We start from the raw sequence: 60,406 nt of genomic DNA, 5'->3' as shown, positions 1-60,406 counted from the left end.
TCTTAGCACCATGTAATTTAAAGCTCTGCTCGCGAGGTCTACAGCTCACAGAGCCACTAGTTATTTATATCTGACTTAACTGATTTGAAAACATGTTATAACTAGGGAACAAAACAAATAGCTTACTAATTAAGTAGGTACTATTATAATATGTTAATAAATTACTATTACTTGTTTATACTTACTATAAAAAGAAGGTTCCTTAAAGAAATCCGTAAAAAGACGGTATAAAATTTTTGAAACTTATACATTTCACTTTAACATTAATTCTTTATCAACTTAGCAGACTCATTGTCCGACTGGCCTTTGCGGGTCCCTCGGAACTCCTCCTCAATATCCTGAAGAATCCTGTCTTTAGTCTCTGGTAGCATCCACCATGACACCAACAAACTATACCCGACCATCCCAGAGTAAAGCCAGTATGTGCCATGAAGACCCAAACTATTGAAGAAAAAGGGGTTACATTTCAACGTGATAAAAAGATTTGATGACAGAAAGAGTACCGATAATGTTCCTGCCAAACCCTTGTATTCTAAAGGAAATACTTCACCCGCTATAATATTTGGCAGTGGAACTGATCCGGTAGCTATAGAGAACATGTGTATATGGATCAGCGTTATACCTATTAAAGGATGATCATAAGGCAAAAGATCTTTAGACTTAAAATAGGCATAAACACCTATAGTCATAAATAATAAGAAGTTAATACTAATGGTAGAGATAAGCATAGGCCTTCTCCGATATCTTCGAATAACAAATACTGCACAGAAGTTGGATATAATTCTCTGAATGTCCATGGAAATAATCATCAGTGAAACATCGACCTTTCCGATGATCTTGTGGAATATTTCCTGAGTGTATGCTGCCAGAATATTAGCGCCAGACCATTGCCCAATCATGTATAAGTGCATGACCAAAATCAACGGCTTGTAAAACTCCTTTTTTCTAAAAACTTTCCTGTAATATTGAAATTTGCTTTCAGTGTTTTGTTTTTCATCGTTTTTTAATTCATTCAACATATGTGTTTTGATCATCTTTTCTAGTTCTTCCTCTTCATCATAGCCTCTTAACCAATGAAATGTTTTTCTACATTCATCATATCTTCCTTTAGAAACTAAATAGCTTGGAGATTCTGGGGAATGAATGACTATAATTAAATTAACAAAAGTTATCACAGCGCATACGAGAGCTATCACTTCCCAGGTAAAATATGAACCAAGAGCATGAGTGGTTAGAGTTCCACATGCGATAGCTAATGATATAGTTGTCAGGAAAGCTCCTCTGTTCTTTGGGCTGGTGTATTCGCCGATTAAAACTGAACACAAGGAAGCAGAGAGTCCCATGGAGAAACCCTGAAGGAACCGGGCGATGATCAGGGTTGCCACGCTAGTGGCGAAGAGGATACAGAACCAGCCGGTGATCATAAAGCTGACGCTGATGATGTTGGCAGCCCTACGGCCGAGGCTGTTCATGATGAATGGCAGCGTCAGGGCCCCAGCAACTAGGGCGATGCTAATGATGGATGCTGTGAAGTAAGAAAATTAATCATAAAATATGAAGAAGAAGTAAGTAAATTGAAACATAAGGACAGCGTTAATTGTAAGCTTATCAAAATTATGCTAATACATAAGTAAGTACATCGTATGCCGTGGGCACAGACAAAACATCCTCCAGACTTAGCATAGTCGCGCTACCCCCTCTGCCACGCATACGGTAATTTTACTCCATGTTCGAGTCGAAAGTGTCTTTGTGTGACGTCCGTGAACTCGTTCGTCGTTTGAACGGACCAATCACGGCACGGGACTTCGCTCACCTCGTCCCGCGCACCCCCGCATTTTTGGCATCATCGGTTGCATGAAATAATTGCTCTAAACTCGGTCTAGAGGATTCCTAGTATATGGCCGTGGGGGAAACATGCAGGCGCCTTACTTTACATAGGTACTTTATTTATTTTTTATTTTATTTTATTAAGGTTCACCAACAATTGTTGACATCGATACATTTAAAACGTACAAGCTAATACGTGTTGGGAGTGATGTCACAATCACTTACAGGTAAACACCTAAAGAAATATCTAAATTTAAACTTATATTCTAATTATGTATGTTTTAGGAAATATTTTCGGACAGATGTTATAAATTTATTTAGTGGGTCATAGTACATATCCGCTTTGTCACAGCAACCATTAGCAATTTTACATAACCTGCATATTGGAGAGTTAGTGCCTGAAACTGATCTTCTAAGCGGGGCGTAAAAAGGGGTGATAGCATTACGGGGGAAACGAGATGGAGCACGAAAGTTCAAGCAATACAAATGTATTGCGCCTCATTCGGCCTTTTATGCCTTTAGAATTAGAAAGACCAGGTCAGGCGGTCACCTAGCAGTTTATTGATACGTATTCAGTTTATCTTTAATGAATGATTACAATGATCAACAGTATGATGGCAACGAAGGCATAAAATATTAGTTTTCGCCTGAAAGTCAGTAGTTTTTCGAACTGAATCGGTCAATTCTTGTTGATAGTATAGATAAGAATCTTCTTAGAACGATACGAACGATACCATATCATGGTTATTGAACCATCAGTCGCATGCCTGTCTGCCTTTTAAAATAATTAGCAATCGAAAAGTTTAATAACCTCGTAAGGTAAACGTACTAGTGCTCGACACGCTAATGCCCAATATATGACACCTTGCTGTCACCTCTATTGACAATGTCTTAAGTTTCAAGATGACATGTACTGGGACCGCATCGAGCACCAGTACATTTTCCTTACATATGTATATGCCCCACCACGCAAAGTAGGATAAATAATTGTGAGTGACATTGGAAAGTTAACAAATGAATAAGTTATCGAATGCCACACGTTTGATAGTACAAGTGAGGCTGAAAAATCATCACGATCTAACATCAAAATAGGCGTATTTCGTGTATTCCCACTATTTATTGAAAATAATTATAAATTTTCAGGATTCCATACCAAAAAGGTACATTAGGAACCCTTATAGTGCGACTCTGTGCGTCCGTCTGTCTGTCACATTCCTAAATATTTTAAATATAAATCAATTAACTTTTATGAGTACCTAACTGAAGATTAAACATAAGGTAATTTTAAGTACGGTACCATAACTTATGTTATGTTATGTAATACTAATACATAATATTGTGCTGACAACAGTGACTTCACTTCTAATAATAAAAAATATAATTCACCAATAGTTCTACGAAAAGTAGGCAAGCGACGGCAGCACATACACCGATATCAAACCACCACATAAGATTGATATCAAAGATTTCATAGTAGGTATACTGAAGATTACTTAATGAAAACTTTTAGATTAGGATCAATCATATTTAGGATTAGTCATATTTTCCATCAATAAGTAGGTAATGACTGATTATTGAATTAAGGATGACTCACGTTGCGTGGACGTCACGTTGGAACGGTCCGGGTTCAAGCCGAGACGTCAGACACTTCGTTACCATCGTTCACCATGATAATGCCAATTTTTCAACAATTAAAGTGTAAACAATGACAATAATGACGTTGTTTATTTTAAATTGCCGTCGATAACGGTTTTGACATTTGTTTGAATTAGAAAGAGACATATTTAATCTAATAGGACTAATTAAAGAACTTGACGAAAAACGAATGGGACGACCCAAGATGATACCATCTAGTTAGGTTTCGGGGATGCACTGGCTGGACGATGGTAATGGATCGATTATTGATACAATCATCGGAAGAAGAATTTGAAGAAGACTAAGCAGAAAATAATAAATAGGTATCTTTAAAGGGGCCCACTGATTACCAGTCCGCCGGACGATATCGGCCTGTCAGTTACAAGCAAAATTTGACAGCTCCGAACAACTGACAGGCTGATATCGTCCGGCGAACTGGTAATCTGTGGGCCCCTTAACACGCTTACTGAGACCCGCTGAGACTAAGAACACATAAACAAATAAAAATGGAAATAAGTAACTAGATATACCTACCAGGTACTATTAAAAGCGTCACTGTATAAGAATTGATCTAAAATTTTTGGCGTAAAATGAAGAGGAAGGAATGGAGAAATTTACACGCTTCTGGTAAGCTTCGGTAGCTTAATTGGTAAAGAGCAATTGGACCGGTGTTCTAAAGGGATGATTCTCGCCCGAAGTGGTATTTTTTTCCATTTTCCCAAAATTATCTGCTTGATAAAAATTGAGTTTTAATCAAAATTCTTCCATCATGGATTGGTTCATCATGGTTGAGTTGGTTCAATTTCTCGAAAAAGCCGGAAAAGCAGTAGTAAAATAACGTATGACGTGTAACATTGCAAAAAAGCTCGCCAAATTTTTTTTATCATCGATAATGTAATTTCTATTTAATGGATCTAGATATTCAAGATCATAATCGATATTGATAATTTTGATAAATAATGACTTTTCGAATGTGTTTGTAATACTATTTCAAAGTCAGTGTCAAAATCAAGAGTCAGATCAGAAATGAGAGCCAACTACGGATCTATATATGTCGGCGGCCGATCGTAAGATCAGCCAGATCGTAATGTTCCTTTGTGACGATTAAACCAATAAGCGCCACTTGGACCATTCCACTAACCCGGTGTTAACCGGTTAAACCTGGAGTTACCGTGGTTACCAGTACAATTTGACACTGGGTTAACGGTTTAACCCTTGGGCTTAACCGGTTGACCCCGGGTTAGTGGGATGTTTCAAGTGGCGCTCAGTAGATTAGGACGAGGTAGGATAGGTTCGTTAGGTTGCTGTCAAACTGTCTAGAAATAGGAGCCCCGCGTAGTTTTTACGGGTTATTCCCACTAGTTACCACCAAGTTCTTACCAGTGGTAACTACTGGGATTTTTTTTCCCACCTTTTACAACTGATAACTACTGGGAAAAAAAATCCCACCAGTTACCACCAACTCGGCTTGGTGGTAACTACTGGGAATTTTTATTCCCAGTAGTTACCACTGGTAAAAGGTGGGATTTTTTTTGCCAGTAGTTACCACCAAAATATTGTTAGAATTCAATACTAATAAAAACAGTATAAATACTAATAAAAACAGTATAGTATAAATGTAGCGTGCTGTAATAAATAATTATGTGTCAGTTAGTGATTCAGTAAACTGCTTTAAAAGTGATCAAAAATATTAAAACGGTTTTACCGGTATTAGTGTAAAAACTAAAATAGAAGAGTCTCATTCTAGTTAAGTAGAAATTAACTTAGTATCCGGATTAAATTTATCTCATTAACTGTAGATTGAATTACATATTTATACAAACGAACAAACAAATCAGTCAAAAACCGACAGAACCGATTTCGTTTTATTATTTACAGCTACTTCATTTCGTTCTATTATAACACGACGCAGAGCTGGAATATGTAGGTATTCATAATTTGTAGTCAAGCTAAATAAGTAAAGCGCATAGTTGTTATTAAAACCGCTTAGGGCGCGCCTAATAAATATGTAATTCAATCTACAGTTAATGAGATAAATTTAATCCGGATACTAAGTTAATTTCTACTTAACTAGAATGAGACTCTTCTATTTTAGTTTTTACACTTATACCGGTAAAACTGTTTTAATATTTTTTCCCAGTAGTTACCAGTGGTAAAAGGTGGGAAAAAAAATTCCCAGTAGTTACCACTGGTAAGAACTTGGTGGTAACTAGTGGGAATAACCCGTTTTTACCTTTTATCTCAATTACTCTGAAAAACTTCTTTTAAAATTTTGCTAGTCAGATCTGAAAATAAATAAAAATTAGACATGTTTTAGTGATAGTTTTCTGTCGCTCCAACTTTTAGAGCCACCCCACACTAGCGTCTCCCGAGTATCGGTGTCTAGTCAACTCTATGGCTGCCGCTCGACGCAACGTTGGCGCAACTGCGCAGGGACGCCATTTTCCATAGCGCTGACTAGTGACTAGATGCTGACGCTCAGCAAGGAATCTGCCCTTGCAAATACTTAATAGTCTATTTTCTCCTCCTCCAGAGTACTGTTGCAGACAATATCCTGACAATAAATATAATAAATTATTTATGTACCATCAGCATCACAACTCAAAAAACCACCTACTCATTTCGAATTTCTAATTAAAGTATCTAAAGTATCAATATTCACTGGAAAACACATTATCAATAGCTATCTATTATTGATCAAGATTAAAATAATTGTATGTATATGTATTGCATAGGTACAGGATGTCTAAACGTGTTGGAACATTTATCAATAGGTATTTAGATTAATATCAGTGATTAATTGACTTTCCAATATTTATATAAAAGACTAGCCGCCGGTTTAATCCCCATTGATTGCTATAAACCCAAAGCAAAATGATTTTTTTAATTGCCGGCGTTATCATTACCTTCTTGTATTGGTACAGTACGAGAACATTCTCATACTGGAAAAACAGGGGAGTGAAACATGACTCACCAGTACCAGGACTTGGAAATAATGCGGACCAAGTCTTCGCCAGGAAGAGCATGTCACAAGTCATCGAGGACGTGTACTGGAGGTACCCTAACGAGAAAATCGTCGGTTTCTATAGACTCACCCAGCCAGAGCTGGTGATCAGGGACCCCGATGTAATAAAAAGTGTTTTTACGACCGATTTTCCGTATTTCTACGCCAGATCGCACCTTGGGAGCGAAAGCGGAGATCAAGTTGAACCTCTGAGGAGGAACATGTTGGTTGCGGAGGGTGATCTGTGGCGGTTGTTGAGGCAGGGGTGTTCTCCGGCGTTCACCATGGGAAAGCTGAAAGCTATGTTTCCGCTGATTGTGGAGCGAGCTGAGAGGCTCCAGGAGCTGACGCTGGGGCTCGTTGAGCGCGGCGCTCCCATCGACGCGCGGGACCTCATGGCCCGCTTCACCATCGACTTTATCGGCGCCTGCGGCCTCGGCATCGACGCCGCCGCCCTGAATGACGACAACTCCCCGTTCCGAAAACTCGGTGAACAAATATTCCACATAGGTCCTAGAGAAACCATCATTTACATCCTAAAAGAATTGTTCCCCGGCAAATTCCCGTTTCTGAAATATTTCGGTCAATTCGAGGAATATTTACTTCACCTGGTGCGAGAGATTCAGAATATGAGGAACAACACGCCATCGGGGAGGAATGATTTTGTGGATATGTTGATGGAGATGAAAAGGAAGGGGAAAATCGAAGTGGAATCCATGGAGAGACGGAAGCCAGATGGCACTCCGGAGCGAGTGTCAATGGAGTTGGACGATATGCTGATAGCAGCTAATGTGTTCATGTTCTTCGCAGCCGGTTTCGAGACGGCTTCTAACTCCACCAGCTTCACGCTCCATGCACTGGCATACAACCCGGATAAACAAAAGAAAGTCCAACAAGAAATTGACAGAGTGCTCGGTAAGCATAAAAACAAACTTAGTTGGGATGCGATTAAAGAGATGCAGTATTTGGAGTGGACGTTCAAGGAAGGCTTGCGTATGCAGCCACCAGTGGGACATATAGGGAGGACGTGTAAAAGAAAATACACCTTCCAGGAGCTAGGTTTGACCATTGACGAAGGAGTGAGAGTGAGGATATCAGTTCAGGCGTTGCACAAGGACCCATTGTACTGGGATAACCCTGAGGAGTTCAGACCTGAAAGGTTTAGCCCGGATGAGTATAACGAAGCTAGAACAAAATATACCTATATACCTTTTGGCACTGGACCGCGGATATGTGCTGGTAAGTTAAACAAATTATTTAATTGGCCTTGTGACTTTTTTTAGAATTCCACAATCAGACTGTGCTTGCATTCAGTAATTTTTTTTCTTTAATTCTTATAGCGTTATTCTTAAACATCTATAAAATTCAACAAGCAACATCCGTAACAAGTTTTGTCAATTGCCAAGGATATATAGTTATTGAACTAGTTCGATCCGGAGAAAGGACTGCAACTCTATCTGCGTCGTCAAATGTCATTTTAATTTGTTGATTACTCACTTGTTTTTTTTTTTAGGTGAACGTCTCGGCATGATGCAGTCTCTAGCCGGCTTGGCAGCCGTATTGTCTCGTTTCACCGTGGAACCAGCACCAAACTCCAAACGGAACGCCACAATAGACCCCAAGTCCAACATCACCCAAGGAGTGGTCGGAGGACTACCACTCATTTTCAAGGAGAGGAAGAACTTCCAAACTGAACCGTTATTGATAGAAGAGTTTCCAGTCAGAGCATTATAGTCGGTAGATGGCGCTGTATTTTTAGAGATAGATCTTTATTTCTTTATTTGCATACCATCAGGTATTTTGGATACATCATCAATGGCCAGTGCATCCCTGACGGATGATTGTTGCAACGCTGTGTCACAAGAGCGGTTGAGACGGCCAAAGCATTTCCGCTAATGGCTATACAAGCCTATCGCTGCACGGCACTTCTTGCCGCATAAGTCGCATGTCTGTGTATATTATGGACCCTGGAAAGGGTCAAAATAGGAAGGTCATAATATCACAAAGTTCATTTATAATCATTTTAATGAAATAGTGTGCTGTGTTTGGAAGTATTCCGTCAAATGAAGAGCGTGGACATTTATATGCAATGTGAGAAAAATATGTTTTTGCAATCAGTGATTGTTGTTGATTTTGTTTGGCTGTGAGGAATGTGGACTCTAGAAGAGTATTGTGAATTTATAACTGTGCACGTTTAGTAATAATGTAACTAATTTAAGGGTTGAAACAGATGCACTGCAAATCGCAGTTGGCGCAATCTATAAAAACATCAGTTTTGGCTATATTTTTTTCGCCATACTTTTGCCAAGAATGAGGTTTCCCTAACCCTTGTTGGACTAACGTGTTGGATCTTATATTTTATTTTTAAGTTATTGTGGTATATTAAAATAACTTATATTAACTAATCCTGTGTTTCCATTTTAGTAGGCTCTTCAATCCTATATCTAAGCCGAAATCTTATAGAAAATAGATAGAAAATATTTATTTGGCGTGAAAACATACATTAGGCACAACTGCAAATTAAATAAAAGAAACGTACCTACACCAAATAGGATGGGAGCCGATCTGCATAGTGATTCGGTAAAATTGTGTTTTTTGAAAAACAAATTATAGCCAGCATTCAATGAATGTAGTATGGTACCTTTGAGTATTTCTTTTATCATTTATCAGTATGGTGCTTTACGCACACTAGTGTCCCATCCCCTCCCCCTGACGCAACTCCCCCTTTTAGCATGAAATATGTCCTGGTTTTAACCGTTGAATGAGCTAGCTGGTTTTACCCATACGATTTCTTTCAGTACTATCACGTACTATGTTATATTGAACTTCAACAAGTTAATATATGAATATTCATACCATATGGTGAGTCTTACCAAAAAGTTGCATATAACCTTTTTTGTTTAAAATTTATTAACGATTATTTCCCTTAAAGAATCTGCGACGTATAATAATTGCCACGCCTTGAAATACTGTAGTATGAAAAAGATAATGGTAATCAGATGCAACTGATGACATATGTGACGTTATCTATGAAAAGGGACCTTATTGTCGATGGCGCTTACGCCATTATTAACGAAGCTCCGATATAAATACAATGCCGCGCGACGCTGTGCGGCGTAAGCGCCATCGACAATAAGGTCCCTTTTCATAGAGAATGCCCCATATTTTCTGATAACAGCAATAAGCTGTGCAATAACAATAACACTCCTGCGATTTGTTTACGAACGGCTGGACGCTCATATCTAGAGAGTCAGTGTTTACAACTATGCGAGTTATTGATCTATACAATACCATACAAAATTACAAATACTCTTTATTTTTTTTAGGTTTTATTGAATGTATATTTACTATATTTTCAAAGGTATTACATCAATTCTAGACGAAACCTAATGTCACCTGGGGCATAGTCCCCAGGACACTGGCCCTTCGAGCAACACCGGCTTCCGACACATCGGAAGGGAGGGGCCCAAGCGATATCTTACCGTACAAATCTTTCTGCCATTTTTTGCGGGGGGAAAGGTGCACACAGTCGCACTTCTCACACACTTACATACAAAATCCAATCTGTAATGACGACACAAATACATAGAAAATGACACACGTCAAAGACAAATCTTGCAAACCTCGATCTCTTTTTGTGTACGGACGAGTCACAAGTGTCACAACACGCACACTAACACATTTTCGTCGAAGAATTTTATTGTATTCTGACAGATGAGAAGTCGGATTTGTCGCTCGACCGATCCGCATTTGTACTGGGCGAGCAAAATCGATAAATCTAACAATTACATGAGACTCATCATCATCATTTCAGCCTATATACGTCCCACTGCTGGGCACAGGCCTCCTCAAATGCGCGAGAGGGCTTGGGCTATAGTCCTCACGCTAGCCCAATGCGGATTGGGGACTTCACATACACCTTTGAATTTCTTTGCAGATGTATGCAGGTTTCCTCACGATGTTTTCCTTCACCGAAAAGCTAGTGGTAAACATCAAATGATATTTCGTACATAAGTTCCGAAAAACTCATTGGTACGAGCCAGGATTTGAACCCGCGACCTCCGGATTGAAAGTCGGACGTCATATCCACTCGGCCACCACCGCTCGGGCACATGAGACTAAAATATAATAATTGTGTTTAAATGTAATTAAACGTATGATATGTAAAAAAATATTACATGTGAAATATAACACCTTTTTTTTGTAAATTTGATGTCTCCGACCTCTTTTTACGACAAAAAACCGAGCAATTAGGCATTTTTTCTGCTGCTGTGTTCACGCGCGCGTCTGGACTCGGTCTAGTTGAAAATCCGAGCGCAACTAGTTTTTTTACCCGCGCTAGATCAGTTAATCTTGTACCTAGGCAGAGGGGAAATAGTGAGAATGCCGCCTCCCTTCCGTGTTATACAATACAAATACAAATACAAAATTCTTTATTTCTTTTAAATACACGTGGCCATGGTTTAGGGGATGGAGCCGCCCGGTAAGCAAAGAATTGCCTGTGTTGGGAGGCACCGCTCTTCCCTAGGTTAACAACAAACTTTTTATCTAAACATAAATACCTAAAAATATAATTTCTAAAACTAAAGTAACAACAATGACCATTTTTAGCTTACACGTTAGATGCTTATAATTAGGTGTAAAATTTTAACAGATTTATTTTATTGTAAGTAGCTTAAATATAATAATAAATGTAAATGCATGAAAAACGCTCGCGCGTGTGCGTGTGTGTGTGTGTGTGTGTGTGTGTGTGTGTGTGTGTGTGTGTGTATGTATATATATGACAGAGACTATTCTGTCCGATTGCCATTTTTTTATTTGTGTTATTTAGTATTCTAAGATTAGTAGTTTTTCCGTTTCCTCATATGATTTCGTTTTTAGCCACTGAGTGAGGAGCGTTTTGCAATCTCGGTGTGACTTTGAGTGGATGTCTAGTTCTTTATTTATTTTATTATATAAATAGGCAGACTTTGCGTTAAATTGCGACCTTGCAAAGTGCGATCTTGTACGTGAAGTTGTAGCTACATGGATAATACGTCTATTATTTTTGTAGTTAGGATTATAAGGTAATAATTTGTGTGTTTTTAGTGTTGTTTGTAATATATATAACTTCCTGACCGAAAGTAGGCCACTAGTTTGGAATAATAAGTCGGTGGGGAATCTAATTTTTTTGAAAAACATGACTTTTAACAGAGCACGTTGAGCTCGTTCCAGATCAATGAGACGACTTTTTGCTGCGCCTCCCCACACAGGTATACAATACACTATTATAGATTGTACCAAAGACATATAAATTTCATTTAAAACATTGCGGGAGTTGGTTAAAGTTGTGCTCATTTTACATGGAACAATGTACCTCAGCGTCTTAAATATCCAGATCATTTTCCTAACTCTACTAGTGATTTGGTCAATGTGAGAATACCAGTTCAAGTTTTGATCCAAGAGTACACCTAGGTATTTTGTTTCAGCTACTTTTTCTATAACCGGACAATTACAGACAGAAGAGTTAGATCGTTGGCACGAGTGAATTTTAAGGTCCATTTGAAAGGGAGGCTGAGTGGAATTTGTTATACTAAAGCATATATATTTTGTTTTATTCGTGTTCAGTGTTAACAAATTTATCCTTAGCCAATTCGAGATTTTAGCCATACCACTTTCAGCGTTGACCTTCACCTCATCCCATGATTTTCCAGAAAATATAACGGCTGTGTCATCAGCGTAGGAGAATATGTTAGCTTTAGGAATGGACATGTCACAGAGGTCGTTAATATAGACTAAAAATAAAGTTGGGCCTAAAACACTTCCCTGGGGCACGCCGTACAGCACGTCCTCATTTTTACTACTATATTCGCCCAGCTTAACCCGTTGCTGCCTACCGTACAGGTAATCTATAAAGAGTGCGAGTGGTGTACCCCTGACACCTTTTTTTTCCAGCTTTTGCACAAGAATGGGAAGAGAGACTGTGTCAAACGCCTTTTTTAAATCTAGAAAGACCGCTAAGTTCTTTTTGTTGTTGTCCAGGTGATCTACAACTATCGAGGTAAGAGAATTTATTGCATCTTCGGTTGATTTACCGCGTCTAAATCCAAACTGCGATGTAGACAGAAGGTTGAATTTGTCTAAATAGTTCAACAGTCTGCTATTTAGTAGCTTTTCTAAGATTTTAGAGATCACCGGTAGAACTGAAATAGGCCTGTAGTTGTTAACGTTGTCTTTATCCCCACCCTTGTACACAGGCGTTATTAGGGACTGTTTTAGAGATTTCGGAAATACTCCCAATATAAAACAGAGGTTTATTAGGTGCGTTATAATAGGGACTATTTCTTTGGATACGTATTTCAAAAATTTTGTGGAGACGTTATCCCAGCCTGGCGCGCTACTTGATTTAAGACTTGCTAGCGTGTTATAAACTTCCTCTTCGTTAGTAGGCAATAATACGAAAGATCCAGGTTGCACGGGAAGTTCGTTGAGGAATGCGTTTACATCGTCCTGAGAGTCCGGGATAATTTGTTCAGCCAGCTCCTTTCCGATGTTAGCGAAGTGTGTGTTAATATAATTTGCTGACTCTGCGATTGTGGGTTTAACGTTTAAAAGCTCTGTATGAAGTTTATTAAGTTTGTTAGTGTATGTCAATGATTTTATATTTTTCCAAAGTAGTTTATTGTTATTTACAGAATTTTCTAGGAGCTCTCTTTCTGTGTTGCTCGAAGCACTGGCCGCATTTCCCCGCTGTATGGTTAAACTCAGCCTTTGGTCAAAATATGACCCTGCTTGTAAGTCGCCAGACACCCCAACAAGTTTTCGGGAAATATCCTTTATTAATGTTTTGGTGTCTGACGACCAAGGCCCAAAAGTCTCAACCACCAGTGCCGCAAATTCGTAATTATTTTTGTTGCACAACTCAATAAAAGAAAACAATACAAAAGAAAACAGAAGGGTCTATTGTTTCCCAAAAAGTTTTAAGACATAATGTACCTATTGTTTGTCCGCATTTTCGTTAGTCATAATTTGTCTGGTTCAGAAACGCGTAACTTTTCAGGATTGCCATAAAACAAACCTAACCTAACCTAGTTATCTATAGGATAACCTTACAACATCCTGAAAACTTGAAAAGTTAACGGTTTTAAGTTTAAGACTAATGATAATGACAAACAATACATTACTTATGACTTAAAGCTTTATGTCAAACAAAGGGACCGCAAACGGAAACACAAGCAGAAACAAGCATAGCTTCGTTTTTTAACCAACTTCTTTACCCAGAAGGAGGAGGTTCTGTATTTTAGTATTAGAAAAAGGGTGAAATAATCTCGACGCGACTTTTTATTGAAAATGTCTAAGCCCTCCGATGTTACTTAATTAACATCTTGGCTAAGCCCTCTGATGTTACTAAATTAACATCTTGGCTAAGCCCTCTGATGTTACTAAATTAACGAACCTACCAATCCATGAGCCGGAGGCAGCGTCAAGGGGAATGAATGCCGAGGCCTGTAGCTGAGGTAACAGCACGGACGTGAAGCCGACCACGAGGCCGTGGGACATCAGGTTCATGGACACCCCTGAGGTCACGAAACACTGGAACACATACATTTGGTTCAGGTCAAGGTCAATTTAGTTAAGGCGGGCAAGAGCGTCTATCAGAAGTGTCAGATAAGTCTTTCGTCTCTTCTAACTCTTGCGTACACATATTCCACTTACAAAAGGTCGGTAGAGCAGAAGGAGCGAAGCTCTTTCTATCTGACTGTGTCTGAGCGACGTATACAAATAAAAGAATAAAAAAAACGAGAAAAAATACGAGAGTTCGCCTTTCCAACCAAAAATTTTACATGCCGTTCTTTCCCACAAGCATATCAAAATTGGGATGGGAGTTTTTCGTTTTGGCAAATCTCACACTCTTAAAAAACAATCCCATTTATAACCTAACTCTATAATGACCTCGTTGTATAAAGTCGTAACAACCACCCTGAACTTTCAATAGATTGTCGACTCTATCTCTATGAACAATGAGTGGCGTTTACAATGCGTATCTACGTGTTTCCACGTGTTTAGTTGTTTCTGCATGTACCTATCCGGAAATGATAATTTAGAAAGGTGAAGATCCTTTTCCTATTGCATCTTGAAATAGCATCATATCAGCCTTATCCCCTAGTAAAGCATTGTGTATGTAGTCTATCGCCAGCTGGCCGTTAGGATATACTACACTGAAACAACTACAATGTATGTTCACTTTAAATACACAAATATTAAAACTAAACACCTAAATAAACTAATATTAATGTAAATAGTAATAAAATTAAACTTTAATTCATACCTGTTTGGTAAAAGGAGTGATCCATTTCGACCCAGAACACATTTTTATCAAATTATCACAAAACTAAGATCATCACTAACGAATTGTGTTAATGTTTCATTTGAGTTACACAAAACTGTGTTATCTTCAGTGACATTACATGTTGTTACTGATAAAGATGCCCGTAAAAAAGGATAATTTAGATAAGGGTACTCTCACATATTGACACCACGATCTACAGAGCCGACAATTTGTACTTTGTACATAGATAATAGTAAGTAGATGGTACATTCTAGTTTAATATTCGTAGGTATTTAGCTTATTAAGTTTTTCGCAAGATCCTGGGACCTATTCAGAGAGATGACGGCACCTGGAGGATCCGGAAAAATGCCGAGATCGAGGAGTTAGTGGCCGAACCCAATATCGTCGGCGAAACGAAAGCGCTCAGACTTCGCTGGTTCGGTCATTTACTCAGAAAGGGAGAGGATCGATCTGTCAAGAGGGCGTTTTTGGGACGACCGACTGGTAGCCGTCCGGTGGGTCGGCCCAGGTATCGCCGGGAAGACAGTGTGATGGCGGATCTGCTTCAGCTTCGCGTCAGTAACTGGCAGGAAGTTGCGCAGTATCGGGACAGGTGGCATGTTCTCGTTTCGGAGGCCAAGATTCTCTTTGGATCGCTGAGCCAAAATAGTTAGTTAGTTGTTTAGCTTATTAAATAGCGCAATCTGAAGTAAACATAAGTGAGTCCTCACGGTGCATTTGTTAGATTTGGCCATACCTTTGACCGCAAAAGACGTCAACTATAGGTTCACGATGACACGCCATATACGATACGAGTAGACGTGGCATTCAAAGGGTTAAGTACCTACACACATCATGAGTTGTAAGAATTAGACATTTAAGTTCTTTAAGTATACTCGTAAGTATATCTGCGCGCTACAAGCAGCGCTTTCCATATCGGCGGAACTTGACTTATCGTTTAAAAATTAATACAATTAAGAGCCCATCAACGTGCACACTAGCGCCACTACTAAATAATCATGATTATTTAAATTTAACGGCAGGTATTTAAAAAAGGAGGAGGAGGATACATCAAACTAATAGTTTTTATGTTGCTGGATTCGTCGATCTAGGAACTCAAAACAAAAACGGCCTTTTTAAATTTGGACGCATAGATTGCCCCCCCCCCCCCCCCCTTTTATAATTACCTGTCGTTAAATTTAAATAATCACGATTATTTAGCAGTGGCGCTAGTGTGCACGTTGATGGGCTCTTTTAAGTATACTCGTAAGTATATCTGCGCGCTACAAGCAGCGCTTTCCATGCATATCTGCCGGCGTATTATGGATAGCTTTATCCATCTTTATCCACGTGATAAAATAACTGTCACTTTTTAACACCGTGGGATAGAAAGTGACGGACACCTCTTCATCACGATGTCACGTAGACAAGAACGACCAACATATCCGTACTGGGCTGATCTTGACAATCTTGACATATCGTTTAAAAATTAATACAATTAAGATCAGAAGCGGTATCATGGTCGCATTTTTATCACCTGTCATGCCATGCGTCACTTTCACACTTACAATTTGCATGGTATAATTATATACTCCGCCTGGTACTCTCTTCCGACCACGTGACTGACACAAGCCTACGTCATCATGCGACAGCGCTATATAATAATATGCCATAGCGCTATATAAAGTGGCAATGTTATTGTGACGTAGGCTTGTGTCACGGCTTGTGTCAGGGAAGAGAAGACCATATTTATTAGACTATGCATATTTGTTAGAACGTGACAGGCATGGTGATAAATGATAAAGAAGCGACCATCTTAGCCCTACAGCAAGGTCAGCACCTGCAGCAACAAACATCAACAAGTGCGTAGATAAGATTTGATAAGGTGTGTCCAAACATAGCAAATGTGCGTGTAATTAGCGCAACTCATAAGAGCCTTGCTTAAAACGCGCAATCTACAGCAAACATGCATGCACGCACATGGCCTGGACACACCTTTAACTGGAAGACTAGCTGGAAGGTTAGCTGGAAGAGATCCCTTACAGGGATAAGTTCGCCTTTGTACCTTTATTTCTGTAAATATGATGTAAACCTGTGTTGTGTACAATAAAGTGATTACTACTACTACTACTACCTTTAAAAAAACCAGCCAAGTGCGAATCGGACTCGCGCACGAAGGATTCCGTACCATTACGCAAAAAACGGCAAAAAAATCAGGTTTGTTGTATGGGAGCCCACTTAAATATTTATTTATTCTGTTTTAGTAAGTATTTGTTGTTATACCTAGTTATAGCGGCAACAGAAATACATCATCTGTGAAAATTTCAACTGCCTAGTTATCACGGTCCATGAGATACATCCTGGTGACAGACGGACAGCGGAGGCTTAGTAATAGGGTCCCGTTTTTATTACCCTTTGGGAACGGAACCCTGAAAAACACGCCCGTCACAACAAACTGAAAATGCGTCGGCTTGATAATGTCAATCCCATATAACCATTCCAGTCGCAGAATCACAAAGTGGTAACTAAATGTCAGATGTGTCGTAACAGAGTCCACACAATGTGTCTAGAATTGTTTCGAAACAAAGTGTCGTCGCCGTGTCTACACTTTTCCGTAACAAGGTGTCGACACATTTGTGTGCACTTTGCGTGCGGTTTGCGACTAAATCTGACAGCAAATTTGTGACAGCAAATGTCAATATAAAATACCTCTTGAAAACCAAGGTTTGTCAAACTACTATTAGTGTCTCGTGTGCTCGTAATTCTAGTAAGTCATCATGGGCAATGCAAATGATAATAATCGACCGAAACCATATAAACACCCAACACCCGTCAACCTTTTACAGAAAAGTTTTTAAAGAAATTCAATAAGCTACTTAGGTCAGGCAACGAATGCTCCAAAAGTTGTAGAGGGAAATGCTCGGAACACAATTTTTGACTCCGTAACTCGGTTTGACAAGTTAGGAGGTGAACATATCAAAAGTCCCCGGCCGTAGCCCTTGAGCGGGGGGGAGAGAGGGGGCTTTGAAGGTCCCATTTTCCCGTTTTTCGATTATATCTCGGAAACTATGCATCTCAGCGACATGGCCACTTATACAAAATGAAAGTTAATTTAATTTGTTACAAGTTTATTCAGTCAATTTTTTCGATATGTTGAATAGTTTTTGAGATATCCGCTCTTGAAAGTTTATTTAGGGCTCTCAATTTTATCTTGATATATCTATATCAGTGAAGGTGCTAGGCCGTGTTTGGTATCGTTTTCGTATAAATCTGGGGTGCTGAATCCATTTAAGATATCACATTGACACCATTCCACAAAATAAAAATAAATCTTTTTAGGGTTCCGTACCTCAAAAGTAAAAAACGGAACCCTTATAGGATCACTCGTGCGTCTGTATGTATGTCCGTCTGAATACACAAAATAGTTCTTTACCTATAGATGACAGGAAAACCTATTAGAAATGTGCAGTCAAGCGCGAGTCGGACTTAATGTACGGAACCCTTAATACGCGAGTCCGACTCGCACTTGGCCGGTTTTTTTGAAACTCTTCTTGACGCTAAACCGCTGAACCGATTTCGTTGAAATTTGGTATAGAAATAGTTTGCGTCCCGGAACAGGACATAGGATAGATCTTATAACCAAAATCATCTTTTGAAGGTGTGAAAAGTGGCGTGGAAATTTGTACGGGAAATCAATAACCGCTGAACCGATTTATATGAAATTTGGGATGGTTTACATCTTTAATTTAGTTAAAAATGATGAAAAAACATGACTTCAAACCTAAACAGTATTAACTTCAAGAAGTCAATTCTGAATTCCCCCCTACACCTCATTTCACATCTTTAAAGGATGATTTTTGAGATAATTTATTATATCCTGTCTCGGGACTCAAAATATATGTGTACCAAATTTAAATTAAAACTGTTCAGCAGTTTAAGCGTGAAGAGGAGTTTAAAAGAAAGTATTTTAATAAGTTTATATGTTTTTACTTCGGAATGGTGTCAATGTGATACCTTAACTAAATTTGGTACTGCGAATTTATACGAAAACGATACCAAAACATGGCCTCGTAGCTTTACTGTTGTAGAAGTCAAAATAAAATTGAGAGCCCTAAATTCTTATTACTTGGCCAAACTTGTGTAGAAGGAAAAGGTAAAATAAAAGTCTTCGGCAGGAATATAAGACACAAATATATATTTTTTTTGCGTTACTATTTCATTCATCAAATATAAACATACCTTGATTATACTATTCTAGTGAGATCCTCATAGATAAACAAAAACATTTACTTAAAAAATTACAAGGTCGAAATGTCACGGAACTTGTGAGAGTAATATGTGAAAAATATAAACTTTTATGACAAAAAAAATCTGGACACAATTTAAGAATCACCCAATTGCGTCGAGTAATCATCTGTATTTTTGCTTGTTTCATTACCTCCTCGCTTCTTTTTTGTCCTTTGTATTCTGTAGCAATTTGTTAGATCTGAAAATAAAGATAACTTGCGTCGTCACGGATGTCGATTTATAGGTTTTAGGGAGTGCAGAATTCGAAAACGATGATCATTTTATAATCCAAGATGGCGGCTACGTATTTTGTCATAAAAGTGGAATCCAAAATAGTCATCATTTTCGAAATCTGCGCCCCCTAAAACCTATAAAACGACATCCATGACGACTTTTATGACATAGTGCATGGACGCCATCTTGTAATCCAAAATAGTCATCATTTTCGAAATCTGCGCCCCCCAAAACCTATAAAACGACACCCATGACGACTTTTATGACATAGTGCATGGCCGCCATTTTGGATTCCAAAATGGTCATCATTTTCGAAAGCGGGGCCCCCTAAAACCTATAAAACGACATACATGACGACTTTTATGACATAGTGCATGGCCGCCATCTTGGAATCCAAAATGGTTATCATTTTCGAAATCTGCGCCCCCTAAAACCTATATATCGACACCCATCTCGACTTTTATGACAAAGTGTTTTGCTACCATCTGCATGCAAGACATTTCTATTATTTTTACGTACAAAAATGGCCCCCTGTCAACTTTCAATCGAGATTTAATCGATAATTTATTCGATTAATATTCAGATTAATTCAATTTCAATCTATGTTAGGTCGACTAAACTAATCGCGATTAAAATTTGAGAATTAACTTTTTTTATTCCATTAATTAGTCGAATAAACAGTTAATCGATTAATGCCCATCTCTGACCACGGCATTTTTACACTTTGAGAATATCTGAAAACAAATCAACACAAGGAGCCATTTTCCAAATCCAGTAACATACCAGTAACTTTGTTATTACTTTTGACAGCGCGTGTCATGTGTCAACACAGAGTCGACACAAAGTCGAAACATTGCAACTACTTTGTGACTGCAATATTTCTCAGCCTTAAACCATATTTATACATCATAATTAACAAGTTTCGTAGTATGTAAAGCGTTATTTCTATTATTTAAGTATAGTATACGCATCGAAGTACTAAAAATGCTTCAAATAATATAGTTATGAACACAGGCACTGAGAAGTAAACAATTTCATTTCCGGCTAAACTAAAACAATGTGGTGGCGCGTTGATTATATTACACTTAGTTTATCAAATCACTCGAGCAGTTTAATTCCCCATAATAATTTAGGATATAGGTTTACCTATCTTGTAGGATATTAAATATTTTATCTTTATGCCGTTTAGTACAGCTTTTATGTCTACCGTTCTCCAATTTTCCCTCAACTGCTCAAGGGTTAACTGGAAGAGATCCCTGAAAGGGATAAGTTCGCCTTTGTACTAATGATGTGTGTTCTTTCATGTTTTATGTTTCTTTTTGTACAATAAAGTATTTTACTACTACTACTATAATTTAAGTCATATTGTAATATAAATGCAAACAATATATAATTACGTCTTGTAATCCGTTTTAGAGATGGCGTATTAATGTCACTTATTTTTATTTAAGTATTTTTCCATCTGACAGTTTCCATTTGACAGGAACAAAATGAACGAATGAACGAATGATTTTGGCATAAAGTAGTCGCAAACCCGAAACAATGTGTGCACACGGCGACCACACTTTATGTCACTTTGTGTCATGTGTCGACCCTTCCCCATTTCTGGTAACTGTGTCGACACGGCGACGACTCTGCGACTGGAATTGTGACCGAAACAGACGGTGTCGACACAAGATGTGTCAACACCGCGTCGTAACGGCGACTGGAAATGGTTGTATGGGATGTGTGTAACGCCTGAAAATAAAACAACAAAATAGAGATAACATAAAGTTATTAATTGTTTGCAATCATTAAACGAGGTCATCGTAGATTTTAATCAAATCGTGTAGTGCGTAATTGTTCCCAATCGTATTTTCTCGGAAACGTTCGTATTTATCTTGCTACTTCAGTCAACGTCAGTACTTTTTGTACCGAGACTGACTGCAATAGCAAGACACGTTCGTACGTTTCCGTGAAAATACGATGGATAATAGTTATGAGCTATATCTGTAAGTCTAAGTAGGCAGAGTCAGTCGGGTATTTAATTGTGTGGCTGCGTAGTACTTGATGTTATTGTGATTGTCACAGTGACAATTAGCTGTCATTGGCGAGTTTATTTCGCTCAAACTTGTCCGCACAAGCAGGCGTCGCTCACTCCGCGATTTCGTCGCTTTGCTACAGGTAGCTAAAAGTACATCCGTTCGGCCACAATTTTGGGGTTTGCCATAAGCCGCGCGTGGCGCTGTCGCCACCTAGCGGCCATATCTGTGCTGATCGTAACAGACGCGTTTTGTTAGAGAGTGAGTCTTCTGTACCTAGTACTATTATTTATTCTGTGGCACAAGTATTAGTGCAGCTGACTGATATGATTCCAATATCATTCTCATATCGGTCTGATGCCAGGGCCTTACCATGATGTCCTTATTGCGATTCTGTTTAGGCCCTAAACTGAATCGCTAAAGGACGGAGCTAAATAACTAGGACCTAAACAGAATCGCAATAAGGACATTATGGTAAGGCCCCAGTGCATGTTCGGCTTCGCCTGTATGTCACGTTCGACAAAACTACGTAAATCGTTGTGGTGTGTGACAAGCTTTATTTATTCTCTACTACTAATACGGAAAGACACGCACCAAATTTTATTGCTAGTTAATCGTTATCGTGTGGCTTTTACGGCACTTAGCAAACAATAGTATATCTCAAGACCTATTTATGTAAAAAGGCCTGTACCCAATTGAATTCATATTATTGCAAATTTAGTCTGCTCAAAAGTCTTCTTAGTAACTTTTGCCGTAACAAAAATCATTATACTTCGTTTTTTTACCATAAAGAAAAAGGTAAACAAGCTTAATGCGACTTTTTAACAAGCTTAGGTCGGCTGGGGGCTGATTTTTGAATTTCGACCGTTTGATTTCGTGTATTTCGTTCAATAATATCTCCACTACTAGACATTTAAATTCTACTAATAGAATTGAAATCGAGTGGTCAATACCACTAGATTCCAAATTTCGATCGCTCGTTTTTCAAAAATTAGCATTACCACCTATTTTCGAGTGACGAAATCGAGCGATCGAAATTCAAGAATCGGCCCCCTGTATGTAACTATGTAATGGAATCTAAGGTAACTAATTTAACCATCTTCCAAGGATCGTAGCGTCATGAAAATTGGCAGCTGTAGGTATGTAGTTCTGATGACAATACAATAATATGGTACTGTCGGACTGATCTGATGATGGAGACAGGAGGTGGCCATAGGAACTCTGTGATGAAACAACGCAACCTAATTGTGTTAGGGGTTTTTAGAATTGTCTCGATGAGTAATGTTGTCTGTCGTAAGAAAAGTACAGTCAGCGATAAAAGCTTGTACCAAAAATGAAATTTTTGCCAAAAACTTATTATTGATAAACACTTCGCAGTCCCTAACACTTTGCTAACACTAAACCCTAAACTGAAAGCGATCAGGAAAACTAAACAAATAAAATCAGAATCTTCTTTCAACATACTTTATATATATTTAGAGTTTACCGATTTCGCATTGCCTTACAAAGCGATTTGCCCCTACCTGACACTGTTTGCCTACTCAGTAATAGACTCGATGACCTTCGATGACGATGAGAACCTAAATCATGGGAGCACTGCACCGCCGGTCTGCGTTGTGCAATTTTAAAGACGTCAGCGATAACGTCGACATTAACTCTTCCGGCGACAACGGACGTCCCATAAACTCCTCCTCAATATCCTGAAGAGTTCTATCCTTGGTCTCAGGTAGCACCATCCAACACACGACCAGGCAATACCCGACTATCCCAGCATACATGCAGTACGCCCCAGGGAGGCCTATCGTCGCAAAAAAATATGGCAGTGTTTTCACCGTCAGGAAAAGATTCACAGAAACGAAAAGGACGCTTATGCCGCCAGCTAAACTTCTGTATTCTAATGGAAATAACTCTCCAGCTATTATCAGAGGTAGTGGCACTGTTCCTGTAGCAATAGAAAACATGTGGATATGAGCTAGAGTTATACCTATTAATGGATGGTCAAATGGAAGATAACCATGTGTTTTGGCGTAAGTATACGCAGCTATCGTGAGGAAAGCACAAATGTTGATTAACGTAGTGCTTAACAATATAGTCCGTCTTTTGATCTTCTTGATGACATATATAGCGCTAGAGTTTGATATGATCCTCTGTGTGCCAAGACTAATAATAATCAGCCCGAACATGGCATTAGGTCCGACGACATTCTCTAATATCTTGGTGGTGTAAGCTGACATAATGTTCGCACCTCCCCATTGGCCTAACGTATAAAGGTGCATCATTATAAATATTGGTTTATAGAATTGTCTTTTTCGCACCGTCTCATTCAAATACACTAAACCGCTCTTAAGCTTCCATAGAAAAGAATCGTTTACACCAGCATCGTCTTTAGATTCCCTGATAAGAGCACTTGTTTCCATCATTGCATGTAACTCTTCCTCTTCTTTGTCACCTCTAAGCCATCTAAAGATTTGTTCACATTCTTCGTATCGTCCTTGATCAGCTAACCAGCTTGGCGATTCGGGCGAATTCATCACAATCAGCAAATTTGTGAAAGATATAAAAGCGCATAAAAGTGCTGCTGTTTGCCAACCGAAATAAGACCCAACTGTGTGAACTGTTAGGACTCCAATTGCGATGGCTAGAGAGAGGGTCATAAGGAAAGCGCCTCTGTTCTTTGGGCTTGTGTATTCTCCTATAAGTACTGGTCCTAGCGTGGCGATCATTCCCATCGAGACCCCCTGGAGGAACCTGGCGAGGAGAAGGTCAGAGACGCTGGTGGCCAGGAGGATGCTAAACCAGCCGACCAGCATGGGCAGGATGCTGACCAGATTGGCGGTTTTGCGGCCACTTTTAGCCATTACCGTGGGCACGATGAAGTTTCCAGTCACGAGAGCGAAGCCGAGAATTGAAGCTGAAAAGTAAAACATTAATAAATGTCTGTGATAAACACACAAATAAATGCCCTTACCCGTTTCGAACCCAGGACCTTCTAGGTCACTACCGAATAGGCTAGGAGGCCGTCAAAAAAGTTAATAATTCATACTTAATATTATAAATGCGAAAGTGTGTCTGCCTGTCTGTCTGTTACCTTTTCACGCTTAAACCGCTGAACCGATTTAGTTGAAATTTGGCATAGAGATAGTTTGAGTCCCAGGGAAGGACATAGGATAGTTTTTTATGTCGGAAATCATCGCTACACTGAAAAAAAAATTATCTATCGAGCACAAATTAAAGTGATTTCATTAAGATTAACTGCATGCTATCTATATCAACTAATGTACGTACGTACGTACGTAACGTACGAACAGTAAACTTTACTGCTTAGTTCGATAGGCTCATAAGGAACTGTTTATTAAAACGTTATTGCAATTTAAATTGTTTTAAACGATTTTTTCCCAATGTTGAGAGAGTGAAAAGGGTGGTGGAACCGGTGGAATTGAGAGAGTTAATGAATTACCTGTTTTATTTTTTTGGTTAAAGCTTTAAGCTTTAAGCTTGATGTAAGCATTAAGCTTATGCTCAAATTGAATTGCTATTATATACACTTTATCCAGGCGCTATACTTATTCTAGCTGCTGTTACTGATTCCACGCAGACGAAATCGCGGGCCAAAGCTAGTAATACCTATCCAAGATCCGCTGACGTCATCCACAGGTATGGGTGAGTCTGGTCGTTGCAGCTGTGGCAGCAGTACAGCCGTGAAGCCAACTGTCAATCCATGACCAGCCATGTTCAGGCACACTCCTGACGTCACGAAGCACTGTCAATCAAGATTTTTCTTATAACCTCTCGCGTCGAATGACGGTATAGTCTATCGATTTGTGGCTGGCCCCGAACTGCTAATATCCTTTGTCTATTGTTAAGTAAAACCGCACGTGCTACTTACCTGCAAAAAAGGCTCCTAATTATTCTAACTGGTACCTGAGCGCGGGCTAGTCCAACGCTCAAAAAACCAGTATAGGTGCGTTCTCCGATGACGCGCCTTTTTTACGCATCTGGATGACACAAATTTTAGACTGGTTCGATTCAACTCGCCAGCACTCAGTAACCGTAGAGAATTACACTAGACAATATTAACAATAGACAAAGGATTAGCGGCTCGGGGCCAGTTACAAATCGAAAGACTATAACTATGACAGTTCCTTCGTCTTATTTGGTTTTGGGCTTAATTAAAAAAAATAATTGAAGAAATATGTTTTACCGTGCTTTTATTACTTAAATGTTACATTTCCATAAATGTCTAGAAACATTTTACGTGCGAGTCGGTTTCGCCCACCGAGGGCTCCGTACTTTTTTGTATTTCTTGTTATAGCGGCAACAGAAATACATCATCTGTGAAAATGTCAACTTTATCACGGTTGATGAGATACAGCCTGATTACAGACAGACAGACAGACAGTGGTGTCTTAGTAATAGAGTCCCGTATTTACCCTTTGTGTACGGACCCCTAAAAATGAACTGTCATAGGGACCATCATTCGACGCCAGAGGTATAATGTGTTGAATAGTTTGGAAATCAAAAGAACAAAAATAACTTATATGACAATGACAACTATAGGTAAGTAATATATTATATGACATAACGCCTATTATACGAGTATGTATAGGTATAGATATTTGACTCTCACATCGAAAAATCGGACCAATTGGGAACATTAACAAAAAATGTCATTATAGCCTACCTATTTGGACTATTAGGGTTTATGACAGTCACTTGCTTAAAAACTAGTGCCTGCACTAATTTCTTTGTCTGAGAAAAATCAGAAAATGGGTCAAACAGATCACTGTGTTATGTCTTTTCTGTAGACATACACAAGAGTTAAGGGCTATAAAGGTTAATTTTCTTATTTAACCCTTATCCACGTGAAAAGGTCCTCCTTTTATTTAGATAACTATGATAAAATCATTGCTTACATGCCCACAAGCTGTTAACTATTGCCCACAGGAGAGAAAAATGTGCTGTTCGCGATAACACCCTAGTTTTCTCTCCTGTGGGCAATAGTTAACAGCTTGTGGGCATGTAAGTAATGATTTTATCATAGTTCTTTAAATAAAAGGAGGACCTTTTCACGTGGATAAGGGTTAAATAAGAAAATTAGCCTTTATAGCCCTTAACTCTTGTGTATGTCTACAGGAAAGACATAACACAGTGATCTGTTTGACCCAAATATACAAATACTTACTTGTCTTTGAAATGGTGAAAACCAAATTTTTGTCATTTTTTCTGACTTTACGGTATTCGAGCACTTTTTAAACCGTAAGCCATCACTCACAACTCGAACTCACAAAACTCAAGAAAATTATAACTCAACGTTAATTAACTTCAAACGTGGGTTCATATATCTTTTTGAAAGGTGCAACCATTTGCATTCACATCTTTTAATGGACTACTATTAAATTGATTAGATATTTCTTGGTATACCGACATTTTTACTACCTTTCATGATCTTTTACAACCCTCTATCGTACAAAGGTCAGATAAACAATTACTATATAAAATATGGACAGATTAATTTAACTTCTTTTGTTTTTTTGTTTTTATGTTTGACCTACATATTTAAGTAACTACATAGATTAGATCGAGGGATAAGTTCGCCTTTGTACCTTTATTTCTGTAAATATTATGTAAACCCATGTGGTGGGCAATAAAGTGATTACTACTACTACTAGATTAAGGATTAACCCTTTAAACGCCGCCTCCGCCGCCTAACGAGCGAGGCGCGTCATTTTTAACCGACTTCAATTTCATAGAAGGAGGAGGTTCTGTATTCGGTTGTGGCTATATTTTTTTTTCTATGTACGTTCACCGATTACTCCGACATCCGTGGTCCGATTTGAGTAATTCTTTTTTTGTTTGAGAGGAGCTACCTCCGAGTTGGTCCCATTTTAATTTGGTTCTGTTCTGATGATGGGATCCATGAGGAATTGAGGGAACTCCTCAATTTTTAAAGGCACATGCATGGTGTTTTGGGCGTTTTCTTAAGCAACTCGAGCATTTTCTCCCGAAAACCACCAATTTGATGAAGTAGACCTGATGATGATGATTATTTTGATGATAATGATGATGATTTATTTAAATGTAAGTATGTTCAGCGATTACTCCGCCACCTGTGATCCGATTTGAGTAATTCTTTTTTTGTTTGGAAGAAGTTACCTCAAAGGTGTTTCCGTATTATTTTTGGTTCTGGTCTGATGATGGAATCCATGAGGAATTGAGGGAACTCAATTTTTAAAGGCACGTGTTAAGTGATTTCGGGGTTTTCTAAAGTAACTCGAGCATTTGCTTCCGAAAACCACCAATTTGATGTACTGCAACTGTAGCCTTACCACGAGTTTGACATTGACATATTCGCTAACGTCTTATGCATCTAAATGTAACTTTTTATGCATCTCGCTCACACTAAGGTTAGTACGAGCGAGATGCATAGGAAGTAAGTTACACACATGCTAGCGAATATATCAATGTCAAACTCGTGGTAAGCTGGTAAGGCTACTGATCGGGGGTTAGGGTTAGGAGTTAAGGGGTCAGGGATTAAGGGGTCGGGGAATGGCGGTTGAAGGGTTGCTGGTTCAGGATCGAGGGGTTCCTGGATCAGGGGTTGATGTGCTGTGAGGTTGAGTGATCGCGGGGCTGAGGGATTGGGTCAGTGGCGGGGCGGGCGGATGGATTTAGTTGACAGGAATTATAATTTCCCAGACGGACTCGAGAAAATTCCTGATTACATATTTACTAAAGTAATAGGTACACGCATTTAGGGTTAAACATGATCTTGTTTTTCAACATGCGGCGCGCTCTTAACATTGCGTTAAAACTAAAAATGGTAAAATAAAAACTTTTTACAAAAAAAATGAAACCGACTTCAAAAAGGATGAAATAAAATATTATCCTTTTTAATATCTATGCGTTACCAACTGATATGTTTGAAGTCGGTGCCAAGCCAAGTAGTAACAATACCAGTCAAAAATAATCAGCTTTATGGCTTTAAATCCCATTAGAACTGTATAAATAACTATTATAAATGTGTAAAGAATTCTGTCTGCCTCTTTGTCGCCTTTTCATGGCTAAACAACTGAACCGCTTTAGGTGAAATTTGGCAAGAAGGTAAATTCCTTGAATTGTTTTATATTTTGAAATGTGGTCTTCTGGATAAGGGACGGGATATAACTCAGTCCCAATCCCACACTTGCGTGCTATAGACTGTTCGAGCATTAGTAAGAAATGCTCTTTAAAAAATACGACGGCAAAAAAATGCATTTACATTTACACTAATGTGCCGACAAACATGGTACGGCCTGCGCCAAGAAGGTTTGTAATAAGGCGAAAAGTGTAAACATATTTTTAACGTCGACTGTACCTACAGAAAGTACGTTCATTGTCGTCGTGTAAGGCAATCCAACGAGGTAAATCCTTATCGAATCGCACCAAAGTCATGGTATGCTTCAAAATTTGGCTTGGCACCGACTTCAAACATATCAGTTGGTAACGCATAGACATAAAAAAGGATAATATTTTATTTCATCCTTTTTGAAGTCGGTTTCATTTTTTTTGTAAAAAGTTTTTTGAATATTATCGGAACGGAATGCACGAAGGTTGGTATTGGAGGGCTGTACTCGCGCCTCGCGCGCGTCAGTTGACATCTTTGATGGTCAAAGGGTTATGACCTTTATTATATCTTAGACCAAGATATGTAAAAAAAAAACACTTATGTAAAAATTTCATGATTTTTCATTATAGGTATTAGTGAAATTCGAAGATAAGAGGGGAATGGTATTTTTTGACACGTTTTCCTTTATAAATCAATTTATTTCACTATGAAATAATAAATCATAAATTGTTTTGAAATGCACAATTTGAGCTATTTTAAACGATACTCCATTTGACCTAGTAACTAGACTTTGAAATTTTGGCCCCTCTTCATATGGACCATTTTTCATATTTAATAAAAATAACACTTTCAGTGTGTATGGGTTATCGTTGTTCATGACTCTTCCAAATTTCAAATCGATAGCTTAAGTAGTTCTCAAGATATTTAGCGATGTGACCGACAGATGGATGGATGGACAAGTGCAAAAGCCACTTTAGCCAAGTTTCTTCACTGTCTGATTAATTCAGAATACCACTTCAGTATGTTTAAACATTATTTTACGAACAGCCTTATGTTCGACAAAGTTTTAAGAGCAATGTAATTGTATTATATGTCTTATAGATCTTATCAATACGTTATAGATTACTGGCGATTGGTTTACTGACACAGAGGAACTGATAAAGATGGCTTAGGAAGTAGATAACAACGACCTTCTTAATAGGTATAAGAAAGAAAGGACGGTCCAATGCAGTCAGCCAAGAAGCAAAACAATTTTTCAGTCGGAAAAGTCATGTAATTTTAAATTTCTATGGCGTACTTAACATACCACTAGCTCGGCTACATTTAATTAATTACTTAATGTAACTTTAAACTTAATTGCACAAAATATAATTATGTATAGGTACAACAAATACTAGACACATAAGTTGGCCAGACTGATAATAAACACAATTTATTTATTTATTTTATATATTTATTTTGGATAACAAGATCCATATATAGCGATAATTATATTACATAATTAACAAGTAATGATTAAATTACACTATTATTAATAGCTAATTAATTTAAAGCATTGTCAAAAATGAAATGATGTTATATCACTACATAATAAGAATAAAATAAAATTTCGGGTACTAATTTGATTTAAAATAGTAATAATTTAAAATATTAAGATTGCAACTAAATATTAAGATAGGTACCCCAATTTATAATGTGCTTTATGAAATACTTTATTCCAAATCCCACTTTCTTTCAAAGTTTTGCTAATATTTTCGGGCCAAAGTGTTGAAGTTGAAGTTGAAGAAAGCCTCGTTAATCAGACGGTCATTGAAAAGTCAGTTAAAACTAGGGAATGCAAATCGGTTATAACCGTAACCGAAATATTCGGTTATAACCGAATATTTTGACAAAATTTCATAACCGAATATTGGAAGAAACTCGAATAACCGGTTACGGTTATTTTCGGTTATTTATTTATGTCTTAAATTGTATGTTTTTATCATCGAATGACTACAAAATCCTGCCTTTTTTGGCTGTGACAGGCGTCACACCAGGCGTGACTATAATTTTTGTCATTCGTGGACTTTAATAACTAAAATCTAAATATATAAACGTGAAAGACCTGACTGACTGACTGACTGACTTAAATCAACGCACAGCCCAAACCGCTGGGACTAGAAAGTCCAAATTTGGCAACTAGATTCTTTATAAGGTCTAGGGGTCCACTAAGAAAGGATTTTTCAAAATTCATCCCCTAAAGGAGTGAAATGGGGGTCCAAAGTTTGTATGGGGAAACAAGATTAGTTAGACTATTTTATTCCAAATTTCACAGGAGTATTCCTAAAGATAAATGAGTAAACACGTGTTTCAGGTTTTTTTTAAATTGAACCCCTAAGAGGGGGAAAAGTCCCCAATAGGGTTGATATCTCAAAATATCAATATGGGTATCGTTTTCATAGTATTTTGAGACGCCAATAACAAAAATGGCATCAAAATTAAAATTAACATAGCCGAAGTGAACAATCATCCCCCTGGTGGGGGTGCAATGGGGTTGAAATTTCAAAATATCAATATAGGTATCATTTCCATGGTTTTGTGGAACGCTAATTACAAAAATGGGATCAAAATTAAAATATAAGTAACGTAGCCGACGTGAACTATGGCCCCTGGTGGGGAATGCTAATTACGAAGATAGCATAGACGGTTGTAACATACACGCTGATTTACAGCCACTGTAAACTGTAACTGTTTCCGTGGGTTTTCGAAGTTTACCGCAACAATGAGCTATATATGAGAGTTGGTACTGTGGGTAATCCGGTGGGCCGACTAAGATTTTCAAGTGATTTGTCTAGCGGTCATTTTGACGTATATATTCGCAGTGAATTACTCGTAAGACCCACAATATCAGAGCCCCCTTCTTCACTCCTCTCTGTGGTTGCCAAGAAGATTACCACGAGAAGGAATGAGGAGATTACCACCCCATTTAGAATCAGACTCATCATTATCTCTTACCGCTACCAAAACAGTTACTAAAAAACGCCGTGCCAGGTTCACGAATACTACACGGAACAAACAACTAATGCTGCCGCAAATAAATATATGCAAAACAAATCATCAGATCACCAAGCTGCCGTAAGCAATTACCAAAAAATGAACCCTGGTGTACACAGAGAAGCAGTAGCTAGGTATCAGCATCAGCAAGCCCACCCTATAGGTACAAAAGGCTACAACTACATAAATAAAAAATATAAATTAAAAGGTGTTAGGTACAAAACGTACATTAGATTATATTAAATAAGTCGAGCTCGATTAATCGATATAATTACAATTGGTGTCTTCAAGTCAAGAGTGAATACTGTGAATAAGCTTTTACTGAAATAGTGAGCTACACCTTCGTAGGGTTGCAAATAGAAAAAAAACCAAATGTTTTTTTTTTCAAATTTATGAAAAAAAACCTGGCACCATGGTTTTTTTTCTAAATTAGGTTTTTTTTTTCAGATGAACAAAAATATGCCACAATAACGGTTTTTCGTGATTTATTTGTATATGTAACTTAAAACTAAGTAATGCGGCGACGAGAGGCGTTGGTGTTGCCAACAGTAAATTGCGATAACTACCACTACAGATTTCATTTATGTTGTTATTAATCAAAGTTGTTAAATTAAATTGGTTTAATGGTTAACATAAACTGACATAAAGTCTAAAACAAATAAATCAACCGTATAAAAGTATTAACTGCCTTGCAAATTTTGAGTTTTCATACTTTTGAAAAAAAAAACGTACTCCAGAAAAAAAACGTTTTTTTTTTCACGGTTTTTTTTCATGTTTTTTCTCAAGTCAGAAAAAAAAACCGTTTTTTACAACCCTACACCTTCGGCCTTGTCATCACTTTCCAGCAGGTGAGACTAAGGTCAGTCACTGTTCAGTCCGTAAAAAAAAAAACAAAATTAAAAAAACTCTCCTGCGCGTGCGAAGCCGCGGGCAAAAGCTAGTATACCAAATTTACTTTCCTTATTTGGGTCAAACAGATCACTGTGTTATGTCTTTCCTGTAGACATACACAAGAGTTAAGGGCTATAAAGGTTAATTTTTTTATTTAACCCTTATCCACCTGAAAAGGTCCTCCTTTTATTTAGAGAACTATGATAAAATCATTGCTTACATGCCCACAAGCTCTTAACTATTGCCCACAGGAGAGAAAAATGCACTGTTCACGAGAACACACTAGTTTTCTCTCCTGTGGGCAATAGTTAACAGCTTGTGGGCATGTAAGTAATGATTTTATCATAGTTCTTTAAATAAAAAGAGGACCTTTTCACGTGGATAAGGGTTAAATAAGAAAATTAACCTTTATAGCCCTTAACTCTCGTGTATGTCTACAGGAAAGACATAACACAGTGATCTGTTTGACCCATTTATGAAATATTTTTATTGAATATTGTATCACGTCCAAGGTCACTTTTACTGTATTTGGTATGTTTTAAAAACGAAGACTTTTACTCACATTCCCTAATACTCTAGGTACTAAAATAAAGATTTTTGTATTTTTTTAATTACTTCATTCTAAATTTACAATTTTTCGTCGAAAGTAATCGTAACCGATTATAACCGATATTCGGTTATTTTTCGGGCATAACCGTAACCGAAATCGGTTACGAAGTTTGGCCGGTTATTGCATTCCCTAGTTAAAACTACACTTAACTATTGGACATGAGTTTCCAGACATTCTATTACCAAAACAAAATACTTATAACTATCACAATAAATACTTGATGTAAAACTAAATTTATATCATATCACAGGTTGGCTGCAGCGGCGGTCAGTTTTGTACATCATCAGGGAATGCAAAGACTGTACCGACTTCACCTCCTCAGGGGACAGTGGTCTACCTCTGAACTCGTCCTCTATATCCTGAAGGGTCCTGTCCTTGGTTTCTGGAAGGAAGAACCAGGCTACCACTAAACAGTAGGTCACTATACATGCGTAAATAAGATACGCGCCATGAATACCGATTTTCAAGAAGAGAAGTGGCGCAGTCTTGATCGATAGGAACAAGTTTGCAGACAGGAACAAGACACTTATACCTCCGGCTAAACTTCTAAATTCGAGAGGGAATAATTCTCCAGCGATTATAAAAGGAAGCGGTACTGTTCCTGTAGCTATCGAGAATATATGGATGTTAATCAGGATAATGCCTATCATAGGATGGTCGAATGGCAGCATTCCGTGCTGCTTTCCGTATGAATATGCTGCGATCGACAAATACGCACACACGTTAATTGCAACAGTGGCTACTAACATCGTCCGTCGTTTCACTTTCCTAATTACAAACACAGCACACGTGTTTGAGATGATTCTGTGCACGCCCATTGTGATCACTAATAAAGGAATGTTCGATCCCTTGCCGACGACGTTCTCAAAAATATCCACAGTATATGCCGCCAGGAGATTAGCGCCTGACCACATGCCCAAAGTATAAATATGCATCATTATGAAAATAGGCTTATGGAACTCTCTTTTTCTAATCGTTATTCTAAAATACACTACATTCCTTCTTAATTTTTGGAAGAAGGTTTCTGATGAACTCACTTCGGCTTTAGATTCTCTAATAATTATGCTACTATCTATCATCCTCTGTAGTTCGTCTTCCTCGCCGTCGCCTCTGAGCCATCTGAATATCTTTCTGCTCTCATCATATCTCCCTTGATCTGCCAGCCAGCTGGGTGTCTCAGGTGAATAAATAACTATAAGTAAGTCTATGAATCCTATGATAGCGCACACGAGGGCTGTTGTTTGCCAACTGGTAAAAGAGCCCATGGCGTGTACAATCAGGACTCCTGTAGCGATTGTAACAGAGATGGATGCTAAGAAAGGTCCTCTGTTTTTGGGGCTGGTATATTCTCCGATGATGACAGGTCCGAGGGAGGCGCTCATACCCATGGAGATGCCTTGGAACAGCCTCGCGACGAGGAGGGTGTGGAGGTTGGTGGCGAAGAGTATACAGAACCAGCCGGCGAGCATGGGAGCTATAGAGACGATGTTGGCGGCTCTTCGGCCGTAGTTGGCCATCACAGTCGGACAGATGAAGTTGCCGACGACCAACGCGAATCCCAATATTGAGGCTGGAATAATAAAAACCATAAATCAGATAGGTACCATGTGGAATAATGAAAACCAAAAATCACATACCATGCGCTACGGTTTTTCACAACTGTGGTAAGTATAAAGCTCCATTTAGACGGTACAAGAACATAAGATGGTTCAAGAATTTACGTTACATTGAGGTACTTGGTCGATCGACCTTATAAAATATTGCATGCAAGTTCTTGAATCTTAGGGGGATGTCTGTAAGTCAGCGCGCCCACCTATCCAGGATCCTGACGAAGCGTCAATAGGGATGATGGAGTCTGGTCTCCTCAGCTGCGGCAACAGGATGGCAGCAAAGCCCACCGTCAGGCCGTGGCTCGCCATGTTCAAACATACTCCTAGGGTCACGAAGCACTGTAAATAAAACAATCCAAGTTAAATTAATTAATAAATTGTTTCACAAATTGACTAAGGTTCTCCCAAGATACAGGCGACGCAGTTCACGCAGCGCAGCGCAAAGCAGATTTTGTAAAGTATGGAACGTCCCTTAGTCTAGGGCATATGGGCATATAGCATACGCTTAGCCTAAAGGGGCCCACTGATTAACAGTCTGCCGGTATCGGCCTGTCAGTTAGAACAAAATTTTGACAGTTCCGAACAACTGACAGGCCGGCGATACCGTCCGGCGGACTGTTAATCAGTGGGCCCCTTAAGGCTTGTATTGTGGGTATAGGTCCCGACAAGAATATATAATATATAAATACTTAACCCTTAAACAGGCCTGACGCATTTTTTACTTTTGATTACTGATTCGGGTAGGTAATAGCTTAAAAAGAAAAGTAATTTCTTGATTTTTTTTATTACCCCTAATTCAATAAAAAAAACCCGGTGGTTTTTATATGCCCACTGCTCGTGAGCAATGGTGCTACGTGGTCCTTATATGGCCACTGCCTTGTTAGCCATACAGAGTAGTTTTAAGGACAAGTCATGTGCACATCACATTTACACTTGCGTCACAAAATGCACTAACTGCCAACACTTTCTTGGCTCGCATGGATGTCGTGGCTCGTAAGATTGACCGTTGAATAAATATTTAATTAAAAAACCAAAGGAAAATATATTACTTTTGTACTATGAGGGTTCATTCATAGTAATTAATCTTACCCTTAAATGTCATGTAAGATCCCTGCAGGGCAGAGGCCACTTATAAATCACTCGAACGTGCTTCAGACGGACAGAGGTTTCATACGAACCACAAACTTTTAGATCGAATATTTTATCAGATAACAATAACTAAGGTAAGTTATGACTTACTACACATACATTATCTAATAATCTACCATAAAAATACAAAACAAAATACTTACAGTACTTTTTTTGGGTGTGCCGAACTTATACAGCGGGAGAAACGTACAAAAACTGCCATTTTTTGTCGATTTGAACTTGACAACTAAATTTTCAAAGAAATTTGTTTTGACACCTGTCATTTTTTTACGTTCCGATGTCACCCACTTAATAGACTTTACGGCAATGACATTTTGCGGTCGTTGTATTTACTCAGCTCGCCAAAAAAAAATCATTTGCTATGTGGTACTTATAGATACACAACCTGTTTAAGGGTTAAATACATAGAAAACATCCATGACAGGTACAAATATCTGTGCTCGTCACACAAATAAATGACCATACCGGAATCTGAACCCAGGACCATCGGCTTCACAAGCAGGGTCACTAACCACTAGGCCAGACAGGTCGCCAAAAAGATATACAGCATACAAAAAAGTTAAAAGATTACAACTATTACAAGATAGTTAAAAGATATAAGTCGGTACCCACAGGGTTTTATCAATATTAATGTGCGATGTGACTTATTAAACACTGACTTATTTTGACGACCGGTCTGGTCTAGTGGGTAGTGACCCTGCCTGTGAAGCCGATGGTCCTGCGTTCGAATCCCAGTAAGGGCATTTATTTGTGTGATGACACAGATATTTGTTCCTGAGTCATGTTTGTTTTCTATGTATTTAAGTATTTATATAGGTACAGTGGAAACTGGAGTGGAACCTGGGCCAGTGGAAAACCTCTTTAAGTGGACCCAAGTTCTCGGTTCCAGTCCCTTGGCAACGAATTACCTCTATAAGTGGAATTTTGGGACCTCAATAAGCGGAATCCATTTTTTCGAAAATTTCTTATTTTTACCTCTGTAACTGGAAGCAGGCGTCTCCGAAACCTCTATGAGTGGAATAGCTCGGCGTTATAAAATTTGTATTTTTAATAAACCGTCACAAGGAGGGTAGTTTGTTTCGTTAACATTATGGTTCGCGTTTTAACTACGTATTTTGTATGAGATCACACATCGTTCACATCGATCGTCATATTCGATCACAAACGTAGACAAAAATGTGTTCGACAATATTCTCGATATTGAAAGAAATGTGGTAAAATGTGACATGTGATGTGTGAATGTGTGTGTGTGAATGTCAACAAACCAAATTAACGAATTTTTTTCATTAAAGTACAATCGGTACATTGTTTTATTTAACCATACTGGTTTCTCTTGCATAAATAAATATTAGGAGTGATTTTGTTTTTGAAATTTTGAAAATTGTATAAGTACGAGTACTGTCAATTATTTACCTACAGTATTGCTTTTTTAAAAGTCAGGATTGTAATACCTATTTTTTGTTAATACATACATATTTAATATAAGACGATTATTTAAGTCTTGATCTTTTATTTGACCATACTATACGTGACCTCTATAAGCGACATTACTAGCATCCACAACCTTTGTTAGCGAGAGCCTCTGTAAGTGAGAAAACGTTTTATTTGAACCTGGTTAAGTGGAAAACTGGATAAATGGAAAACCTGGATATGCGGAACTAAACAGCCGGTCCCTTGCGATTCCACTTATCCAGTTTCCACTGTATTATATACAGCATGTTTGGTACATCGTTTGCCAAATTGAAAAGGCAGATAGGTTGAGTCATTTGCTATCTTCCCAGGCCTGGAAATTTTTAATTTTGCGCACGTTTTTTTTTCAGCTCTATGCCAGTTTTTCGTAAATTTCAAATCTTTACTTGCGCAGTAGTAAAAAAAACCATGGCCAATTTTTTTTTCTAGGCATGAGTAGATAGCAAATGATTCAACCTATCTGCCGTTTTCATTTGGCAAACGATGTACCAAACACCCTACATCGTTGTCTGAGTACCCACAACACAAGCCTTCTTGAGCTTACTATGGGACTTAGTAAATCTGTTTAAGAATGTCCTATAATATTTATTTATTAAAAAAAAAAGAATATGAATTGAATATTCAAGGTCAAGAAATATATCATATCAGTGAAGTTATTTATCTATCAGCTATCTTTTTTGCAAATTCATCGACATTGACGGTTATTGTCGATAATCGATATCTTTACAATCATATCAAACAAACTTCTATTTGAAAACAGGATATTTCCGATTGGATTTTCGACTGTAGGTAACTAGGTATACGTTTTTATCGGCAAGATCATTGTCTGTAGTTTTTGCGACTTAAAAATACGTCGTATCTGCTCGAATTACTGGAGGCCACCCGGAGAACCTGGGGGCCTAGACAAGATGACAATTAGCGATCGTTATTTGTATCGTTTGAACACCAGAAAGAATAAAAATACAATATAAGCCTTCCCATAATATTATTAAAAAATATTCAAAATGTTGAAATATTTTGAGCGGTTCAATTGAAAGTTGGATCGCTCATACATAATTTTTGGCGCAAATTCGACAGAACTTATGACGTCACTCGGTGACCTCGGTGTGGACGCAACTGATTTGCTACTTAGCGGCGAGTCAGGTCATAATACCATCTCTTCACTCCTGGTTGGTCTTAACAATTTGTTTAAACGAGTGACGTCACGTGGCGTTTTGACTAATGGCGTTGCGTTTCGCTCACTAGCTTTTCACGGGCAATATTTTGTACTTTTTATTTATTATTTTAAGCAATTAAATGATATTTGAATAACAGAAATGCAGTCTTAACATGATATAACCGCAACAAACATCCGAAAAAAAAAAATATTCCGTTCATATATAAACTTCATGCATGAGGCTAATTGTGCATCAACAAACGCCAAACGAAAAGAATAAATGTATCGGGATGACAGATGCTACGAGAAGTCACTCTCTCCTCTCATCTACTCAAAGGATAACTGGAAGAGATCCCTCAAAGGAATAAGTTCGCCTTTGTACTTCTAACTAATTGTATGTTATTTTTATTATGTATTTTTGTACAATAAAGAGTTTACTACTACTACTAAATGTGACGTGGCTGTTTCCAGGGGTTTTCTATCAACGATTGTCATCTAGGCCCCCAAATTAAATATAACGACGAAGTTCTCAAGTGGATTGATGAAAGTTTTGCCTCTCTATCGCACTTGCATATGAAAATGATATATAACTAGGCCTAGTTGCTATTAAGAGCAGGAAGAAATATAGCATAGATTGCACCTGGGGAGCCGACTATTTCCCCCCCTTTTTTGGGGGGTAGGCACGGTACGATCTCGTGTCTACCGGCTCAAATCAGCTTTGTTTGACCTTAGAAACAATTGTGCCAAGCGGCATCGCCTGAGACAAAAGTGCATACTCACTGCACATACTTAGCCTACGAATACAATTTCAAAAAATTATATATTTTGAAAGGTTTTATTTCGGAAACTACTAGATGTACAGAGTTAATTCTAGTCTCGTATTGTAGCAAATTTAGTCCACTTTAAAAACGCCCTGAGAAGGCACTATCAAAAACTAGTCCTTTAGGGTTACAATCGCCCAAATCTAAATGAAAACCGAAATTTTCGCAGGTTATTCGATATTTGACAAATTTGCGTTCGGCGCTCGAAGTCACAAACATGTATTATTAATTGGGCCAACATCATAAATAAGTCTACAAAAAATCAGAACTACCGGATTTGACGCAAAAGAGCCAGGTTACAAAATTCGACAAAGTTACTGGATTAATTAGTATCATGATACGAAAGATCAAAGATTAAGCGCGAACCGCCATTTCTGATAACCTACAGGGATGACGCAACACCATGACACGTGCTTATAAATGTGATGGGATATCACACATTAGAATAATTTGATCACATTCAATTATCACATGTCCATCACCACCTATTGACGATTTTAATTGACGACAGGTAATCTTTGAACTCCCACCCCAAAGGTTTTTAATGCATTTATTAAGGTTACATGTCCGTATTTGGGTCTCAGACTTACATATATGACTATAATATAATAAATATACACAGTCATATTATATGGCTGTGACAGACGGACAGACAGGCGCACGAGTGATCCTATAAACACTTCGAGCAACACCGGCTTCCGACACATCGGAAGGGAGGGGCCCAAGCGATACCTCACCGTACAAATCTTTCTGCCATTTTTCGCGGGGGGAAAGGTGCACACAGTCGCACTTCTCACACACTTACATACAAAATCCAATCTGTAATGACGACACAAATACATAGAAAATGACACACGTCAAAGACACATCTTGCAAACCTCGATCTCTTTTTGTGTACGGACGAGTGACAAGTGTCACAACACGCACACTAACACATTTTCGTTGAAGTATGTTATTGTATTCTGAGAGATGAGAAGTCGGATTTGTCGCTCGACCGATCCGCAATTTGTACTGAGCGAGCAAAATCGATAAATCCAACAATTACACCAGACTAAAATATAATAATTGTGTTTGAATGTAATTAAACGTATGATATGTAAAAAAAAATATTACATGTGAAATGTAACACTTTCTTTTTGTAAATTTGATGTCCCCGACCTCTTTTTATAACAAAAAACCGAGCAAACAGGCATTTTTGTGCAGCAGTGTTCACGCGCGCGTCTGGACTCGGTCTAGTGAAAAATCCAAGTGCAACTAGTTTTATTACCCGCGCTAGATTAGATTGACGCGCTAATCTTGTACTTCGACAGAGGGGAAATAGTGCGAATGCCGCCTCCCTTCCGTGTTGCTCGAAGTATAAAGAGGTTAAGGGTTCCGTTTTTAAGTACGGAACCCTAACCTACCTTAACAAAGATATTTAAGTACGTTTTACGTACTACGTACCACGTACAGTAGTTGTGAGAGTTTGAACAGTACCATTTTCTATATATATCTCAACTAACTAAACTAGCATACGAGTATGCTAGCGGCTAAGTAGGTATATAGCAGTTCATAATTAAGAAATAACATTAAAAAAAATTGGACTACACCATAACCAATCTTATTTATGATGCAAAGGCAAGTAGGTAAGCCTATAAGAATATTTTTTTGTTGGACTCTAGATAATTAATATTGTCAGGAGGTTTTATCACGGCATAGTTTACAATCTCATATGCATTCAGTTTTACTTCACTGCTTACAATGGACTACTATTCAATTGATTAAATATTTATTGTCATAGATTAGATTAGATTAGATTATCTATTTCATCAAAGATGATTACAAAATAAAGGGTATAGCCGGGTAAGCATGGCCAAACTGCCCTTAGCGAAAAAATGAATTTCCTTTTACTGGATTATTAACCTATATATATGTAGTGCTTTCACAAAAAATTAAGCCTCAAATGCTTCAGGTTTTTAAAAAAAATGTAAAAAAAGAAAAAACATTTTTATTTTATTACAGCCAAAGTACTAATCCGATTTCTTTGTAATTTGAGTATGTTGTAGATACAATTAAGGTCGCTTTTTGAAAAAAAAAATATTGAATTATCTCTTAAAAAAATAGTAAAAAATTGAGTTGAAAATTTACAGAAAAATAAAAAAATACGTGCGAAATTGCGACAGTTATCAAATTTACATATTTCATGTAAAATTTAATAATGTTTAACGTATATTTTTTTCAAAAATTAAAATCGGGATTAACAGTATGAATAACTCGAATTTGTAACACCCCCTAATACTTTCTCTTCATACAAAATAACTTGTACGTTATTACAATAGAAAGTTACTAGTATACTTGGTCAAGCAGATCTTGTCAGTAGAAAAAGGCGGCAAATTTGAAAAATGTAGGCGCGAAGGGATATCTTCTCATAGAAAATTTGAATTTCGCGCCTTTTTCTACTGACAAGATTTGCTTGACCGTCTATATATTCCCAACGCAATTTGAATTTAGAACGCGACTTATTTTACTGAGTGAGGACCTTAAACTCCATGGCTGTATGCGGCTAGGGCGTACGACATTCAGAGAATTAATGAGTTAATGACTATCCAATCAGATAGTGATGATGATTGAGGACTAATTTTATTTAAAGATTGTATTATTAAAAGTTATAATTTTAATTTCATCATCATCATCATCTCAGCCCAGCAATTTTAATTTATACAGTGTGTATTATTTAATTCAGAAACAAGTTCTTGATCTTGTAATAGGTATTGCGGGACCTACATACCTATTAGAAGTTAGTGTCTTCAAACTCTTCAAAGTGCTCTGACTTTATAGGACACAATTATATCTGAACGCGAGAGATATGCGTAAATATTATTTTGTTAAATGAACTAAAATTACGCCGGCTGTAATATTGCTACAATTTTAATCGCTGATACAACTATAATACGTAATACTTAATACGAATATATGTATGTAGGTATGGGATATTAAAAAATGCGTACGCCGTAGCCATATATAGCCATGAAAACATATACAGGGTGTCCCAAACTTATGGGACATGAAGGGGAAGTACCTTAAATATCGTAGATAGTGTATTTTGCATAAAGAAGACTTTATGTTATTTTATAAAGTTAGTAATTCTGCAGCATAGATTTTCTAAAAATTACTTGCTTCGTCTGGGAATCGAACCGACTTAAATGTCAAAAAAATAACACCCTACTTTTATGATGCCAATCGAAAGAATAGCTAAAAAATAATAACTCTGCTTAAGTAACATTGTATTTTAAAAGAAAGGAACAACGTGAAATTAATCATTTTAATCAAATTAAAAACATACATTAAACTGCCGTAGTCAATTAAGTGGGTATTTTTTTGTAAATTAATTAATTAAATGCTCAAAATGTGATCCCTCTTGTCTTGTCTTACGAAATTTTAATTTTGGAAAAAAATATATGTTAAACATTATTAAATTCTACATGAAATATGTAAATTTGATAACTGTCACAATCTCGCACGTATTTTTTTTATTTTTCTGAAAATTTTTTACTATTTTTTCAAGAGATAATTGAATATAATTTTTTTCCGAAAGCGACCTTAATTGTATATACAACATACCCAAATTACAAAGAATTCGGGTTAGTACTTTGGCTGTAATAAAATAAAAATGTTTTTTCTTTTTTTGCATTTTTTTTTTAAACCCGAAGCATTTGAGGCTAAATTTTTGGTGAGAGCACTACATATATATATAGGTTAATAATCCAGTAAAAGGAAATTATTTTTTTCGCTAAGGGCAGTTTGGCCATGCTTAGGTACCCAGCTATCTATACCCTTTGCATTGGTGTCAAAAATACTTATAAAAATTTCTATCATGAACATCAGAATCAAAATGGAAAAATAATCATAATAATGAATGTTAAGAGCCCATCAACGTGCACACTAGCGCCACTGCTAAGTAATCGTGATTATTTAAATTTAACTAAAGATATTTAAAAAAGGGGGCCACTACGTACTGTATTTTGCATTTAAGTACCTTTTGAATACATCAAACTAGTTTTTATGTTGCTGGATTCGTCGATCTATGAACTCAAAACAAAAACGGTTAACTTTGGAACTTTGGACGCATAGATTGACGAATCCACCAACATAAAAACTAGTTTGATGTATTCAAAAGGTACTTAAATACAAAATACAGTAAGTAGCGGCCCCCTTTTTAAATACCTATCGTTAAATTTAAATAATCACGATTATTTAGCAGTGGCGCTAGTGTGCACGTTGATGGGCTTTTAACAAATAATGAAATGAAATTGTAGCTCTAATAAATATTGCTCGTAAAGCTAACTGAGTGGCGTCTTTGAATAAGAATATGTATAAAATACTTTTATTAGGCTTTATTCATTATAGGTACTTTTGTGGGTTTTGTGCACAAAAAAGCGGCCGAGCTAGTCCAATTTTACGTTTTCGGGCAGTCGTATAAAAATAAGTATAGGTGACAGATTTCATACGCAATACGCATAATGCTAAAATAGAAACGTAGTGAAATGTCACAGTGGTGAGTGATGAGCTGACGCACGAGGCTCCATTAAGGGCTCACTGATTAACAGTCCGCCGGACGGTATCGGCCTGTCAGTTGTTCGGAACTGTCAAAATTTTGTTCTAACTGACAGGCCGATACCGTCCGGCGGACTGTTAATCAGTGGGCCCCTAACTCCCAAACGAAAGGTGACAATCATGTGACAATGACAACCGTGAGGTCTCAAAGAGGAAAAATGTTCGGCTATCATGACATTATCCGCCAGTGTAAAATGCGTCGCCAGTTCAAGCAAGCTCGTGTTTTTTTCTGGGTTATAATAACTTTTTCACCACACCAGCTCGGAAAGGCTTACTTTGCACTTCAAAAACTGATAGCAAAGTTGCATTTTATTCACATGTGAGGCAAAGTAATCAAATGCAAATTTTGAGTTGTTTTCTTATGTCAGAATTGACTTTTAAATGATGATTTTGGATGATAAATATTTAATAACATTCATTTGTTTTTGTTTGATTTTACATTTAATATTTGGGTTGGTGTGGTGAAAAAATTTGTGTTTCACTCGGGGGCAAATTTTGTTTAACCCTCGTGCTTTGAAACCCTCAAAGCACAAGGCAAAGTAATCTGGATTTGATTAAAAATGTTAAGAGCCAACGGGAGTGGTCATTTCTCCATACAAACGTACTCCTCGTTTTTCTCCGTGGTTTTTGAAGCTAGAGCAATGTTTTTTTCAACACAGATTAATATTGTCAATATCTGTGTCGGACCGTTTTGCTTTTTTTTATATTTTTGTTTTTTAAGGCGCTAGAGCCCTTCAAAAATGGCCAAAATGGCCTAATTGACTATGCCGCAATGAGAGGCGTGGCATTCAAAACTGATATCAATTAGCCAAAAAAGCAAAACGGTCCGACACAGATAATTTCATAATCATTTAGATTTCCAAATTTGGTTACGATTGGTTAAGTTTTAGAGGAGGAAACAGAGGAGTACGAAACCTCGATTTTTGAGATTTTTACGCAGGATTTTTCGCCTTGTCCTGATCGCACTACTTTTAGGTGCCGCTTCCGTTAGCGAGACGGGTATATTTACCTAAAATATTTAAAACTCAGCTCCTGTTTCGTCTTAAAATTTTCAACGCGCGTGAAAGTGTTGTTTAACTTGGTAGCAAAGTTTGTTTAACCCTCATGCCTTAAAATCTTCGCAACGCTCCAGATTCTACTTTTGGAACTACTCGCTCGTGGTTCGATTTGGATGTTTTTGCTTGCTCGGATATCAATAATATTAGCACGAGGAGTCAAACAACAACTTTGCCCCTTAATAACTATTTTGACACTAGACGTACAAATTTTTGGATCTGTCGCAGTAAAGATCACTTCTGGATGAGATTGGCTCTGGGCCGGGATAAGTCTGAGAGCCTATGCTCAGCAGTGGGCGATACGATGATGATGATGAACGATTAAAGGAATCTATCCGGCATCAAGGATGATTAATTGTAGATAATTTTTGCCTCCCACTACTTTGTAACCATGCGATATTCAATTACGTCTCAATAAGTATACAACAAATACCAGGGACCTACCATACCTATTGACTTTTGACTAGGGTTTCTGCTCGAGAATTCTCGAGGCGGGAAATCTCGAGAAATTTGTCCTTGGTCGAGACGGGAAAAAAAAACTCAATGCCTCGAGAACTCGAGAAATAAATCTCATGTAATAAGTAAAAAAAACCGGGCAAGTGCGAGTCGGACTCGCGCACGAAGGGTTCCGTACCATAATGCAAAAAAAAAAACGAAAAAAAAGCAAAAAAAAAACGGTCACCCATCCAAGTACTGACCACTCCCGACGTTGCTTAACTTTGGTCAAAAATCACGTTTGTTGTATGGGAGCCCCATTTAAATCTTTATTTTATTCTGTTTTTAGTATTTGTTGTTATAGCGGCAACAGAAATACATCATCTGTGAAAATTTCAACTGTCTAGCTATCACGGTTCGTGAGATACAGCCTGGTGACAGACGGACGGACGGACGGACGGACGGACGGACGGACGGACGGACGTTTTACCCTTTGGGTACGGAACCCTAAAAACACGCGTATAACACGTGATGTGTCTATAGTGTATTTCTTTAGGTAGTAAAATAAATGTAAACAATGTTTTTTTAACATTTTCAAGTACTTACCTAAAACATTTATTAGTTAACCAAACATATGAAAAACTGCCTTGATCCGTCCTCTAGAGTTAGACCAAGAAAAGACTCTCAGACGTCAATTCTCTATGGAATTATGACGTATAAATAACACTTGCACTGCGCGGGCTATCAAAATCGCTGCAGACTTTTCTTGGTTTAACTCTATCATCCTGGCATCAACCGATTTTCATGTTTTGAACTACTAACCTCAAATTTCTCAAGAAATCGTCTCGTTTTAGGGTATTTAATAGGGCCATGTAGTAGCAAATATTACAAAACTAAATTACTATTGATTAATCAAATTATCGCGATATATTCCTAAGCAAAATAGCAGAATTTTAGCTGCTTCATTGTTACGTTGAGTAATTATTAATATTACGTAGGTAGTAAAACTTCTGTAAGGTTTTCACATCGAGTTAAATTGACTTGAATGCTGACTTGAATATTCTTGCTTAAAAAATACTATAATAATTGTGGTTTGATTACATTTTGTAAAATACCTAAAGAAATACACTACACCATATCACATCGCTGGCGCGTACGCTTGCTATATTGTCTTTATTGTTCGTTGTTGAATTATTGATTATTAAGTGCAATTTATAGTACTTAACTAAAATTTTACCATTTGTTTGATTATTGATCTCACCTACGACTCCTATGAGTCTGATTTGTAAAAAAGCAAAAAAAAGTTAAATAACATGGTGTTTGTTGAAACTTTCAAAATTTCTCGAGATACTCGAGAATCTCGAGAAATCTTGGTCGAGAATTCCCGTGCCTCGAGAAATAAAAAAGGCCGAGAAACCAGAAACCCTACTTTTGACGACCGGTCTGGCCTAGTGGGTAGTGACCCTGCCTATGACGCCGATGGTCCTGGGTTCGAATCCCGGTAAGGGCATTTATTTGTGTGATGAACACAGATATTTGTTCCTAAGTCATGGATGTTTTCTATGTATTTAAATATTTGTATATTATATTTAACGTTGTCTGAGTAGCCACAACACAAGCCTTCTTGAGCTAACCGTGGGACTTAGTCAATTTGTGTAAGAATGTCCTTATAATATTTATTTATTCTTTTATTTATTCAAAACAATATGGTTTTTTTTTTCAAAATAAAATATAAGACAGCATAAATGTATTTATGTAGACACATACATTCTGAGATATTATGTATATTTATATTATTGATAATTCAATATTATTTATTTATCAAGTTTATACACTGTGTTTTGAGTTTTTACATTCAAAGAGCACTAATATAACAGAGAAGAGAGAGTTAATGTATTTATGTGCCAAAAGAGAATAAACAGTAAGTCCAAAGTCAAACCTGCTTCTTAAAAGGCGTTATCCATCCAGTTTCCTTCTCCATCTTCACATATGCACACACAACACTTTCTAAACCCAATATCAGCTGCTACATTATATCTTAGAACTTATCAATATCTCACCCAGATAAAGGAGTCAAGTGTTTCTCTATTTGTGAGTGGATACCACCGTCGAACACCCATGACTGGACATATGCCAATACAAATCCGTAGCTGGCTTCTGTATGAGTATTTATTTTTACTCACAAACAAAATAAAACTAACCTACATAAAGCATAGAACATAATTTTAACTAGCACATCCAAGCAATGCCAATGTCGTATTGAATTCTCGCTATAAAAATAAATGTAGTAAGACTCAGTTTCAAGTAACTGGACAGCAAAACGGTTTATGTTAATTTTACGTAATTTGCGGAGAGTTTATATAAATAACATAAATACTTAATGAAGCTATACTTTATCGTAATTTCAAAAGATGTATTAGGAATAGGTTAGAATATATTATCTGTGTAGTAGTGTGTAGGTAGGGGAGACCGAGGTGAGTTGTGACAGAGGAGAGTTGTGACATTGTCGATTTTTTGGAATCTAATAACTGTTAGTGAGCTCGCAACAGTGTGCGTTTGTTAGCTCGCAACTTGAACTAACAAACGCGCGCTATTGCGACCTAGTTTTTAGTTAATAGATTCCAAAAAATTGTCAATGTCACAACTCTCCTCTGTCACAACTCACCTCGGTCTCCCCTACAATTAGACCAAGATCAGACAAAATCGCGGAGTGTGTTATAATTATATATATTTATATACATAATTAATACCAGATACATACGTATGATACGTATAGTTATGCAATTTGATTATAAATATTTAACTAGAAAACCAATGTAATTTTTTTATCCATTACGAGTTATAGAAATTCCGAAAATCGATAAGTGACCGAGCGAGCGCGAAGGGCGAGAAAACTCTCCGTTTCAACTTGGCATACCTAAATAATTTCGTATGTCCAAACTGTTCTTCTCTTTTTTTAGACCGCATTTGTCAGACATTTCTCGTGAAATTTCGATATTTTTTAGGGTTCCGTACCCAAAGTGTTAAAACGAGACCCTATTACTAAGACTCCACTGCCCGTCTGTCTGTCACCAGGCTGTATCTCATGCACCGTGATAGCTAGACAGTTGAAATTTTCACAGATGATGTATTTCTGTTGCCGCCAAACAACAAAAAGTACGGAAACCTCGGTGGACGAGTCCGACTCGCACTTGTCCGGTTTTTTTGTGGTACCTGCTCCAAAGTGCAAAGTAGGCCAATCGATATTTTTATTTTTCCAAATGTGTAATATGAACTTGCAGTTTTGTCTATGGTACTAGCACACATGGACGCAAAATTTCACCCTATTCACACTTACAAAAGTAAGAAATTTTGAAAGTAGGCAAGCTTAAGAACCGGGTCTTATTTACTATTACAAAAGTAATTATTACATTTTTTAGACCCACGGTTCAAAAGTCAGAGGGGGGGGGGCACATATGTTGTCATTGACCACCATTGAGTTAAAGTAAAAAAGAATAAAAAAAAAACGTTTGTACGGGGTACCCTAAAACATTTTTTTTTTCGTAGTTTTTAGGGTTCCGTACCCAAAGGGTAAAACGGGACCCTATTACTAAGACTCCGCTGTCCGTTCGTCTGTCCGTCCGTCCGTCTGTCACCAGGTTGTATCTCACGAACCGTGATAGCTAGACAGTTGAAATTTCTGTTGCCGCTATAACAACAAATACTAAAAACAGAATAAAATAAAGATTTAATTGGGGCTCCCAAACAACAAACGTGATTTTTGACCGAAGTTAAGCAACGTTGGGCGTGGTCAGTACTTGGATGGGTGACCGTTTTTTTTTGCCGTTTTTTGCATTATGGTACGGAACCCTTCGTGCGCGAATCCGACTCGCACTTGCCCGGTTTTTATTTTACCTTTCTATCGCCATGCATGTCTTATGTATCCATGCCAAATTGCAGGTTTCTAGCACTAACGATCACGGAGCAGAGCAGCGGACGGACGGACAGACGGACGGCGTAACTATAAGGGTTCCTAGTTGACTACGGAACCCTGAAAAGATATATAGTTGGTCAAGCAGATCATGTCAGTACAAAAAGGCGGCAAATTTGAAAAATTTAGGCGCTAAGGGATATCGTCTCATAGAAAATTTGAATTTCGCGCCGTTTTCTACTGACAAGATTTGCTTGACCGTCTATACGTAAGTAGGTATGTATATTATTATTTCATGTAATAATAAAATGATTAGTAAGCCTAAAAAATATATCTTAGCAAATCAAAAGATGTTTGTAATATGACAATCTATCGGTAGGCGTTCATAATTTAACAATAACTAGCGACCCGCTCCGGCTTCGCACGGGTTAACAAATTATACACCTAAACCTTCCTCAAGAATCACTCTATCGATAGGTGCAAACCGCATGAAAATCCGTTCAGTAGTTTTTGAGTTTATCGCAAACATACAAACAAACACACAGACAGAAGCGGCGGGGGACTTTGTTTTATAATGTAGTGATACTTACTTATACAATGATATTGTATAACTACATATAGAGTATAAACTCATACATAAGGAGCACAACAAATACTTCCATATTTATTTCTACAAGTATCTATTAAATTACAAATTTACAATGAAGTAATTAAAAAATTACAAAAATCTTTATTTTAGTACCTACAGTATTAGGGAATGTGAGTAAAAGTCTTCGTTTTTTAATAAAACACACCAAATACAGTAAAACTAAAATATGACCTTGGACGTGATACAATATTCAATAAAAATATTTCATAAATAAGGGAAGTAAATTTGGTATATTATTGTTATTAAAGTACACGAATGACAAAAATTATAGTCACAGCCAAAAAAGGCAGGATTTTGTGGTCATTAGATGATAAAAACATACAATTTAAGTCATAAATGAATAACTGAAAATAACCGTAACCGATTATTCGAGTTTCCAATATTCGGTTATAAAATTTTGTCAAAATAATCGGTTATAACCGATTTGCATTCCCTATGTGGAAAGTTTCGCAGTTTTGGAAAGTTCTCGTGAGTGCATTGCTAGTCTTGACCTCCAACACAAGAGCACGCCATTTTGCGGTATCACGCCAGCTTTCGCCGACGCCGATCTCATGGAGATCTGCTTCCACTCTATCTGCCGAACGATATTTAGGATGACCAACAGGACGGCGTCCAGTCAACAACAGAAGTTGTGTAAAGAAACAACATTCAATTTTTTAAGTAGCGTAAAACGGGGTGAGTATTGAGTAGGTTTCGCGGGGAGAGGTGGGTTATTAATGGGGAGAGAAGGTTTGAGAGGGGGGTGAGAAGGGATTTTAAGGCTACTGCTACAAACATAATGTATTCCAATTTAAAATGGAGCTATAGTAATACGCATAATAAAAAAAATCGATCCAACAATCTTCCAAAATCAGCTTTGTATGAAAACCCCTCTCACCCCAAATACGAGGCACTACGGGGTGAGGTGGGTTTTCCTCTTTATGGTCAAAGTTATGAAATGGAACTACCCAAAATAAAACAAAAACTAAAATACAAACGTCCGGAACACTTGTTATATACACCATTCAGTTTTCATATGTAAAAATAAAATGTTATCGAGGTTTGAATTTCAGTTTTGACCCTACTCACCCCATTTTACGGTACCTACAAGTGTAAATCGGCAAGAAAATTGATACGCGCTTGACCAATAAATAGCGTTTCAAAAATGTTCCATTAAAAAAGTATATTTTCCGAAATGGTTGGTTTATGGAAAGTTTTAGCGCAATTTTGGAGACATTCCAAAAGCATGTAAGTAAAATATTATTGTAAATGATTCAAAGAAACATACCTGACTTCTAACATCAATTTTGTTATTCCAGCTTCTGTGGTTGGCCTGGCGTGCTTCCCCGGTTACCTGATCTCCGCTTTCTTCATGGAGCTGTGGGGCCGGAAGACCTCACATGCTATGGTCATTCTACCAGGCACGTTGGCCTGGCTCCTCATCTACTTCGCCACGGACGTGACCACACTCATGGCTGGCAGGATACTCGCAGGCTTCACAGCTGGAGCCAGCACCACTTTAGGAGCCGTCATCATAGGGGAGTATACCAGCCCGCAGCTCCGGGGCATGTTCCTAAACCTCAAGACTGCGGCCGTCTGCATCGGCAATACTCTTGTTCACATTGTGGGCCATTTCTATACTTGGAGAACTGTTGCAATTTGCGGACTAGTGCCCCATGTCCTTTCTTTTGGAATTATCTGCACCTGGCCGGAAAGTCCAACGTGGCTGGCTGCTAAATTTAAGTTTGAGCAGAGTGAGAAAGCGTGGTTGTGGCTGCGAGGTGACGACCAAAACTCTAGAAACGAGTACGGTAGTATGGCCAAAGTTCAAAAGCAGAGGATTTCTGAAATACGAGAGAAATCCAGCGTCCAAAGACACGTGGTAATCTTTTTGCAGAAGTTCACTCGAAAGGACTTTCTGAAACCTCTGCTCATAATACTTTTTGCTGCTATTTTGCTAGAGACGTGCGGAAGGCACATTTTCCCTGCTTACGCCTTGCAGATCATCGAAGAAATCTCTGGACATAAGTCCAGAACCTTCTACTACATGATAATCATAGATCTGATAACGACATTCAGCTCCATGTTTTCGTCGGCGCTGGTTCGCATGCTAAAGAGACGTACCTTGCTGTTCGTCACTGGTGGAGCATCTATAGCCGTCTTGATGGCCATCTGTACCTACCTTTATCTCAGTGCTATAGATGTGATATCGAAAGACAGAGCTTGGCTGCCTGTGTCCATGTTAATGCTGTACTTTTTATTAGCAAACTTGGGGTGTACTCCTATACCTCTAGCGTTACTTGGAGAGGTGTTCCCGGTAGCTCATAGAGGAGCAGGATCTGCAATGTCAGGATTGACGCTGTCTATCTGTCTAATGGTGGCTTTGAAGGTCACTCCCGTGATGCTAGAAAGTGTAAAAGTGTACGGAACGTTTGCTATCTTCGGCGTAGCCATGGGACTCTCTCTAGTAGTATTTTACTTCATCCTTCCCGAAACTAAGGATAGAAGTTTGCAGGAGATTGAAGACTACTTTAACCACGGACGGTTCCTCAGTGAGAAAAAAGGTCGCGGTGATGATGAAGAAAATACTACCATGCTTAAGATCTGATTGATTGCGATTTACGAGTATAAGACATTGCTAATGATATTAATGATTTTAAGGAAATAATATCTAGCTTATTAGGTAGGTACTTTAATAATTTAAAAATTCCAACGTTCCTGTTAATAAATTTATTGTTTTCTATAATTTCTTTTGTCGTTGTGGTTGTCCAATGTCATCTTATCGACACGATAAGGGCGACCCATGCCTCAACCATTTTTTTCACTATTGATTTTAAATCCAACTAGCCATTATTTGTATGGTGGGTTTGTTAAGAGGATAAAGTTGAATTTTACAAGCCCTGTTTTAACTTCTAGCGGTACCGTAAAATGGGGTGAGTAGGCGCAAAACTGACATTCTAACCTCGATAACATTTTATTTTTACATATGCAAACTAAATGGTGTATATAATAAGTGTTGCGGACGTTTGTATTTTAGTTTTTATTATATTTTGGGTAGTTCCATTTCATAACTTTGACGAAGTAAAACAGAAAATCCCACCACAGTCCCCCGTAGTCCCTCGTATTTGGGTTTTCATACAAAGGTGATTTTGGAAGATTGTTGGATCGTTTTTTTTTATGAGTATTACTATAGCTCTATTTTAAATTGGAATACATAATTTTTGTAGCAGTAGCCTTAAAATCCCATCTCACCCCCCTTTCATCCCTTCTCTCCCCATTCATAACCCAACTCTCCCCGCGAACCCTACTCACCCCATTTTACGGTACCTATACTACTGTCAACAGGGTCAATTACTCAACTGGTTGTGTCGGAGAATGATCGGAGATCAAAATACAACAAAGTAACGAAAAAAAAAATGCAAAACACTAAAACTTGCAATCTGAACAGTTCCTGTATTTACTCGCACTGTTTTCCGCTTGCAATTATAGTACAATCGCTGTTTGTCCTTTGATACCGATAAATAAGACAATCAACGTATTAACACGCGACAGTATAGTTAAATAAAATAAATGTATAATTTTAGTATACCTATGTAAGTACAATTAACCTAGTTTATAAGTAGCAGAGTAACAAATGTGGTCTGTATTTGTCTGAATAAAGAAATTATTTATTTATTTAATCCAGATACAAATAATTACTTATCCAAACCATAGAGACGTATTAAAACGCGACAGTTTAATCCAATTTAGTACAGATAATTACTTATCCATAGAGAAAAAAATACATAGATTGCTCACCCCATCCATCCGTTTTGGTACCAAAAAGACCAATATTTTCATAGTCGACATCTAGCATCGAGTAGCGGAATTATCAGTACTGCTACTTGACAATAGATGTCGCACCGACCGGAAAGACTTATTGAAAATTGAAAATTAAAAATTATATATTTAGGTAAAGGTTTCGTTTTAACAATACAGTTAATGGAGTCTCCTAGTAAGTATAATATACCTGTGACAGGAGACCCCGCTCTTCCCAGCTAACATTTTTGTTCTAACAATTTATTCGTTATACATTTAAAATTTGATTTAGTTTAGTGTAATCTAATCTAAAAACTACCTTACACTAACTTAAGCTAAAATATACATTTTTATTATTATTAAGTGTGTGTGTGCGTGCGTGCGTGCGTGCGTGCATGCGTGCGTGCGTGCGTGCGTGCGTGCGTGCGTGCGTGTGTGTGTGTGTGTGTGTGTGTGTGTAAACTGTAATTTTACATTTGTTTGATGTCAGGTTATAGATAGATACATAATTATTTATAGCATTGTAAAGTCTGGCAGATTGTGATTCATATTGCCTTCTTGCGAATGCAGACTTACATAATGGTACTGGTTTTACTCTTAATGTCCTTCTTCTGGAATTTACGCCCCGATTGTATTTAACGGTAGGGTGAATTTTTAATATTGTTCTTAAAATATATAGCTTTTCATAGAGAGTAGACCTGTGGTCCTATATAGCTCTTTAGTGGACAAGCGTTGAGGTTTAGAGAGCATAACTTTAATTAGGCATCTTTGTCCTCTTTCAACCTCGATGAATTTGCTTTTATTGCCACCGCCCCAGACTGGTATACAGTAAGACATAATAGATTGTCCAAGGGTAATATATATTTTGATTAGCAAATTAGTGGGAGCAATATGTTTTAGGATTTTAAAAATCCAAACAATCTTGCGTATCCTGTTAGTAATGTACTCAATGTGTCCGTGCCACGAGAGTCGCTGGTCAATAACTACACCAAGATATTTAGTTGACGTAACCTTTCCTATTTGTTGTGTGCAGTTACAGTTCAGGGCGTCGGTCAGGTCACAATTGTGAATTTTTATTTGTTGCTTGTGTGGCGGCTGTAATATTTTATATTTAGAAAAACAAATAAAGTTAGTTTTAGAGGTGTTTAGTGATAGTAGATTTGATCTTAGAATATGTTATGTTGTTGAGCATTAGACTTTCCGGTCGGTCGGTAACCCCTGGAGCCTGGCTCCCGCGGGCCGGATGCTTTCAGGCGTCGGCGGGCCGGATTGGAACGCGTCGCGGGCCGGGGTTTGGAGAGCCCTGTTATAGGTAATATAAAAACGTAAATTGGAAATATCTACCTACGTACTTATATTTATTTCTGAATATATCGCGTAAATATCTACATAATTATATTTACTTCCGAAAATAAACCTTTTATATTCAGGTAAGTACCTACTTTCGCATCAAGTAGGTATTACTGATACTTACGTTAACCTGTTCTAAACTTAATTTTCCTGTTTTGCATTAAATGTGAACCTGCCTGCGCGTCAGATTACGCACAATAGAGGGTTCTATAGCTTCCAACAATAAAATAAAAAAACAATTCATACAATAAGTGATGTAAAGAGTGCCTACCGCGAACCACGTTCCACGTGTAGCCTCTCTGTCACACTTGTAAATTCGTACGTAAATGTGACAGGGAGGCAACATGTCGAACGTGGTTCAGACTCAGACTCTAAAGACGTCTGTCCGAGTGCTTCACTACTTAACTTAACTTTTACGCTAGCGACTGCGTGGACTCGATCGCAGTCCCTTTCTATCGCACCAAAACATCAGTGCGAGCGAGATGGACTGCGGTCGGCACACGCAGACGCTAGCGTAAAAGTCAAATATCAACATGGTAGCCGTAGGTAGGTACATCACTGTCCCAGTACATGTCATCTGTAGACCTAAGTTTGTTATTCGCAGTAAAACACAGAATGGTGTCATCTATTGTGCGTTAAGGGGCCCACAAATAGCAATGCACTCACGAGAACTTTCCAAAGTTGCGAAACTTTCCACATGAGAATTTCTCGGTAACTTCTGAGAATGTTCTCGAGAACGAGAATTTATTTATTTAAATCGTAGTTTAATACCATGAATATTCACGATAGTTTAGGTGTAGTCCTTACCCCCAGAAATTCCGACTTTTGGTCTACCGCTTCCGGTCAGAAAAATGTATGACGGCCCGGCCAAACGGTCAGACCTAGGTGGGGGGTGCTCGACCAAATGTCATAGAGGGAACCTGGTAGTTTTTGACGCCGCCATTTTTTTTTCAATATGGCGGACTTTTTAAAAAAAAAATTTAAGTTTGTCCTAGCGCGCTGAAATTTTGGTCACGGAATGTCGGGGTCCCCTAGATACCCATGAAAAAATGTTTTTTTAGAAAAATGCTACAATAGGCCTGTTGCAAGTAACAAAGAATCACGGAAATAATGGTTTCAAAGAAACATATATGTTAATATGATTCTAAAAAATGGCCCAATCTCAGTATAAACTGAAGGATTATTAATATATTCAATAAAATAAAAAATATTAATATATTCAATAAAAGTGCAAAATTCTCCAATCGGCCATTATTACTGAAACGCCAATCAGAAGCGTTCTAAACAGTGACGTCATCAATCCGTAACATATTTCTTAGAGCAACATAGACAACCTCATTGACCGAAATCCATACGTTCTCACCAAAGAGTTCCAAGGTGCAAAAAAATGATATTTCGCCACTAAACATTTATTACGTCCAAAAAATATAATTACACGATATAAAGGGGATATCTTTTTGTTATTATCTAAATAAAATGCTAAATAATACGATATTTCACCAACAAACTTTTTTAATTATTTGGCTGAATGGAACTATCATTGCCATGTTGCCTGTCGTAACTAGAAAAAATTAAAAATTATAAAGTAAAACCGGCGCTCGGTGATTTTCACTCAAAATTTACATGTATCTAAATAATTCATCTTAAATTGCAACCGTGTGAGAGTTTTTGTGTAAAATGAGTTATTGTGATAAATTTTTGTAATGTATTTATCATACCTAATCGTAATATATGTGCTGAATTAACAATATCATTCGGATTCAAGGGAAATTGGTAACTGTAAGTATGTAAACAATGTCTACCACCCTACCACCAACTAAATGGTGACGTCACAAATGGCATGCGAGGCGTTTTCGCGCGAGTTTTTAACTAGCTATAATTAAATGCAATTATTTATGTTAAATCTTATGAGTATAGCTGAAATATTGTGTCTTTTTCGGAACCAATACAAGTGTACCGACAATAATAAAAGGGATTTCAAAATTTGTCATCGGCCGCCTATTGCGGGAAAACTGACCACTTTTATTCTGTATGGCAACTTTTAAACGGTGCGTGATATGTGGGGGGTGCTCGACCAAATGTCATAGAGGACCCCGAGACAAAACAAACTGCATTAAAAAAAATCAAAATGGCCGACTTTAATTTTTTTATTTTATCAAGTTGGTTCGAGCGCGCTGAGATTTGGCATGGCGGGAGAGGCCTCTAGATTTCTATGAAAAAAAAATTTAATTTTGGAAAAAATCCAAGATAGTGGTACAATAATTTCCATGTTGCAGGAATGTTCTGAGAACATTATCGAGAACGTTTCCGCTTTTTGGGAATGTTCTGCAATTTGTACATTGCTACCCACAAATCAGCCTCTCAGTTGTTCGGAACTATCACCTTTTGCGATTAACTGACAGGTTAAGCTGATATAGGGTATTTGACTACTAGTCAAATCAGTTTCTTTTCTCTACTATCCTTTCGTATGCTCCTGTCATTTATATTGCAATCATAATAAATACATGTTTAAGTTGAATAGGTATATATGGAGCAGATCTGCTCCTATGCATACCAAAGGAATGTATATGAAACACTAGCATCTGACGTCACGATTAAATTACCTACTCTTTACAGTTTTATACTCTCTATTAATCTTCTGGTGCTTTATTTCATGCATGGTGTAAAATAATTTATTTTAAATACAGTCGAATACCCTATTGTCCGGCGAACTGGTAATCTGTGGGCCCCTTTGGTATGTTGCGTATTGGGGTGTTTGTTTACCTTATATTTTATAAAGCAAAAAAAGTGATGCTTTTGTGTCATATAAACTGTTAAGTGGTAGACGCAGAGATAGTCATAATTTTATTACATTTTAGTCATTTTATTTATTTAGTTATATTAATATGGCTATTGCTATTCTAATAGGAGCTATTGGTCCACGAAACACCAAATGAAAGGCAATCTTCCGATGTCACTAAAACGGAAGCTCATGGACATGTGCATACTCCCACTTCTAACCTATGGTGCACAGACTTGGTCTTTGACTGAAGCTCAGAAGTCCAGACTCGGGATTTGCCAACGAGCTATGGAGCGTAGCATATTAGGTGTCAAATTAGTGGATGGGATCCGAAACACCACACGTTGCGCTCCAAAACCCAAATCGTCGATGTAGCTCGGAAGGCGGCGAAGCTAAAATGGGACTGGGCTGGTCACGTCTGCCGAATGAGTTGTGGGGCCAAATCGCTACAGAGTGGGAGCCCGAAAACTCAAATCGGCGAGTTGGCAGACCCCGCCGGCGATGGCGGGATGAACTAGACTCCTTTTTGAAGGAATGGCCAGACACAGGATCGGAAAGAGATCTGTGGAGAAATTGGGGGGAGGCTTTTGCCCAGCAGTGGGACACGTAAGGCTCCAAATAATTATAAATATATAATATGGCGTGTTACAGAATAGGTAATTACGTACCTGCAGATGTAGTGCATAAGTGTTTTCCATCGTATTTTCTCGGAAACATTAGTATTTGTCATGCTACTAAGTCATTTGTTTTCTAATAATTTAGGGCCACTTGCACCATTCACTAACCCGGGGTTAACCGGTTAAACCTGGAGTTACCATGGTTACCAGTACAACTTGACACTGGGTTAACGTTTTAACCGGTTAACCCCGGGTTAGTGGGTTGGTGCAAGTGGCGCTTACCTAATATATTATGATGTATAATAGTTATTGACAAATTAAAACAAGTTTTATCTACACCCATATCATAAACCCCTTAAGATGCGTTCTAAAACCGCAAATTATGGCCATCATAAAGATTAACTTTTTGTTACAACAAAATTCCTATCTGTGAAGATGTTATTATTGCGTAATGTAGACGTATTTTAATGTCATTCATTATGTAGCGGTCACATAAAGTATTATTTACAGTTACATAATTTATCTAACGGTTTCTAATAATAAATTAATTCTTGGTACAATACCACAATGACTTATCATAATAACTACCGTACTTACATTGTTAACCTATTTTTGTTAATTGTAGCTGATAATGAGGAATCTTATTAAGTAATTAACACTTTTATAGGCACTAATTGATTTCCATTAAGGGGCTTCATACGAAGGATATCGATTTGTCATGTTTTGAGTTAGTATTCCTCCGTTAAATATAGAACGGGTCACTCACGTATTTTAAGTCGAAAAACGCTCGACATGTTTCACTCCGTACCGAGGAGTTCCATCAGGAGCTTGCGTTTACGGTGACGGACCGGCGCAGACTGCAGGCCGCAGCCCTCCGCGCCCGATGACTCGGCGCAGGCGCCGGAGAGCGAGAAACTACCCTCGTTTATGGCATTATAGTCAAATGATGGGTTGCACGCTGCTGCAACTCAGCTGAAACGTCGGAATCATGGTCTAATAAAACATGGTCTTCTATTCCCAGAGTGACACAGGCCTACGTCACAATAACATGGCCGCTATATATAGCGCTATCGCATATTATCATATAGCGCTGTCGCATGATGACGTAGGCTTGTGTCAGGTGAGCTAGAAAAGACGGGAATAGAGTACCAGGCGGAGTATATTATTATACCATGGTCGGAATTTAAGGTAAGGTACGTCATTCGCTAATAGTTCGTCCACACTGTCTCCCGACGTAGTACCCAAAACCACTGTTTTGGGTACTACGTCGGGAGACACTTCTCACTGAAGTTTTGTTATTAAAATATTCCTCCGTTGATAAATCAGATACAAGTTTCGATAGATGTATGCAGATTAACCTTTTATATGTGTGTGGTGGTCCAAAATCGCGGGTTTAAACCTCGTTTGGTCCGTATGAGGCCCAAAAATATCATTCTACAAAAAAAAGGAAAAATATGACTAAAAATTAATGTTTTTTTGCTCAAAATTTATGCTCAATAACTGTTGTTGCTCAAAAACTTCCAAGGTTTGATGCTGTATATTTTGCTTATTGAGAGAGTGAGACTCAATGACATTGGACAGGTGGAATACCCCATGGTATAATACTCCGCCTGGTACTCTCTTCCCGTCTTTTCGTGGTCACGTGACTGACACAAGCCTACGTCATCATGCGACAGCGCTATATGATAATATGCGATAGCACTATACAAAGTGGCAATGTTATTGTAAGGTTTGGGTCACTCTGGGAAGAGAAGACCATGTTTTATTAGACTATGGAATACCCTAAGACAGTGCATTTTGAAATTTTTCGATTAGGTACCTACTTATTGTGCTCAAGATCGTAGGTACTGTTGACGACTTTTGAAATAACAAAACTTATAAACTATTATTAAAATTAAGTATAAACTAAATACGTTCGTAAAATGGGGTCAGTAGGGACAAAACTGACATTCAAACCTCGATAACATTTTATTTTTACATTTTATGCAAACGTAATTGTATTAATAAATGATCCGGCCGTTTGTATTTTAGTTTTTTATGATTTAGGTAGTTCCATTTCATAACTTTAACGATAAACACA

General features: G+C 37.8%; 5 protein-coding genes across 6 annotated transcripts; 2 read left to right on the top strand and 3 right to left on the bottom strand.

Annotated features, from left to right (window-relative positions):
• Positions 1-263: 263 nt before the first annotated feature.
• Positions 264-14,879, bottom strand: LOC134801643 (facilitated trehalose transporter Tret1-like). Its single transcript, XM_063774262.1, has 3 exons — positions 14,775-14,879; positions 13,906-14,038; positions 264-1,525 (listed from the first exon to the last, which is right to left on the bottom strand). The coding sequence occupies exons 1-3, from the start codon at positions 14,814-14,816 to the stop codon at positions 264-266; spliced, it is 1,437 nt and encodes a 478-aa protein (XP_063630332.1). The 5' UTR covers positions 14,817-14,879.
• On the top strand, positions 6,326-8,216 carry LOC134801469 (cytochrome P450 6B2-like). Its single transcript, XM_063774068.1, has 2 exons — positions 6,326-7,705; positions 7,980-8,216. The coding sequence occupies exons 1-2, from the start codon at positions 6,337-6,339 to the stop codon at positions 8,198-8,200; spliced, it is 1,590 nt and encodes a 529-aa protein (XP_063630138.1). The 5' UTR covers positions 6,326-6,336; the 3' UTR covers positions 8,201-8,216.
• A 7,944-nt stretch (positions 14,880-22,823) lies between the features above and the next one.
• Positions 22,824-26,627, bottom strand: LOC134801399 (facilitated trehalose transporter Tret1-like). Its single transcript, XM_063773932.1, has 3 exons — positions 26,499-26,627; positions 24,941-25,076; positions 22,824-24,227 (listed from the first exon to the last, which is right to left on the bottom strand). The coding sequence occupies exons 1-3, from the start codon at positions 26,532-26,534 to the stop codon at positions 22,897-22,899; spliced, it is 1,503 nt and encodes a 500-aa protein (XP_063630002.1). The 5' UTR covers positions 26,535-26,627; the 3' UTR covers positions 22,824-22,896.
• Positions 26,628-32,822: 6,195 nt separating this feature from the next.
• On the bottom strand, positions 32,823-47,415 carry LOC134801474 (facilitated trehalose transporter Tret1-like). Of its 2 annotated transcripts, none has more exons than XM_063774079.1 (3): positions 47,305-47,415; positions 34,769-34,904; positions 32,823-34,525 (listed from the first exon to the last, which is right to left on the bottom strand). In XM_063774079.1, the coding sequence occupies exons 1-3, from the start codon at positions 47,362-47,364 to the stop codon at positions 33,195-33,197; spliced, it is 1,527 nt and encodes a 508-aa protein (XP_063630149.1). In that variant the 5' UTR covers positions 47,365-47,415; the 3' UTR covers positions 32,823-33,194. The 2 variants fall into 2 exon arrangements, with proteins under 2 accessions (XP_063630149.1, XP_063630150.1); XM_063774080.1 differs by having other exon boundaries at positions 47,184-47,327.
• Positions 47,416-50,396: 2,981 nt separating this feature from the next.
• LOC134801642 (facilitated trehalose transporter Tret1-like) lies at positions 50,397-52,411 on the top strand. The gene is made up of 2 exons (XM_063774261.1): positions 50,397-50,478; positions 51,102-52,411. Exons 1-2 carry the CDS (start codon positions 50,397-50,399, stop codon positions 52,388-52,390), a joined length of 1,371 nt encoding a protein of 456 aa, XP_063630331.1. The 3' UTR covers positions 52,391-52,411.
• The last annotated feature ends 7,995 nt before the right edge of the window (positions 52,412-60,406 follow it).

This window comes from Cydia splendana, chromosome 22, assembly GCF_910591565.1.
Source record: "Cydia splendana chromosome 22, ilCydSple1.2, whole genome shotgun sequence".
Lineage (NCBI taxonomy): Eukaryota > Metazoa > Arthropoda > Insecta > Lepidoptera > Tortricidae > Cydia > Cydia splendana.
This window is presented reverse-complemented; position numbering and strand designations above follow the sequence as displayed.

What these genes read in the sequence shown, in the direction of transcription:
- LOC134801469 (XM_063774068.1), top strand. Translation starts at nt 6,337, where the DNA reads ATGATTTTTTTAATTGCCGGCGTTATCATTACCTTCTTGTATTGGTAC. An exon ending in TGGACCGCGGATATGTGCTG is followed by an intron (nt 7,706 to 7,979) that starts GTAAGTTAAACA and finishes TTTTTTTTTTAG; the next exon opens with GTGAACGTCTCGGCATGATG.
- LOC134801643 (XM_063774262.1), bottom strand. Translation starts at nt 14,816, where the DNA reads ATGTGTTCTGGGTCGAAATGGATCACTCCTTTTACCAAACAG. An exon ending in TCACTCCTTTTACCAAACAG is followed by an intron (nt 14,039 to 14,774) that starts GTATGAATTAAA and finishes TATGTGTTCCAG; the next exon opens with TGTTTCGTGACCTCAGGGGT. An exon ending in TGCCTCCGGCTCATGGATTG is followed by an intron (nt 1,526 to 13,905) that starts GTAGGTTCGTTA and finishes CTTACTTCACAG; the next exon opens with CATCCATCATTAGCATCGCC.
- LOC134801399 (XM_063773932.1), bottom strand. Translation starts at nt 26,534, where the DNA reads ATGACAAAAATTTGGTTTTCACCATTTCAAAGACAA. An exon ending in TTTCACCATTTCAAAGACAA is followed by an intron (nt 25,077 to 26,498) that starts GTAAGTATTTGT and finishes CTTGATTGACAG; the next exon opens with TGCTTCGTGACGTCAGGAGT. An exon ending in CGTCAGCGGATCTTGGATAG is followed by an intron (nt 24,228 to 24,940) that starts GTATTACTAGCT and finishes TTTACTTTTCAG; the next exon opens with CTTCAATTCTCGGCTTCGCT.
- LOC134801474 (XM_063774079.1), bottom strand. Translation starts at nt 47,364, where the DNA reads ATGGGTGTTCGACGGTGGTATCCACTCACAAATAGAGAAACACTTGAC. An exon ending in CACTTGACTCCTTTATCTGG is followed by an intron (nt 34,905 to 47,304) that starts GTGAGATATTGA and finishes TTTTATTTACAG; the next exon opens with TGCTTCGTGACCCTAGGAGT. An exon ending in TTCGTCAGGATCCTGGATAG is followed by an intron (nt 34,526 to 34,768) that starts GTGGGCGCGCTG and finishes TTATTATTCCAG; the next exon opens with CCTCAATATTGGGATTCGCG.
- LOC134801642 (XM_063774261.1), top strand. Translation starts at nt 50,397, where the DNA reads ATGACCAACAGGACGGCGTCCAGTCAACAACAGAAGTTGTGTAAAGAA. An exon ending in TTTAAGTAGCGTAAAACGGG is followed by an intron (nt 50,479 to 51,101) that starts GTGAGTATTGAG and finishes TTGTTATTCCAG; the next exon opens with CTTCTGTGGTTGGCCTGGCG.